Source organism: Amblyomma mixtum, chromosome 1 (genome assembly GCF_055824585.1).
Source record: "Amblyomma mixtum isolate Tamu chromosome 1, ASM5582458v1, whole genome shotgun sequence".
NCBI lineage: Eukaryota > Metazoa > Arthropoda > Arachnida > Ixodida > Ixodidae > Amblyomma > Amblyomma mixtum.
In genome coordinates, this window is record NC_143012.1 from 176,046,232 (window position 1) to 176,107,179 (window position 60,948).

The 60,948-nt window shown below is 47.4% G+C and overlaps 8 non-coding genes across 8 annotated transcripts; all 8 read left to right on the forward strand.

Annotated features, from left to right (window-relative positions):
- Positions 1-34,370: 34,370 nt before the first annotated feature.
- TRNAK-CUU (transfer RNA lysine (anticodon CUU)) lies at positions 34,371-34,443 on the forward strand. The gene has a single exon. It is a non-coding gene; the product is annotated as a tRNA-Lys (tRNA).
- A 10,084-nt stretch (positions 34,444-44,527) lies between these two features.
- On the forward strand, positions 44,528-44,598 carry TRNAG-GCC (transfer RNA glycine (anticodon GCC)). Its single transcript has one exon. It is a non-coding gene; the product is annotated as a tRNA-Gly (tRNA).
- A 6,775-nt stretch (positions 44,599-51,373) lies between these two features.
- TRNAG-GCC (transfer RNA glycine (anticodon GCC)) lies at positions 51,374-51,444 on the forward strand. Its single transcript has one exon. It is a non-coding gene; the product is annotated as a tRNA-Gly (tRNA).
- Positions 51,445-56,522: 5,078 nt separating this feature from the next.
- TRNAG-GCC (transfer RNA glycine (anticodon GCC)) lies at positions 56,523-56,593 on the forward strand. Its single transcript has one exon. It is a non-coding gene; the product is annotated as a tRNA-Gly (tRNA).
- A 72-nt stretch (positions 56,594-56,665) lies between these two features.
- Positions 56,666-56,736, forward strand: TRNAG-GCC (transfer RNA glycine (anticodon GCC)). Its single transcript has one exon. It is a non-coding gene; the product is annotated as a tRNA-Gly (tRNA).
- A 72-nt stretch (positions 56,737-56,808) lies between these two features.
- TRNAG-GCC (transfer RNA glycine (anticodon GCC)) lies at positions 56,809-56,879 on the forward strand. Its single transcript has one exon. It is a non-coding gene; the product is annotated as a tRNA-Gly (tRNA).
- A 72-nt stretch (positions 56,880-56,951) lies between these two features.
- Positions 56,952-57,022, forward strand: TRNAG-GCC (transfer RNA glycine (anticodon GCC)). Its single transcript has one exon. It is a non-coding gene; the product is annotated as a tRNA-Gly (tRNA).
- A 215-nt stretch (positions 57,023-57,237) lies between these two features.
- On the forward strand, positions 57,238-57,308 carry TRNAG-GCC (transfer RNA glycine (anticodon GCC)). The gene has a single exon. It is a non-coding gene; the product is annotated as a tRNA-Gly (tRNA).
- Positions 57,309-60,948: the final 3,640 nt, after the last annotated feature.

Genomic DNA, 60,948 nt, shown 5'->3' on the forward strand with positions numbered 1-60,948 from the left:
GCCACATATATATGCCCGCAGAGATGTCTCGAACAATGTGCTCGTGAGGGCTTTTAATAAAGGACATGTCTCAGTCAAGCGTTTTTCAAAGCATATCCACTTTTGCACTGCGCCAAACGCAATGAAGACCATACGCTCCCGTACCGCGCTCAACCAACACTTCGTAAAACGCGGTCAGCGTCTGAACACGTACTCGGAACTGGAATCCGGCTGCTCTCGTGAAAGGCCTCGAACACCATCGCAATATCCGCCGGGCGCACGAAATTAACAGCCGAAATATTTTGTGAATCAGAAGTATGCGATCGTAATTTGAAGTGAGCAATTGTGCTTTCGAGGTGGTGAGACGATCGAAATATGATCGCGCATACGCACGCAAAACGTATCAATAAACAGCGAGAACTACCGCAAAAGGTATCATTGTAGGCGACACAGTCGATATGCACCGTGGCCTAGTCGAAACAAGCGCCTGCATCGCGCAAAACATCGCATGAAGAACCGCGGTCCTTCTAGTCCTTATAAAAATGGCCGCGCGAGCTTCCCGCGACCATACACCTCTCTGTCGTCTGCTAGTTGCCCGAGAGCTGCCAGCACAAAATCGTCCTGGCGAGTCTGGCCGCCGGCTGGCAGCCCGAAACCGCCCAGCCAGAGAAAAACGAACGCGTTCCGGGCAGCCACCGGAAGTGGGCGGAGCAACCCGAGAAAATCGAGCGCGCTCGGGCAGCCCGCAAGCAACCCGCGGGCTGCCAGAGGCGGATAATCGAAGAAGCCCACTGCATAGAAATGCTTTCAAAGCGCCCGCTCTCCTCACGCTGTTCCTCGAACGACTAAGTCGCAGTGCCATTTCTCGCAAACCATGACGAGTTTAGAAATTGGCGGCCCGGAGTTGTGTGTTATTATGGAGCGCAGGATCCGCGTTTCCTCTCACTCGTGCCTCTTTTCTCGAGCCTATAGCTCATTATGTAATCAACTACCTGGCTTGACGAGGACAAGGTCAGGCTTAGTCAAGTAGTCCAGCCGCCGTCATTTGATTCAGTTGACTTTACAAGCGTGCATATCTTTGAATGGCCTGAAAGTGCTAAAGAACTAAGCGACACGACGACGAAGAGATATGTTGGCCAATAAAAAAAAAAGGAGGTCGCGACAAGCAGCTGTTGGTTGCCACCGCCTTTGCTTACGAGCGGAAAAAAATTTAAAAAAAAAGTGTACTCGAGATGCGGGGTTTCGATCCCCGCACCTCTCGCACGATAGGCGAGAGCTGTACGTGCTGCGCTACGCCTCCGAACCGTCCTACTGCGGTTTAGAGCAGGTGGTACACACTGGGATATGAAAAGGCTTATTTGGCTTGTTTAAAGGGACAGTGAGGAGAGCTCCATTAATATTTTTTTCGGCCTAGCAGCAGCCGAAAAGAAAGCTACCGCCGGCCGCACGTTGAAGGCATCTGTCGGCTATTGCGGCCGTCGCTACCGTCGCTTCGTTAACGTTTGCACCGGCGTTTTGCCAGCGTTACGATGGATCCCGCTCTCGAAGACGTCAACGAACATGGAGGAACGAAAGAACTACATGTAAACGAAGTTCTCGCAAATAGACACCTTTAGCATACCGTGTATCTTGTTACCGTTAGTGGAATACCGGGAGCCCACCTACCTCCGGTGAGCAGGCGCGCGTAGCTGCCGGGTACGTGGCGCCATCTGGCGACATGAAGGAGATTTGCGTATGCATTGGCTGCCGCTCAGTGATTCGTGCCGCCTCGTGTCTTAGCGTTGCTAGAACCATTCGTTCTAGCAACGCTATTTTGTCCTATGACGTCATCAGGCTTGTACTTGCGAGTTTCGCCTGTGGCGGCGATACCTGTATTTTGGTTCTTGCTCTTTTCTACGTTACAAGAGCTTTGTTGTCAGTATGAGTGGCGTTTTTGTAATCAGGAGCTGGTATTCTGTCGATACAATCCAACTTCAATTTCTCCTCAGTGTCCCTTTAAAGCAGTGGCTAGTTTTACAAGAAGGGGACCGTGCTCATTAGAGAGTTTTAGTATAAGGTCACCCTATCGCTTCGGGTCAAAAGGGAATAGCGAGACGCTACTGCGCATGCGCAGAACGCTAACGGCCCTGGGGTTTTTGGATGAGCGGGCGACGATAACGCTAAATCGGCGAAATAGCGTGCGGCCCAAAGCTGCTTTACGTTGGGTCATGTCAGCCTTGGAGCACATGATGGACACGACCAATTCAGCAAACAACATTTAATGAAGGATTAGCTGGATTACATGACTGTCTCGACGAGCGCGTCGTCACGGCTTGAACGCTCTGCTCGCTCTCCCTCTCTGCCCTCGGGTCTCGCGCCTCCCCGCGGAGACGATGCCAGGTTGAGGGCGCTTGCTCTTGCTTCCTCCGCATGGCGATAGATGGTGCGCATTTCTGTACCAACACAAGCTAACACGGCCGGGTCTTTGACGTGACCGATGACCCGCGATTTGAAAAGGTGCCAAGTTCTCTCCTCTCGGTAGCATTTCGGCGTGTCTGTAGCTTTGCGCTTGGGCAGGTTGGTTTGGCTCACCGGAGTCTGTGCCTGTAACTTCAGCTGCGGCTTGCGACTGCGTCTCGTTGAAGTCGGGTTGCTCGTGGAGATTTTTAAGTTGTCCGGCAATAGCAAGCTTTTTTTCTTCTGTTCCGTTCTTCGTGATGGTGTACATTTCTTTCTCCACCTGTGTGATCGTGTATACTCCGTTTCATACATCATGTGCAACGCTGTGAAGAGTACGGAAATAGTCCGCAGAAAAAAATAAAGATAGGAGTATCAGTCCGGTCTGTTTTGTGGTCGAGTTTGAAAACCACTATAGCTCTCTGTTTGCTGCCACGTCTAGCACTGCTGATGATGATCATATAGCGCGATTGGTGCCCATGATTAACCCACTCAATGAGGATGAGTGCAAGGCAATAAGTTGCTCTTTAAGCTTGGGTGAATTGCAAAATGCAATTGATCAATTGCCGCTTTCGAAAACCCAGAGTCCTGATGGCATCTCAGGAGAATTTTACAAGGCATTTAAATCCGTTCTAGCCCCTGTCCTGCTCCAAATTTTTGAGACAAGTATTGATGTTGAATTTCTGCCTCAGTCATTTACTAAAAGTCATATTGTCTTTATACCAAAAACCGAGGATAAGGAAAAACTTCGATTTGTAGATGGCTACAGACCAATCACGCTTTCTAATGTAGATTATAAGATTTTTGCAAAAGTACTGTCAAATCGGCTCCAGCTTGCAATGTCTGCTTTGATTGGGCCTCATCAAACATGTGGCTTGCGGGGACGATCAATACAATCTAACCTACATGTAGCGCGTACGGTGTTGCATAATTGCAGTGACGCTCAAGAACAATTAGCAATGCTGCAAATTGACCTGGCAAAGGCATTTGATCGAGTGTGCCATTCATTTCTTTTTGCACTTTTAAGTCACGTCAATCTCTGTTCAATACTTTCTACTGGCATACGCCTTTGTTACAAATCCTGTACCACGGGCTTGATTGTTAATAGCTGTCTCTCGCAACCAGTCCCAATTCAGTCTTCGGTGAAACAAGGGTGCCCACTGTCTCTGCTCCTGTTCGCATTATACTTGGAGTCACTTTGCATAAGTGTTATAAACAGTAGAGCTGTCAATGGTTTCCGAATAATGGGCCACGAACTGAAGGTATTGGCTTATGCAGACGACCTTGCGTTTTTTTGTTCTGATAAGCCAAGCACCGATGAGGTTATTCGTTTAACGGAGGACTTTGCTTCGGTGTCAGGAAGTCGGATTAATCGCTCTAAGAGTGGCGGTCTTTGGTTTGGTAGCTGGGGTTCGGCACCTGCTGAATATGCTGGTATAACATGGACATGCAGGCTACCAAAGTACCTTGGCGTCCCTTTGAGTGCCTATAAGCATAGCGCACATTATTGGAAAGACCGCGTGTCAACTCTTCAGCGCTATGCTCAAACGTTTGTCCCCCATGGCCTCTCAATTTTTGGCAGGGCGACCGCGTGTAATCTGTTTCTCGCCACTAAAATATATTATGTACTGCAAATTATTCATTGCGCAAGACTTCCTATCCAGCGTTTTCACAGGGTTTTCGCTACTTTTGTGTGGGATTCGTCTTTTGAATCCATGAGGCGTGATAACCTTTTTCGGCCTGTAAGCGCTGGCGGCCTTGGTCTAGTTCACCTGTATGTCCGACAGATAGTGTCACGTTTCATGTTTTTCCGTGGCACTACACACCCAATAGTACGTTCATTCCTGCAAACAAATTTAGTTCTTATGTTTTACCCAACCTCATTGTGTCTTTCAGTGTTTGTGACCGTCCGTTTTTGTGGGGCATAATGCAAGAGGTGTATTTGGCTGTCCGTTTCCTACTTGTTCGTTTTTCTATTGAGTTCCATTTTTTTTAGTGTCGAGGAAAAAGTTGTATAAAGATTTGATTAGTATGCTCTTCCCTCCGCCCATGTACCGCTCTCTGTATTTTCGTTTACCGGGGCATGACGTACTCAAAAGAGTACGTAAGATGCCAGTCTCGCCGTGTACAAAGACCTTTTTCTTTAAGTTACACACCGGTACGTTGCCCGTCAGTACATGGTTAGAGAAAAAGGGCACTTTTATGTCTACCGTTAACTGCCGCCTTTGTGATGAACCAGAAACAATTGAGCATTGTTTCATCAGTTGCAAAGATGCAGCACTCTTCTGGGATATCCTGCAACGCACATTTAAAAAAGAATTCATCTGACTCCACATTCTGTTCGCTATCTCACTGCGCTGCCTTTTGTTGATGAACCCCTGGACAGGTTCTTTCTGATTGGACTGCACAGCCTCTGGAAAACCCGCATGATGGACAGACACTGTGAACCTGTTGTGTCTACAAAATATCACTTCAGTCGAATGGTTGTTCCTCTGAGAGACATGTATGTCCAGACTGAGTACGACCCGGAGTGGCACTCACTATTAGTGATGTGCTCTGCATTGCCCCTTTTCTAGTGCATGGTCTTTTCAATATGTATTGTTTAACACTGTTTTCATAATGGCTTGTATATAGTTCATGTACATAGAACATTACATCACTGTAATAAATACCATGTTGAAGAAAAAAAAAGTTTTGTGCTCGGCTTGACAGAATTTACGTTTCTGTAGACGCGTTACCAAGTGTGTTTGGCTACTGGGTGCGGCCCATCTTCTTCAGTGACCACTGTATGGTGTCTCTTCAGATAGGGAGGTACACTCAGCATGTACTTCACCCTCGATGGGAGTTGTGGAAGATGAATAACTGTCTACTCGCAGAAGAAATCTTTCAGCGTGCTGTACCTACTTGTTTGAAGGACGCATGGTACGCCGTTATCTGTCCGTTTTCAAAAGTGGGACTTGTTTAAACAGGAGATCAGAAACTTGGCAATTGAGGCCTCAGCAAGAATCGCTTTCCTGAAGAGACACCACCTTCGTGAGCTTGGGCGCACCCTAACGGAGCTACATGAGCTAGAGAGGGTAAGCCCGGGTGCCTATCTCGAAGAGATTAATAACGTAAAAGCAGAGCTTCAACAATTTGCGACAGAAAGATATAAGGGGGCTTTGATACGGTCTAGGTCGCGAAGGTTTCTTGATGAAAAGCCTTCTCGTCGGGCCCTGAGTGATGAAAGAGAGAATGCTCTTGCGAAGGAAATATTGGAAATTCAGTATGGTGATTGCACATACAGCGATGCGCCTGGTATTCTTGCTGCTTTCTTCGACTATTATCGGAAGCTGTTTGGCAGTTGCGAAGATCCAAATCAGGGTTTCGATTACAGTTCCTTACTCGGAAACTTCCCTCGACTTGACGATGAGAAGTGTGCTATAGTGAAGGGACCTATCACTTTGGATGAAATTCAATCAGCCATTTCTGCCCTGCAGAGCCAGAAATCTCCTGGGCCAGATGGTATTACTAGCGAATTCTATAAAACATTTTCGCCTTGCCTAGTGCCTGTTTTGATGGACGTCTTCCAAGTATCTTATGATGCGGGTGTCCTGCCTCCCACTTTCTATTCTGGGCACACAATATTAATTCCCAAAATCAAAGATACTAATTGGTTGAAAACTGTTGAGGGATATCGTCCAATTTCCCTCTGCAATGTTGATTACAAAATTTTTGCTAACGTTCTTAGCAGTCGTCTGCAGCTCGTCATTATGGACTTGATAGGTTCGCATCAGGTCTGTGGTATTAGAGGCCGCAGTATTCAAACACATATCCATATTGCACGTTCAGTATTAGAGACAGTATCAGATGAGACAGGCCAAGTAGCTCTGATTCAAATTGACTTGGCGAAGGCGTTTGATAAAGTTCGGCACGATTTCTTGTTCGCGGTCTTGGAGTATGCAAATATTGGTGACGTCACGCTCAATGAATTAAGGCTGTGCTATAAGAACTCCTATACAAGGGTTATTGTTAATCAGGAGCTAACGAAACCAATACCACAAAAAGCATCTGTTCGTCAAGGATGTCCACTGTCTACACTGTTATTTGCCCAATATCTGGAACCCCTCTGTCTCAGTATAAATACCAGCGCAGCTATCCGCGGTTTCTCTCTGGCTCAATGTGAAGTTAAAGTTTTAGCCTACGCTGATGATGTCGCCCTCTTTTGTTCTGACAAAAAGAGCGTACTTGAGGCTCTAAACTTGACTAAACAGTTCTGCGATGTATCAGGCGCGGCTCTTAATTTAGAGAAATCCATAGACTTTTGGTTGGGTTATTGGGGAACTAGGCCAAGCTAGTTCGGTGGCATATGCTGGGACTGTAGCCCTCTTGGGTACCTAGGCGTTTCGCTGCACCAATTTCGCAACAGTACAGCCTACTGGGATTCACAAATTGTAACTCTACGGCGGCAAACACAGGCTTGGATGGGTAGGGAACTCTCAGTGTTTGCGAGGGCACAGGTCTGTAACATATTTTTGTTTGCAAAGCTCGCGTATGTCTTTCAGGTCCTGCATTGTGCGAGGAGGAAGGTGCAAGCAACACACAGAATATTTGCAACATTCGTTTGACGCTCTCAATGGGAGCCCACAAGGCGTGACAACTTGTTCCTTCCCTTAGAGGGTGGTGGAGTGGGCCTTGTTCACCTGTTCGTGCATCAACTTGTTTCCCGCTTTTTCTTTTTCAAATCGCCGAACCACCCGTTTCTGGTAGCTGTACTCATTAGGCGGCTTAGTTTTCATTTGCCTTACTTATTCGCACCGACTGTGCAGGCTCGTGAGGGGACTTTATGGGGATTCCTTAAGGAGGTTGCTGACACTTTCAATTTCCTCACTGTGCGCTTCTCTTTAGATTACCTCTATGGCCTCTCGAGAAAACAGATGACCCAGGCTCTCACTGAGTCATTGTTCCCTACACCATTGTATCGGCAGCCTTATCTGGGGTCTTTGGACATCAGTGTTCTAAGCGTGTTAGGCGGATGTGCATTCAGGCAGCCGCTAAACGTTCTTTTTCAAACTACACACAGCGACGCTGCCTGTCAAGACATTTTTTAATGATAAGGAGATGTTTGTACCCTGGAATGTGAATTGCCGTCTGTGTAACGTGCCTGAGACAATTGATCATTGCTTCATCCTGTGCCGTGATGTCATGTTCTTTTGGGACTTACTACAACGAACTCTTAAGAAGGACATTGAAATTACACCATACTGTATTAGATTTCTGACTGTTGGCAAAAACTGTTGTGCCTTATGATCTGTTTGTGTTGATTTGAGTATTCAGTCTTTGGGAAAGCCGTATGATGGACAGACATGCCTAGCCACCAAGATCGTCCAAATCTGTGTTTCGTGAATAGTGTGCTTTGGTGAGGAGTGTATATGCTGCACGCGAAGAACCTCCAAGCTGGCTGCCGTGCCTAGATGCATGTGTGTGCCTCCCTGAATTTTTATGTTTTGGTGGGGATGCAGTGTTGAGTTAGGGCTATGGCGGGCTCGTATGAAGCAGCCCGGTAACTTGAGACGCGAACCAGTTTGATTGAAGTTTTCCCCCTTTTTACGGAAGTTCTTCCATGCAATAAAGGAAATAAAATGCCCGGCTAGCTCAGTCGGTAGTGCATTGGACTCTTAATCTCAGGGTCGTGGGTTCGAGCCGTAGCTTTTTTATTCACGTTTTTGACGAGTTTTGATTTTTTTAATGTCGCATCATTCTGTACCACCGAAGAACGAACTGAATGCGCTCAGGGTTTTGCAATTTAATCCCATGCGCTTTAAAGAACCCCAGGTGGTCGAAATTTGTGGAGCCCTCCACTACGGCGTCCCTCATAGTCTGAGTCGCATTGGGACGTTAAAGCCCATGAACCTTTTGCGCGGAATTAGCTGTGGTTGCAGACTGAGTGGCCACCAACGCAATGCGTCTATACCATGCCTATACCCCTGCGTTTGTCTCCAGTGGGCACATTTTACCAATCATGGCATCGTGTGTGTATGTATGTATGTATGTATGTATGTATGTATGTATGTATGTATGTATGTATGTATGTATGTATGTATGTATGTATGTATGTATGTATGTATGTATGTATGTATGTATGTATGTATGTATGTATGTATGTATGTATGTATGTATGTGTGCATGTATGTTTATTTATTTTTATTGATTTTAACATACTGCTAGCTTCACATTTGAGGCCGTTGCAGGAAAGGGACACATTACACATTGAAAGCAACAGACTTCAAGTATGCACGGTCATAAGCAATTTGAACTGATGGGGCAGTAGATATGCATTCTATCTTCGCTTACAGAAACGCTAAAAATGGCCATAAAGAGGAGTAAATGATAGGTTAGAATATTTAGCACACGAAAACAGAGCCAAAAAGCTCAAAAGTGAGTACATATTCAACAAGCAAATGATAAGACGCATCATCTTTTGACAAATATCAAACAAACATACAGACAACCAAATCAAGAAGCAACATAGCGCATGCGTCCCGGTCTAAACTATACAGCATTGCTTCATATGTAAGCGATGAAAGCTTCGAGAGATGCGCAATTGGCAGCATCGCTAGCCAAGCTGTTCCACTCACGGATCGCTTGTGGGAAAAATGAGTATCGGAATATGTTGTGAAATCTGTATTCAGTTAAATGTTTGGCATGTTTTGTTCTGGTACTACGTGTACTTGATTCCAGTAAGTACTTACTTGCATAGATTTTCATGCAGCCATTAAAAAGAAGGAAAAGGAACTTCAGGCGCAGTAGCCTGGCTCGACTTTGTATGGTAGGAAGGTTGGCTTGCCTTAATAGTTCTGTAGGTGAGTCATGACGGCGATACTTGTTAAAAATGAATCTAACCTATTTCATTTGAACACGCTCCAGTTTTATTATGTTCTCTTCGCGGAAGGGGAACCAACATATTATTCCATACTCCAGTTAGAGCGGATAAGTGAGGTGTATGCTAGGCGCTTAGTATCGACCGATGCAGATCTAAGCGAGCGCTTGAGCGAGTAGAGAGCTGCCATTGCTTTATTAGCAATATATATTGCCTGTTTGTTCCATTTTATGTCTGATGAAATTATGATGCCTAGGTATTTATACTCTTGAACGTTCCTTAGCGTCTGTCCTTGTAGATAACATGGGAAGTTGATATGTACTTTCTTATTCGTAACTGTCATACAAACCGTTTTTTCTACGTTAATTTCCATCTGCCATGTTTGACACCACTGTGTGATATTGTCAAGCGCACTGTTTAAAGTTGTCTGGTCGTCACGGCAGGTTATTTCTTTGTAGATGATGCAGTCGTCTGCAAACATTCTTATTGTTACCTCAGTGCTATCGTGCAGATCATTGATAAAAAGAAGAAATAAGATTGGTGCTAGAACGGCACCCTGTGGGAGGCCAGACAACACATCGCCGCAGTTCGAAGAATGTTCTTTGTAATGTACATATTGGCGTCTACCTGTAAGATAACTTTTCAACCATTTGGTGATCATGTTAGTAAAGTTTCGCTTTCTTCTGATAGCAAAAGCGAATAGGTTCTTTTCCCCTTCTTTCTTCCTTTGCACCAGGGGTGCCCCGTCGGAGACGGCTTGTTATAATGACTTGAAGGCTGAAGGTCTATAGGAGACGATACTCGGCAACAACTGAGAAACTTTCAGAGGATATATACTGGAGCTTTATATACAATAGTTTACATATATATATATACAGGTTGAGTAGTGAGCACCACAACAACATGGAACTGGCTAACATTTAGGGGAGGCCCCTACTCGGCGTAGCCGAAGATGCGTTGCATCTATCTCCGTAGCCCAGAACCTCTCTTCCGGGCTCCGGGACCCAGTTTTAAACACACATGGGCCCGGCCCACATTCATCAGCATCCAATCGTGTCAAACCCTTAACACGATTGGTTTTTAGCCGCGTGGTCCGCCCTCCAACTTCCTTAAGACACATAACTCTCTCTCAAATGTACATATTGTAAAAAGGGCATCATTTTCCCTTAAAACACCGTACATTCCGAGAATTCACACGCATACGGATTGGCCCCCCGGGTTACGTGCCCCGCCCCACACTTCCACCGTAGTAAACAAACTCTCTCCCCTATGGAAAGAAAAGCAAAATACTTACAAACCACATAGCAAAACACACCCGCTATATCAGACCAACTCTCTCCCCTAAGGAGGAAGAAGCAAAACACACAAACCGACACAGCAAGGCACTCCCACGTCTGTCTCCCCAGTACCCGTGACCTTGACGCTTCCCGGCACTAGGGCAATTGTCGGCCCCAACCCAGCTGCGACTGTCGCAAACCATCGCCCGGGAGCGCAGATCTACTTTCCGATAAGAGTCGGATCACAATGGACTGCCGAAGCCACCAGTTGTCCTCCGGGGTCGGGGCGGCGACATCAGTCAAGCGGCCGCCACTGTCCCCAATTAAGCTCGTCCCGTGCGGCGGCGTCTTCTGCGCGCGGCCCGTTTCTTGAGCGCGCGTTGCCGTCGAGCCTCGGGGCTATCCCGGACGCCAGCCCGCTGCACCGCCGCCCACAGCTCCCATTCATCCGGACGCACCGGACCCCGCTTCGTTCGGCAGTGTTCTCTTCTCAAAAGAAAAGCGGTCGAACCTCCGACCGAAGCGTCCGAAACTTAATTGGGCCGAAAGTGGCGTTTGTGAAGTCGCGGTGAGCTGTCGGCGTAAGATGAAACGGCGGCTTGCCCTTTTTACGCTCTTGGTTCTTTGTGCACTGGAACAAAGCGGCCCCGGCGAAAAACACGCGTCCTTCCCCAAAAAGGGGACAATGGGAGGCTTGGGTGAGCCCGCTTTGCTGCCGGCTGCTGCCCGCTATGCGCTCTCCTCGCCGCCCCCCTCCGCCGGGGGCTCTCCGGGTTCTGCAGCGGCGACACCAAAGGCGACAGAAAGATGGGCGCTCCTAATGAGACCGCGCGCATCCACATATCTCCCTGGGGCCCGCTCAACGACGAAGCCCCCTTCCTTAGCCGCGAAGGAAGGAGGGGGGAAAGGGGGAACAAACACACATGGCGCATGCTAGCCCTCTACACGCCCCCCTCAAAATTCATCTAAGGGTTGCAGCACGCTTAGATGAATAAAAACAAACACAAAAGAGGGCTAGTGGCTTACCTACAACGAACCCAAAAACGAAACCAAGCACGCACTTCAAAAGTAAAAACGTTTCATGCATGCTGTGGTCGTAGTACGGGTGTCCCGGTCCGTTGGCTGTGCTTACAGTCAGTGCCACACACGTGCGTACGCGTTTCACACATTCACATACAGCGCCTTGACAGAAGTCCGCGCGGTCGCGCCGCGACCAGTTAAACCTGCATGCACAGCCCCGTCCTGCTCGCGAATGAGCACACATACACACAGACACTTGCAACTGAAGCACTCGTATGAGGACCGCAAGTGGCCGCGTGAGCCTCCTTGGTCGCACCGAGTGTCCCTGTGTGCATTCGAGCCGTCATGTGTTATCAACCAACACGATTAACGGCTAAGGGTCACTCAGCTCATGCGCCGGGTGCTGCCACGGGGGGAGGATTCAAAAGCTGCTGCCCTCCAGGATCGAAAACGTCCCGGCCTTCGATAGGTCCAAATCCCTGACCATCTGATGCCCCCGAGGGCACGCTTTCCCCGGCGCGCCAGTGCGAACCGCGCGCTGAGTAAGGAGCATAGCCCCTGCTCCGTCCAGTAGCCATACTACTGCGGCCGGTCTTGCTGCACTTGCTTTGGCGTACTGCCGCACGGAACGTATTGCTCCACGCGCCGACTTTCGGCGTGAAAGCCACGCACCTGCCTCCAGCTACTCTGCCTCGCTTGGAGCTATTTGCACCTTTGCTGAACGGGCCACCCTTCAAATTGCCGCTCCCTGCTTGATCTGCGCTTGCCGGTTTCGTGACATCGGCTGAGGATGCCTGAGCTTCCTCACAGTCAAATGACCCGAATCTGCCTTTTGGAAAATTGCCACGCATTTCTCCGTCCTCGGATGACCTGATCGGACATTCATTGGGCGCGTTCGACAACTGCGCGGCACTGTTCGGCCCAGCAGGCCCACCTCCGCTCTCTGCCTCAGATGAAAGGCTCTTGCCATTAGTAACGCTACGCGGCACTTTCTGCCCTATGCCTGGCACCGTGTGCCGTTGCGGCAACGTTAGGTCTCCTCCTGACGCTAGCTCCGTGTCGGAGGTCGCAATCTCATTCCCAGTGCCTGCAGGAATTAGACCGCTGTCCAGCTTGTTATCGGACAATTTGGCCTCGCTTACCCCCAGATCATCAGAATTTGGCTCCTCCCCTTCGTTACGAGCCGCCCGCAGCGGCGGGAAATCTGTGATACTCTCGCGCCCCTCAGGAACCTCGTCCTCACTTCCTGCGCTTTTTGCGGTCTTTTCGGAAAAAGAGGTGTTTCTGCCTACCGGCCGACTGCTTACAGCGTCCTGCCTGCTTCTTTCTTGGCCTGCGCTGGACAAGCATATCAATTTGCCCTCCAGCGCAGACGGCCTCACCTCTCGGGACCCGGAGCAGTTCTGTATGGCTAGTTGACTAGCTCTTCTAGACTCCCTTAGCCTAGCCACCTCGAGCCCTAGCTGCTCAAGCTTTGCTGTTACCGCTTCCCAATCCTGAGGCAGCGCCTTTCCAGCATTTGGCTCTGCAATTTGCGCCTGCAGGTCCGCTAAGCGCGCCTTCCATGATTCCAATTGGTCTTCCACATTGAGTGTGGGTCGGCATAGATGGCCCTCCATACCGCTTCCGTACCCCTCGACTGTCCTAACGGCTCGACCCACATGAACAGGGACGTGGACAATGGGACCAAGGAAACTCACAGTTGCGATGCGTCGTTCCGCATGGCCAGCTCCTTGGAGTCGCGTCCACAGCCACTTTCCGCACGCTGCGATGAGCTGTCGCCCGCCGCTTTACCGGTGCCCGTCGCCGTCACCTTGCTTTGAACCGCAGGTGATCGTCGAGTCTCCACCTCGACGCGCTGCTTTCCTGACCGGAAGCCCTTACGCGCCGCTGGACTATCGCTGAGGTCCTTGCCGCTCACTTGCTCGCTCTTGCTCCTGAAGCTGTCCGCCTGCGATCAGCTGCCACTTGCCGTCGGTGTCCTCGACTGTCGCCGCTCCACTGGAGACGATGGCAGTTGACTTCCGACGACGGGACCTGGCTTCCTCGACCGCTGCCGCTACTCTCCGCCTGCGCCTCGTCCTCCCAAACCGCCGATGCTCGGCTTGTTGATGCCTGGACGTCTCCCCTTCTTTGCCTTCCCTTTTTCCTGCGCTTCCTTCAGACAGCAACAGGATCCTGTCGACTGCGCCAGTAAAGTTTCGCTTTCTTCTGATAGCAAAAGCGAATAGGTTCTTTTCCCCTTCTTTCTTCCTTTGCACCAGGGGTGCCCCGTCGGAGACGGCTTGTTATAATGACTTGAAGGCTGAAGGTCTATAGGAGACGATACTCGGCAACAACTGAGAAACTTTCAGAGGATATATACTGGAGCTTTATATACAATAGTTTACATATATATATACAGGTTGAGTAGTGAGCACCACAACAACATGGAACTGGCTAACATTTAGGGGAGGCCCCTACTCGGCGTAGCCGAAGATGCGTTGCATCTATCTCCGTAGCCCAGAACCTCTCTTCCGGGCTCCGGGACCCAGTTTTAAACACACATGGGCCCGGCCCACATTCATCAGCATCCAATCGTGTCAAACCCTTAACACGATTGGTTTTTAGCCGCGTGGTCCGCCCTCCAACTTCCTTAAGACACATAACTCTCTCTCAAATGTACATATTGTAAAAAGGGCATCATTTTCCCTTAAAACACCGTACATTCCGAGAATTCACACGCATACGGATTGGCCCCCCGGGTTACGTGCCCCGCCCCACACTTCCACCGTAGTAAACAAACTCTCTCCCCTATGGAAAGAAAAGCAAAATACTTACAAACCACATAGCAAAACACACCCGCTATATCAGACCAACTCTCTCCCCTAAGGAGGAAGAAGCAAAACACACAAACCGACACAGCAAGGCACTCCCACGTCTGTCTCCCCAGTACCCGTGACCTTGACGCTTCCCGGCACTAGGGCAATTGTCGGCCCCAACCCAGCTGCGACTGTCGCAAACCATCGCCCGGGAGCGCAGATCTACTTTCCGATAAGAGTCGGATCACAATGGACTGCCGAAGCCACCAGTTGTCCTCCGGGGTCGGGGCGGCGACATCAGTCAAGCGGCCGCCACTGTCCCCAATTAAGCTCGTCCCGTGCGGCGGCGTCTTCTGCGCACGGCCCGTTTCTTGAGCGCGCGTTGCCGTCGAGCCTCGGGGCTATCCCGGACGCCAGCCCGCTGCACCGCCGCCCACAGCTCCCATTCATCCGGACGCACCGGACCCCGCTTCGTTCGGCAGTGTTCTCTTCTCAAAAGAAAAGCGGTCGAACCTCCGACCGAAGCGTCCGAAACTTAATTGGGCCGAAAGTGGCGTTTGTGAAGTCGCGGTGAGCTGTCGGCGTAAGATGAAACGGCGGCTTGCCCTTTTTACGCTCTTGGTTCTTTGTGCACTGGAACAAAGCGGCCCCGGCGAAAAACACGCGTCCTTCCCCAAAAAGGGGACAATGGGAGGCTTGGGTGAGCCCGCTTTGCTGCCGGCTGCTGCCCGCTATGCGCTCTCCTCGCCGCCCCCCTCCGCCGGGGGCTCTCCGGGTTCTGCAGCGGCGACACCAAAGGCGACAGAAAGATGGGCGCTCCTAATGAGACCGCGCGCATCCACATATCTCCCTGGGGCCCGCTCAACGACGAAGCCCCCCTTCCTTAGCCGCGAAGGAAGGAGGGGGGAAAGGGGGAACAAACACACATGGCGCATGCTAGCCCTCTACAATGTTGTCCCCGAGGTAATGGATAAGTTTCTGGAGGAGCTTAGGATGGGAATCTCGATCGAACGCTTTGGACAGGTCTAAAAATATGATGTCGGTCTGGCCATTTTTATCCATATTTAGCGCTATGTCGCGAACTGTCTCAATCAGTTGAGTGGTCGTAGACAAACCTTTTCTAAATCCTTGCTGGTTAGGAACAATTAAGTTATTTTCCTCAACAAATGATACAATGTGCTTCAGAATTAGATGTTCGAGGATTTTGCAGGCCGTACAAAAAAGGAAGATTGGTCGGTAATTTGATGCATTGTTGAGGTCACCTGATTTATGTATAAGAATAATTTTAGCAATTTTTCATTTCTCCGGAACTTCGTCTGTTAGCAATGATTTTGCAAAAATTAGTAGCAAGAACTTTGACATCCATTCTGCGTAACGCCTGAAAAACGCATTTGGCATTTTATCAGGGCCACTACATTTTTTAGGATCTATTTCAAGTATTAGGGAAAAAATGCCCGATTCCGTTAAGATTAAATCGTCCACCTTTCGTGAGTTGCTCAGAAAATATTTAAGGTTCGGTTTTTTTCCGTTGTCGTGTGTAAATACCGAGATAAAGTAATTACTGAATGTTGTAGCCTTAGCGATAGCTTCAGTCGGTGGTGGATTACTGGTTTGACGGGGCTTAGAATTAAGGTATCGGCAGAACTTAGAAGGAGATTCTTTGATAAATTTGCTTAAGGTAACATTCATGTATTCATCTGTGGCCTTTTTTACAGCTGACTTTAGCGCATGGGAGAGTTCGTGCATTTTAACAATGTAGCCAGGTAGCGACATTTTATTTCTCAGTTTCCTAAGTCTTGCAGTCTTCCGTTTTAAATGCATTATTTTTCTTGTTATCCACGGATTTTTCTTCTGTACTGGCTTGATCTTTGTGGGGATATATTTTGATAAGAAGTGCTTGATGATTCTTTCAAAGGTTGACCATATTCTATCTACTGAAACTGCAGGATCATTGGCGTTAGAACTAAATGTGGGATAAGATTTCTCCAGATAATCGAGAACGCTGACATCGTCGGCGTTTTCCCAGTCTAAAATTCGTGCACTGTTTTCGGTGGGCGGTGGCGCGCCCAACAGTAATGAACATTTAGTCGCTCTGTGGTCCGATATCCCGTCGACAACTTCTCATGAAACACTGCTCTCTGGGATATTACCACTCACAAACACCAAGTCCAGTACATTCCTGCTTTTTGCAGTAACACGTGTTGGCTCCCGAATGAGCTGTCTAAGGCCGAAATTAAAACTTAAGTCAAGCAGCGCATCTGCATGAGCGGTACCAGCAATTTCATTATCATTATAATTATCATTTCATTATCAATTTCAATTTCATCATCATTGTCCCAAGCTATGCTAGCAAGGTTAAAGTCTCCCGTAAGGATTATTTTTGTTTTATGCGTAAAGTTGCTTTCCATACATTTTGTTATCGCCTGTAAGGTGTCGTCGGTAGCATTAGGGGGTCGATATATTGTTCCTAAAAAGAGGAAGGATTTTCCGGTCATGATTTTGCACCAAAGTGCTTCGGCGCCAACTATTTTCGGCATAGGTGTGACGAAAATGCTTTCCCTGATCAAAATTGCTACGCCACCACCACAAGAGCATCTATCTTTGCGCAGGTCAGTATAACCAGGAGGGAAGATATCGCTACTTGAAATGTCAGAGGACAGCCATGTTTCGGCGATTGTTATAATATCAGGAGAATGTTCGAGAAAGAGTGCTTCAAGTTCCGTGCTTTTGTTGACAACACTTCTAGCGTTTAAGTTCAGTATGAATAATGCGGGAGGCGTTTCATGGTTACTCAGTTTTTTCCCCTTTGGATGGCAGGTTTTTTTCCCACGGCTACTCTGGCTCCTTTATCCTCATCCCAGATGTAAACCTGATCGTTGATCTTGATCTTATCAAACAGATGTGCAACTTTTCCGCCATTATCTCGATTTACCTTGCTGCTGTCCCAAAGTTTTTTTCTTATGTTCCGTACACGCAAAGGACAATCTTCGCCCACAGATACTTTGGTACTCTTAAGCTTGGAACAGTTCTTCATTATATTCGCCTTATCTCTGAAACTTTGAAGCTTAAGAATAACAGCTCATGTTTTGTTCTCGGTTTTAGTGCCTAGGCGGTGCATTCTCTCGATTCCCGAGATCGTGACACCAAGGGTACCTTTAATAATTTCTTCTGTGATTTTTGATTCGAGGTCGTCAGCATTTCCTTTCTCAGCTTCTGGAACGACGAAAAAAAGTAAGCTGACCGTCTGCTTCTATTTTCGAGGTCATCAACCTCGAGTGAAAGTAGACTAATGGTGTTTTCAAATGCCGCTATTTTGTCCTCAACGCCTGCAATTCTGTCTTCAAGGTGCGCCAAGGTATCCACCTTAGAATGAATGGATTCCAGGGATTCACTTATAGCATTGTCATCATTTTAATTATTCATATGGCAGCCAACTTGCGAATTTCGTTCAGGACTTCCTGATTGCTAGGGCCAGGGTTGCTCTCCACGTCCCCAGCAAGCATCAGCAAGTACCTCAGGGACGCTACAGTATCACACAGAATTGAATACACTTGGCCTGGGCAAGTGTACGTATGTATATATGTATGTATGTATGTATGCATGTATGTATGTATGTATGTATGTATGTATGTATGTATGTATGTATGTATGTATGTATGTATGTATGTATGTATGTATGTATGTATGTATGTATGTATGTATGTATGTATGTATGTATGTATGTATGTATGCATGCATGCATGCATATATGTATGCATGTATGTATGTATGTATGTATGTATGTATGCATATATGTATGTATGTATGTATGTATGTATGTATGTATGTATGTATGTATGTATGTGTATGTATGTATGTATGTATGTATGTATGTATGTATGCATGTATGCATGTATGCATGTATGCATGTATGCATGTATGTATGTATGTATGCATGTATGCATGCATGTATGCATGCATGTATGCATGCATGTATGCATGCATGTATGCATGCATGCATGTATGCATGTATGTATGCATGTATGCATGTATGTATGCATGTATGCATGTATGTATGCATGTATGCATGTATGCATGTATGTATGCATGTATGCATGTATGCATGTATGCATGTATGCATGCATGTATGCATGTATGCATGCATGTATGCATGTATGCATGCATGTATGCATGTATGCATGTATGCATGCATGCATGTTTGTATGTATGGTATGTATGTATGTATGTATGTATGTATGTATGTATAATGTATGTATGTATGTATGTATGTATGTATGTATGTATGTATGTATGTATGTATGTATGTATGTATGTATGTATGCATGTATGTATGTATGTATGTATGTATGTATGTATGTATGTATGTATTAGTTATTGGGGGTTTAAAGTCCAAAACGATTAAGGATATGAGAGACGCCGTAGTGGAGGGCTCCGAAATTTCGACCACCTGGGGTTCTTTAACATGCACTGACATCGCACAGTACACGGGCCTCTAGAATTTCTCCTCCAAAGTTTGGCCGCTAGGGGGCCCGAGTGAGCGGACGCGTTTATTATCGGCTCCGCCAATTTCTGGTTCCTGTGCCCAGCGAAGTCCTTTCTAGGGACCCACCAAGGCCCTCAACGGATCCTGGAAGGTTCACGGACCCCAATCGCTACCATCTTTTTGGATGTGCCCAATGACCTCGGTGAGCTACCTGTTGAAAATGTCTCTGGGCAGCCACGCCGCTGCGCTAAGCCTCGCCCTCATCGAGGCGAGCCTCGCCAGCGCGCCGCGTTCCTCACTCCCCCAACAGCCATGGAGGAGCCGTGGATGGAGAGACCTTGAACCCATTGGACTGCCACCCTGGTGAGTGGAAAACTGTGCTCCATGCGTACCGTAATCTCGGACCACGGATTCGAATTCGCCCCCAAAACACCCGGTATCGGCCACCGTTCAACCTAAACCAAACGCCAGCAACGCCGGCGCGCCACCGGACGCTGCATCTGGGAACACCCGAAGCGCGTTCCAAGGAGACGCCACAGGTCCTACGCATGACGCGCGCCGGTCGTCCATAGAAGCAAGCAACTCGCCGCACTGCCGGCGGGTACCATCAGAGTAGTCTTTCGCCCGCGAGGTGGCCTCTCCCTGGAGAAAGATCCCGGCTCCCAGTATCCTGCAGGCACTTCACTCGACGCTCAGCTGCTCAGTGATTGGCGAGTTGCACATAAGAATCCACCCAACCTAACAACACCTTCACAGTGGCGACGGTGGCGGAGGGCAACAGCTCTGGCATTGGTGAAAATTCAGCAAATTACCTTAGATGGACTACAATACCCGGTAGCCGCGTACATCGCGGCCCCTCCAGCGGGCAGTCAAGGGCGTCATTTCCCGGGCCTACTGGAACGAGACACCAGAACAAATCCTAACTGACTTACAGTACAGAAACCCGGACGCTAAACATTATAGCGGCCCGACGCCAATGGGTAAAAACAACGTCCATCTTAATAACTTTTGCCTCAGGTCCCCGTGCCTCACACAATTAAATATATGTTGTGTGGTACACCGCTGCACCAAATACAAGGGAAGCCCGATGCCTGCACAAACTGCAGGAAGCCTGGACACAGGTACGACGTGTGCCCTCTCCCGAAGGCTGGACTTTGCCCCGCGGTGTGGCGAGAAGCACACCCCTCAAGAGACCCCATGCACGCCAAGCTGCATTCTTTGTGGTGGTTCCCACCTTACCGGTACCGGCTCGTGCAAAGGCCAGGACCCCCTCCACCCCGTAGACAGACCGCGCCGAAACCCAAGCAACCAGTGCCCACGCCAAAGGACTTTCCACCGCTAGTGCCTCATCAAGATCACCAGCGAGCCTGGACCAAAACCCACCCAGTACACCCCAAAACCTCACAGCGGGGAGGAAGAGGATAGCTCTCCTGCGGGAAGAGGTAAGGCATCTTAGGGCAGCCATTAATTCCATCCCTCCTACCGTTTCTCCCACCCACTCCTTCACCAACACCCAAACCTCTTCACCTACTCCCCAACCCTCCACACCCCCTCCACAAAAGAAACGCAGACCAGAAGACATTCCAGACATGGATTCTAAATTACAAAACTTTGCCCAACAGCTCGAAGCCAGTATTCTGGCTCAGACTCAAAATTACATTGAAGCCGCCATCACTAAAGCTTACAGAAACTATTATCAGTCAGGTAACCTCTGCTATTCTACAACAAATTCCACAAATAATTGCTGGAATGTCTTCACATATCCCAGCTAGCAACCCCATAGCTGCTCCCATCCTCCGCCCCCCCACCCTCCAGCATGGCCCAGTTGACGGGCAATAATCTCCAATTAAGCATCCTACAATGGGAACTGCAGGGGGTTTCGTCGCAAACGAGACCCCCTGCAGCAGGCTCCTCTCTGCTTCCTCCACAACCCCCTGATATAGTAGCACTTCAGGATGCTGGCACAAATTTATCGCTGCCAGGATACGCTCTGGTACCGTCCGACACCACTCCAAACCCCCAGGGTTACCACGTATCTCCAACATTTCGTACCATACACTTGTCATGTACTAACCTCGCCGGTAGCTCACACATTCCTAGAATTAATCCCCTCCACTCGCAGATCTCAACCCCTCTTCCATCCTCAACTGTTACCTCCTTCCGAGGCAACCGGTCTCAGAATTTAATCTCTCTAATTAAAGCCGCCTCCAACGCTGCAAAAAAGGACCCCCTCATTATATTAGGGGATTTCAACTGCGCACATGTAGACTGGGGGTACACACGCACTAAACAAGAGAGGAGCGGAATTGCGCAACACCCTTCAGATGCACGGCCTGTCCATATATAATGATCTGAGCACACCTACAAGAATCGGTAATAGTGTCACTGCCGACACAAGCCCAGATCTTACTTTTGGTCGCAACCTTCCCACACTGGTGTGGACAAACTCAAATGAGGCCCTGGGGCAGTGATCATTATATCATAACTATACAGCCTTGATTTCGCCAAAAAAAGCTAAAAAACTACCGTGTCAGGATTACCAGCTGGGATTAAACTTCGGAGCCACAGAGAGGCCAAAACATTAGGAATCCCCCTTTAACCTCCACACATGGATGACAGAGCTGAAACAGGATGTCCAGGCATTCACGCAAACATTAGGACGCCACCCCCGAGACTCCCGTTGCAGACAGTCGCTTAGCGCACCTACTTCAAGCTCAAAACAGTATCCTCACACGCTGGGAAAACCCAGAAGCAAAATCGGAAACTTAAGCTAAAATTAGCGCAACTACAGAAACAAATAGAAGAACACAGTGCCGCACTCAGTAAATCTAACTGGCAACCAATTATGTGACGGATTACGAGGTAATCTCTCCTCCACCAGGGCCTGGCATCTTTTGGCGACATATGATAGACCCCACTCAAGCTAAAAAAGCAAACTCGGCTCACACTGAAAAGACTTACCCATAAAAATCGTCCAAAAATCATCAAGCACTGTTACGACAACTCCAATCAACTTATACCACTGGTGGGCCAAGCTGTATCATATCCCGACTATGTAGGCCCCGATCAACCCTCCCTCGACGCCCCCCATTATGGAGGTTGAAGTCAGAGCAGCCCCTTATCAAGCTCCGAAACTCAACCCCTGGGGAGGACCAAATCACAAATGTCCATGCTCAGAAATCTAGATGACCGTTCAATTTCCCTTCTCACCGACTACTTCAATGAGTGCTGGGAAATGGGGGCGCTACCTGCTGAATGGAAGCACGGGAAAATAATTTTCATTCCTAAACCAAACAAGCCCATTAACGCCCAAAACCTCCGTCCCATTTCGCTGACTTCGTGCTTGGGCAAACTGTTTGAGCATGTCATCCTCACCCGTCTCACGCAACACATGGAATCCCATGGACTATATCCACATACTATGGTAGGATTTTCGATCCCACCTCTCGGCACAGGACGCCCTACTGCAGATTTCACACGCTATCCTCAATGACATGTTACATCACACCAGAGCAATCCTGGCAGTCGACCTCACCAAAGCATTCGACAAAGTTACGCACAGCGCCATCCTGCAGGGCATCCAAGAGCTGCAGTTGGGGCCTAAGACCTACAACTATATCCGGGCCTTCTTAAACGGTCGCACAGCCTCACTGCATATAGATGATATACAGACCCCCCCCCCTTCACGCTTGGTAACATTGGTACCCCGCAAGGGGGCGGTGTTATCTCCCTTCCTCTTCAACCTCACCCTCATCCCCCTGGCCAAGGCTCTCAGCCGCATCCCGCACTTAGGACACACACTTTACGCGGATGATATAACGGTTTGGACCACATACGGCTCGGATGGCGACATAGAATCGACCCTTCAGGAAGCCGCTACAACTATCGCTACTCACGCGGCAAACATTGGGCTTGAATGCTCCCCCACAAAGTCAGCACTCCTCATAATCCGCCCGCGGCGCGTCCCTACCTCCCCCATCACTATCTACCTGCATGACACTCCCATACCGCAAACACCTACCCTCCGCATTCTTGGCCTGCATTTACAGGACACGGGGAAAAACAACCTTACACTGAAAGCACTAAAACAGTCCACCTACTCCGTCATCCATCTTCTTAGAAGGGTTTCACATTCACGAGCCGGTCTAGATGAAGCAGATAATCTCAAGGTGCTGCATGCGTTTGTGCTTAGCCGCATTCTTTACGCCACTCCTTACCTAAACCTCTCCTGTTCGGATAAAGACAAGATCAATGCTCTTATCCGCATGGCTACCAAAGCAGCGCTAAACCTACCAAAGAGCACTAGCACGGACAGACTCTTAAAATTAGGAATGCACAACACTATACAAGAACTTATAGATGCACATCGCTACACACAGTACCTTCGTCTGGCTGGCACGGAAACTGGACGATATATACTGGATTCTCTGGGAATTCGCATACCAGCACACACGACAGACTTCATCTCTCTCCCTCGCGCCATACACTCCGCGCTTATCCTGAAACCCCTTCCTAAGAATGTCCACCCTGAATACCATCAATCCCGCCGAGTCGCGCGAGCCAAAGCTCTCCATAAAGAATATGGCACTTTAGAGGATGTGCGCTGGGTGGACGCCGCGTGTGGTACAGACCGTTCAGTAGCTGTGGCTTATCATCCAGCAGCCCCCCCATTTACCCATTTCATAGACCCACCTTGTACCCCGGAAGAAGCAGAGGAAGCAGCTATAGCAATAGCCATTGCCCAAACCAATGCGGCTTATATACTAAGCGATTCCAAAACAGCCATTCTTAACTTCGCCCGCGGACGCGTCCATCCCCCAGCGTGGCAGATATTGAGAATGTGCACCCTAAATCCCGATAGGCGTATTGAGCTCGTGTGGGTGCCGGCTCACTCTGGCAATCCCGGAAATGAGGCCGCCGATAACATAGCCCGAGGACTTATTTGCCGGGCAAATGGCGACCCCAGCCGGGATTTCTCGAGGGAGCGGGCACACACGTTCTCAGAACTAACTCAACAAGCACGCCTTGCCCGTCGACTCTATCCCCCTCCCCACCCCCGCCTATCCCACTCCCAACAAATCCTCTGGAGGCGACTCCAGACCCGAACTCTTCCTACCCCTCAGCTTCTATCCCACTTCCGCCATGTTTCCCCCGAGTGCACTCTCTGCGGAGAACCGCACGCCACCCCAGACCACATCCTCTTCGGCTGCCCTGCCGATCCTCCCCCGCAGGGACAGCCCGCCATCGGTACATGGGAGGAATGGGAGGCCCTCCTTGCGTCGCAGGACCCGGTAGCGCAACTTCGCTGTGTGAACCGGGGGTGCCAGTGCCGTGGCCCTACGTGGCCTGGACACATGCGCGTAATGTGAGGGCTGTGCGGTGGCCCTGAGACCTTGTACGGTCCAAACTCACTTGCTCAATAAAGTTTTCCATCCATCCATCTCCTCCAAAGAAATTCTAGCCGCCGCGGCCGGGATCGAACCCGCGTCTTTCGGGTCAGCAGCCGATCCCCATAACAACTGAGCCACCTCGGCGGCGTATGTATGTACGAGGTCTGTTAGAAAAGTATCCGACTTTATTTTTTTTTTACGAACACCCGATGGATTTGAAACGAGCACTCTTGCACCAGCCTACCTTAAACCTTCGTGCGCATGCACAAATTTTTTCTCGCCTGTCGATAGCGTCAGTCAATGGCACGCAGCGTTTGAGTGAGGCAGTGCGCAGTGCTCTCGTCGGTTTTTTATTGCAAGGAAAATGGCGGAGCGACAGGAGCAGCGCTACTGCATCAAATTTTGCCAGAAACTAGGCGACAGCCAAGTGGAAACCATTTGGAATATTCAGACGGCTTTCGGTGACAATGTTATGAGCAGCACACAAATTAAGCAGTGGTACAATTGGTTTAAAGACGGCCGCACATCGGTGCAGAGAGAGCCACGCTCCGGTCGGCCTCAAATTGCCGAAATGACCAGGTCATTCCCGAAGTGAACGCTGTGGCGACGAGGGACCATCGCATGACTATCGTAGCAATTGTGGAAGAGGTGGACATCACCAATTTTTCTGTACATTCCATTATCACCGAAAATTAGGCCATGGAGAAAGATGCGGCGAAATTCGCGCCGAAGCTGCTCACGGTGGAGCAAAAGCAGAATCGTGTTGAAGACTCACAGGATATGCTGGATTCCATTAACAGTGACCCCGACTTCATCAAAACCATAATCGCTTGTGACCAGTCTTGGGTGTACAGGTACGACCCGGAAACCAAATCCCAGTCGTCACAGTGCCAGCATTCTATGTCACCAAGACCAAAGAAGGCCCGCCAAGTGCGCAGCAATGTCAGAGTGATGCTGACTGCTTTCTTTGACTCCCTCTGTGTGGCACACCACGCGTACGCACTCCACAAAGTGAACGTTGACCAAAAAATTACTACAGGGATGTCCTCCGTCGCCTGCGTGGTGCTGTGCGGCGCAAGACGCCGAAGTTGAGGTCGACAGGAAATTGGCGCATCCATCATGACAATGCTCCTGCACATTCCTCGCACTAAATTCACACTTTTTTCGCGAAAAATCAGACTGCTGTAGTTCAACAGACTCCTTACTCTCCTGATATGGCCTCCTGTGACTTCTGGCTGTTTTCCAAAATCAAGAGGCCATTGAAAGGAGCGCGTTTTCAGACAAGAGAGGACATTATGGCTGCAACGACAGCTGAGCTAAACTCCATTCCGAAAGGGGCCTTTTCGGAATACTTCCAACAATGGCAGCACCACTGGGAGAAGTATGTGGAGTCCCAAGGAGACTACTTTGAAGGTGATTAGGTTTCCAACGCTCCAGTTATGCCAGTTTTTATTCTTCGGCAAAAGGTAGCATACTTTTCTAACAGACCTCGTATGGTTTGGTTTGGTTTGGTTTCGTTTATGGGGTTTAACGTCCCAAAGCGACTAAGGCTATGAGAGACGCCGTAGTGGAGGGCTCCGGAAATTTCGACCACCTGGGGTTCTTTAACGTGCACTGACATCGCACAGTACACGGGCCTCTAGAATTTCTCCTCCAAAGAAATTCCAGCCGCCGCGGCCGGGATCGAACCCGCGTCTTTTGGGTCAGCAGCCGAGCACCATAGCCGCTGAGCCACCGCAGCGGCAGACCTCGTATGTATGTATGTATGTATGTATGTATGTATGTATGTATGTATGTATGTATGTATGTATGTATGTATGTATGTATGTATGTATGTATGTATGTATGTATGTATGTATGTATGTATGTATGTATGTATGTATGTATGTATGTATGTATGTATGTATGTATGTATGTATGTATGTATGTATGTATGTATGTATGTATGTATGTATGTATGTATGTATGTATGTATGTATGTACTTGTGGGTGTGTGTGTCTATGTGTGTAGGAGCGTCCCGTTTGAAACGGCGTGGTAGAAGGTGCGACCATGTTCTACTTTTTTCCTTTATATTTATTTAAGCAATCCATCAAATTTCCCGGTATTATCTCTATGTTGGCCATTTTCGGTTAAATACAGTTTTTGACCCTGATTCTGAAACCTTACGTCACCGCCCTGCTGTTCAGCCGCCAAGCTTCCACTCACTTTTCCAAATTTCTACCGGTGATTCATTCACTGTACATCTGATAACTATAAATCCTATGGTGTCAGGAAGAGTTACTCAGCCTGCATCGAAATCTGAGTGGATACTGCCACATCCTAGTATTAGATGGTGAATTATTTCTACAGATTTACCACAAACTCTGCATGTGTCATGAATCTTTAAGGAACGAAACAACGCAACTAAAACGAAGGACCAAGAAAAAGAGAGACTTGACAGAGACATGTGTCATGTACTTGGTTAAATTTCGTTTTGTAACGTCGCTTTCTAAGATGCCCTGATATGGCTTCAGGGACCCAGCAGGGGCACCTGCGACATGCAGGTGATGGTCAGTTGTGACATCACGATTTCCGAAGCATCCGCAGGGACATCCCCGCCGGGGGTTGTTGGTTTACAGTGCGGTACAACATCACCCAAGCACTCACACTTAGCCGTGCGTGGAAGCGCCCTACCTGGGTAAAAACAATCCCGGTGGTTGAACCGTTCCGAGTGTTTCGGCCTTTAAGGCCCCTCGGTGGAAACAACCCACTACTTTGGCTCCAGCTTCACCTAGACGGCACCTGACCCGACCGGGGGAAATCTGCAACCGCCTTTTCCTGTCCTCCCTTCCGTCTTTCACTTTCCTATATTCTTTCTTACAACTTTCCTGTCTCCTCCTCCCTTATTGTTTTTTCCTTTTCTCCTGGCGGCAAGGGTCAACCTTGTGTGGCTGAGAACCCTGTGTTATGCCATACTTAGTTCTAATTACAATGTACAGGTGTTGTGGGTAGGGTTTTCTTCCAAGTTCCTGTGCATTCCCCTTGATGAGCTCCATATGGTGCACGGCTGGTACAGTCGCCGAAAACCGAATCCATGTTATAGCCTTCCCTCCTCAGAAATTATAACCATCAGAAAAGATGTCGGACCGACGTGACTGCAGAATTGATCCGAAAGAAAGGGAGAAACGTTCCCCAGATTCCATGTCGCTCACAGTGAAGTCGAGGAAAAGCCATCAAGGATGTTATTACCTTTACAGTAGCAAAGTGCCTTACTGAAGCCTTGGGTTCAGGATATAAGATAACCAAATCGCAAGTGGGGACCTTTTGTTTGAAGATAATGCCCAGAACTGAAAGCTTCCATGCATAGTATTCATCCTGGACATCCCTGTCACAGTAACTGCTCATAGGTCGTTGAGCATGGCCCGCAGTGTGTTATCGGAGAACGATTTGATACATTGAACAGAGAAGGAAACGTCGGAAGGGCTCAGTCACCAGCGTGCCACCGATGTTCACACAGTAAAAACTACAAAGCACTAAGTGCTCACGTTCAACCAAGGCACACTTCTAGATTCAATAGAAGTAGGATACCTAAAAATAAATGTGCGCCCATGTATTCCGGACCTTCGTCGATATTTCAACTGTCAGAAGTTTGGCCATAGCTCATAAAGTTGTTGCGGCCACCAAACATTGCCAAAAGCACTATCCAACCGAGAACTGTCAAGCTTCACCGCAAAGCGCAAACTGCGAAAACGAACACCCCGCCTACTCAAGGTCTTGTCTAAAGTGGAAAACTGAAAAAGAAAAAGAACCCTCTGAAAATAAATCAAACGCTTCATATAAAGAAACGCGTAAAAGGTTATCACATAACATAGGCACGTTGTCTTTCACCGCGGAACCAAATTCTGCCGATGTGGTGCGGCGGGGCTTCGGCTTCGGCACCTGCCCTGGCAACGCACGGTGAGCCTGACGCGGGGTCATCCGCACCGCCGGCAGACGAAGCGATGGCTGCTCTGCCATTCCTGGAAAGGAGGCCCGCCGGCCCTTGAGTCAATACTCCATAAGACTTCTTCCGAACGAGGGAGGTCAGCATCTCGCAAGCCTTCAGCTTGCCGCGGATCTCCAGTGCCGCCATTGAGGCAATGGACGAAAACCCTAGCAAATCCACGATACAAGGGCGGCACAGCGCACTTGGGCGTGCCAAGAAACGAACAGCTCTAATAACGGGCCCCAAGAAACCGGGAGCCTAGGTTTCTAACTATGCACCTAAGAAACTAGTAAAAATGGCATTTCTAATTCACTGCAATTGTCGTGGTCTGCTAAAAAAAACTATTGCCAAGTAAAAGGTCTTTTAAATCCATTCGGACTGGTAGCGTTATGTCTACAAAAAAAACAAATTTAGGAGCGCATGAACATGTTAAAGAAATACAAAGATTTTCGTTGGGACCGAGAGCAAGCATCTAGGCTCTACGGGGTGCTGCTATTGTCATTCAGGGTAGTGTTTAAGCACGTGAAATCAAGCTTAAAACCAAATACAAAGCAGTTGCAGTGACTGTCTTTCATTCTGATATAATCACAATATTTTCTATATATCTTGAGCCACACCTAAAAGCCACACCTTCATGACTTGGACTTAGAATAACTTTTAGAACAGCTCCCAGAGCCATATCTGGTAGGGGTAGATCTTAATGCTCACTCCGGTCTTCGAGAAAGTGCACAAAATGAGACAAGGGGTCGTATTTTAGAATATTGTAATGCAAACAACTGCTTAATACAGGCAAAAACATGCTGTTTTCCAAGCTTAGGAAAAATGAGCTGTATAAGTTGTCTTTCAGTTTACCCTATCATCCGAGTGTTGAACTGAATGAAATGTTTACATACTGCATCATTACTGCGGCACGCCTAGCCATCCCTCAGCTCTTGGGAGTGGTTGGATAGAACAACAAGGTGTGGTAGAGCAAAGAATGTAGAGAAGCGACAAAAGAGCGAAATAAAGCCTGGGAAATTTCTTGCAGGTACACGACGCACGAGGGCCTTATAAACTTTAAAAAGGCGAGAACTTATGCACGGCGTATCCGTCGCAACGCCGAGAAAGTTTCGAGTAAAAATTACATATCGTCCATAAACAGGTAAACCACATCCTCAAAAAATGTGGGAGCAAGTTCGTACGTAAATTAAATGGCAACTTCTCCCCTTTCATAATTGCTTTCCTTAAAGCTCCTCATACACAGACAAGTATAGAGGAACAAACTGAGATCCTAGATGAACATTTCTCAACTGTTCCCAGTTCCGCACACTACACAGAATCATTTTTAAAATACAAAAGCACACCTGAGAAAAATAGACTTCCAACTGGTGGCTGCACAAATGAACCACTTAATAAATTAATCGCAATCCAAGAAATGAACAGTTTTATCTGCTGCCAAACAGATTGTTCCCGGCCGTGATGAAATACATTACCAAATGCTCCAACATCTTTCCCAACCTCCAGTAGAAGCACTTTTGAAAATTTTTCATAAAATTATTACACTAGGAGAAATTCTGGAAGCTTTGAAAAAAAGCCATTATAGTGCCATTTATGGAACCTGGAAAGCAGCCAACATTCCCCTGGTAGTTATTAACCGCTAGCTCTTACCAGCTGGCTCGGCAAGTCTTTTGAAAGCGTTTTGGATATCAGGCTAACTTTCGTGCTTGAGTCTTGTTAACTTGTTGACATTCATCACTGTGGTATTAAAGAGGCACGCTCGGCAACAGACCATTTAGTTCGCCTCGAAAATACTACCGGGAAGGCTTTCATACTTAGACAGCGCACTCTTGCTGTCGTCTTCGATCTCGAAAAGGCATACGACACAACCTGGAGGTTCGGGATACTCCGCGACTTACTTAGCAGAGGTTGGCGTCCGAAAGAGGATGTTGAACTGCATAAGAAACATCCTATACAACCGCTCATGTACGCCTAGGTTCAACCATCTCAAAGAACTTTGTTCAGGAGAATGGAGTACCACAGGGGTGTTTTAAGCACTACACTCTTTGTCGTGAAAATGGATTTCTTAAGCCAAATAATCCCAAAATAAATTATGTACTTAGTTTATGTTGACGATCTCCAGATAGTGTGCACGTCAACCAACATACCAAAAGGTGAGAGACGAGTACAATGACTTTAAATAAACTAGACACATGGGCAGACAGAAATGGATTCCAGTTTTCTTCTCAAAACACAGTGGCTGCTACGTTCTTTCTCGAATGAGGCTTACAAAAAGATACCACCCTACACCTAAGGAAACCGAATTGGCAGTAAAAGATGAACACAAATGTGTAGGTATGAGTTTCAACAAACAAAAAAACAAAAAAATTCACTCATAAACAACTTAAAGAAGAAAGCTTCTCGATCCTTAAATGTCCTAAAGGTGCTTTCACGAAACGGTGGGGGTCCGATAGGACATGCCTTCTGTATGCACATTTATCGCGCTCTAGCACGGTCCTGAACAGATTACGGGTGCATAGTGCGCGGTTTCGCTAGGACGTCCTACCTAAAGAGACTGGACCTAGTACATAGCTCAGGCCTGCGCTTTCAAGTGGAGTAAACATGAGATACCCGTAAAGAGTCTCAATGTAGAATGCAATGAGCCCCACCCCGCAGATAGAACCATGCTGACATGCACATACGTCTTAAAGACCCGTACACTACCAAAACATCTTTTCTATCCTATCGTTACGAACTGTCCATTCAAACAACTGTTTAGACACACCCCAAGCAGTCAGAGCGCTCCTCCTATGCTTTGAAGAAAAATGCCAGAATTAAGTAATCCTGAACACATTGCCCGATATTACACGGAGACCTCACCCACTGCCACCTTGGTACACCTTCCCTTCCGTATGCGACTTAACGTTGACGCACAATGACAAAAAGTGAGCCCCACAACAATATATACTGCTTATGTTTTTGGCAGTGAAAAAAATACAAGAATGACACAGCCTTTTACAGGGTTATCGATAAAACGCCACTTTACATTGGGAGTGCGATAATACAAGGGGAAAAAGAAAAAAATGGTCATGTTACCTCAGGGCGCATCCGCTTTTACTGCAGAATATCACGCCATTGCTGTGTCTCCAGAAAATAATAATTAAGAAACACATTGAAAACAGTGTTACCTAGACTGACTTCCTCAGAGAAATTGCAGCACTAAACTCCAAATATACAGTTTAACCCATAATAGGAGACCTAATACATAATGTAATAAAGGCTGATACAAAAGGACGCGCAATAGTTTTTTCTGGGCCACTGGTCATGCGGGAATCAGCGGAAACGAGAGCGCTGATGCATGTGCCGCACGTGCCCGTAATGTACAAATAAAACAAGTAGCTCTACCTCATAAGGACTGCATGTAATTTGTCCAAAGTTGGTTTTGTTTGATATATGGGTTCAACTTCCCAAAGCGACTCAGGCTATGAAGGACGGCGTAGTGAAGGGCTCCGGAAATTTTGACCACCTGGAGTTCTTCGTACACTGACGTCGCACAGTACACAGGCTTCTTGAGTTTCGCCTACATCGCAATTCGACCGCCGCGGCCAGGATCAGACCCGCGTCTTTCGGGTCAGCAGCCGAGAGCCATACCCAACAAGCCACCGCGGCGGCTTTGGTCCAAAATTCCATGCAGAGAGGAAAATGGCAAGCTTCAGGGGATAGTGAAGTCAACAAATTGCATTTTGTGAAGCCCGTTGTGGTTCTGGCAGAATGGAAGACCTGTAGGCACCAGGGACGTTTTATAGACATACGTTCAATGACATCGCAGAGCACATGGGTACCCTTTGCGTAACGCCTCCACCGGCCGCGGCGGCCGCGTTTCGATGGAGGCGAAACGCAAAATGCTCCCGTGGGTTGTGCAATTTCAGTGCACGTTGAAGATCCCCAGGTGGGCAAAATTAATTCGGAGCCCTCCACTACGGCACCTCTTTCGTCCTGTCTTCTCTCTCCCCCCCCTTTATTTCTTCCCTTACGGCGCGGTTTTGGTGTTCACCGAGATATGTGAGACAGATACTGCGCCGTTTCCTTTCCTCAAGAACCAATTACAAGTAACTTTATGTCGTCTCCGCATTCAGTACGCACACCTAACACAAACTTCCTAGTGACAAAACAAGAGAAACCAGTTTGTGAAAAACGTGTAGATGAACCCCCCCCCCCCCCCCCCCCCGTTCACCTTCAGGCAGAGTAATAAATAATGTTTTCCCGGGCTGCCGTTCTGTTGGCACAGTTCTCATTGCTTCGTCAGAGCCCCCTAGATCGCAATGAGGCGGCGTTGTGACTAACCCCCGGCAGGCTGTAATGTCACAGCGCCATAAAACAAACCATTGGAACCAACTGGACATTCTAATTGGAACTAATTAGACATTCCCATTGCTTCCAATTCGATTTCGCAATTGGAACCAATTGGTTCCAGTTGTGTTTTTAGCCATCCGACCAATTGGATCAAACTGGACTAGCCAATTGGGCCCATTAGGTCAGGCAGTTATTTCATCCAGAAAATATTCATAAAATATGTTACATTCATTGAGAAAGGTAGCTAAATGTTTTTGAATAGTATGCTCTGGATGTGGGATAAATATTTATACAACTTAACATATTGTAATGTGCAAAAGGAAAACTGATTTATGAGGATGGCACGGAGACACCCTGCCTAATGCCAATCAACATTTTTCTCCGTAATTCAAATTAGCATGCTTTTATCGAAATCAAAGCCAACAGACCCGCATACATCACACAAGCAACACTGCACATTCAGGCGCTCGTAGCATACATTACCTCAATATGTACATCCAGAGAACACACTTCTGCTCCAACTTATGTACCCAATTTATGAGGCTCTCATGCTGGGGCCAGTGCCGATTACCCACTGAGCGCAGTTATTTAATTTCACCTCCAGTGGTGGTGTAGATGATGAGTACAATTTAGCACGTTAAGGTGCTGATAGCTTTTATGATAAGAAGCATATTAGTTCTAAGTTTTTGTCAAATATGCATACATTCATTGGATAAATTGGGTGCAGATAGGCGGACCAATTGGATGTAATGGCTAATACCAATTGGGCATATAGCGAGCAATCATCGCAGAAGACGACGACAGCCCCTGCAAGCCTGCCAAGCACGCGCAGACTGGATTTCGTGGCTGCTTATTCAGCCCGAGGACATCATCATCATGATCATCAACTGCAAGGCCGGCGGCACGCTGTCCCGTTCCCGTCTGGCTGAGCGCGTCCCGCCAAATATATTTGTGGAGACCCGACGACGAATCGCAGACACATTCGTCGCCGACGAAGAATCGCAGACACAAGAAATCGTCGGGTCTCCACAAATATATTTGGCTAGACGCGCTCAGCCAGGCGGGAACGGGACAGCGTGCCGCCGGCATGCAGTTAAGCAGCCACGAAATCCAGTCTGCGCGGGCTTGACAGGCGTGCCGGGGCTGTCGTCGTCTTCTGCGGCCGGACCCCGATGGCACGCTATAGGCTCACCAATTGGAAGCCCAACTGGTCCAATTGGATAGTCCATTTGCACCATTCAATTGGAACACCGTACCATTTGGAACCTGGTGGAAACTGAAGTCGTCCAATTCGAGCCTATTGGAACCCATGGGAAATCCAATTGGTTCCAATGGCTTTTTTTTTACCGGGAGCCCTCTACACCAACGTTGTTTTTCAGAATTTTATGAAATTCTGGGTGAAACAATTTTCCCTTACCTCCAGCTTGTGGCATGATAACCTTAAATACTTATGCGCCAGTAAGCGCAACGCGACACAACGCAAAAGAAAACGACACGGCACAGCACAACACAACATCCATTTGCTTCTACTTTCTTGGGCTGTTTCCGCATTCACGCGACTCTCTGAGCGGGTCCTCGCATTTCCTGCTGCGTTAGATGGCACAGCGCCACATACTCTGCGACCTGCCGAGCGCAGTAGACGGCTTGAAGAACGTGAGGAGAAAAAAAGGGGCGAGAGGCAACACTTCGCACAGCTTCCCAGCTTCTCAGGACGGCTGTGGTGCCAGGTCGGCTGCCCCGACGCCGCCGACCGTCTCCTCGTCAACGACACGTGCTATCTCTTTGTTGCTCCCATTCTTTCTGTGGTTATTTTTGAAACACCTTTCGTGTCGGCCGGCTAGCTCAGTCGGTAGAGCATGAGACTCTTAATCTCAGGGTCGTGGGTTCGAGCCCCACGTTGGGCGCTCATTTTTTTTTTCACTTTTTGATGCTCCTTGATTTTTTTGCGATGCGTGTTGTGTTGCGTTGGGTTCAATGGCACATAAGCAACTAAGGCCATTATGCGCCACACACAAGGTTTGTATGCATTGTGGGAAGAAACTAAAGTGATTTCGCATCTCACACTTTCTTCAGAAGCTTTGGTACGTTAGAAATTTAAAAACGTTGGAAATTTCAAGAAATGCTTTTTCTTCCAGGAGTAACCTAGGGTGCAATGGGATGTGTTAAGCATAAAGTTGTTTGAAATGCTTTCGTGTTAGTTGTACGAGCTGAGTGCAGGAACATAAAATGTGGTTATGGTTACCACTTCTTTGCAGAGTTCAGATGTTGGCTTGTCTTCTTTTGTAAGGATGAAGTTATGTGCAAGGTGTGGGGGGTCTATACGAAGTCGACAGAAAATCACTTTGAAACGTTCCTGGAGCGTGCTCGACTTCCATTTATCTAAAAGGGACTTTACCAAGTGTAGTTGGTTATTTGCTTCGGTGTTCCAAGCGGACTGCCTGCCATTTTTTCTTAATTTCTGATGTTCTTAATTTCTGAGGTTAATGCAGTCCTTAAAAGGCCTATTTACTTTTTAAATTTGCTTGCCTTTGCTTGAACTGCGCACAAGTCTGTTCTCTCGCCTTTTATTCGGACATGACTCGGTACCCAGAAGAGTTTTGTTTTTTCCTTGTGGTGTGGTTGTTATGTTATTATTATAACATTCTTATTATTATCATAATCTTCGCTGAGGTTGCGCGAGGAGTTTTCCACTTCATACTACATCGAATAAAACACGTTTAGAACTTTTTCTCGGTTGTTTCCCTCTATTGAAGATGCGTGTTATGTGGTTTTGTAAGTGTTTTTGTCATATATAACCAGCATGTATTGAGCAAAATACTGCACCCGCTACCAATACCAATGCTTTGCACGAGCTGCATTGAGCAGACGCTCCGGACCTGTCCAGACTCCCGCCTCCCGACTTAAGCAAGCGTCACTTCGGGCGGGTGGTAATGACGGCCGTTTTTCCAGTTTCGGTATTGAAGAGGTTGATTTTTGCGTGCCGTTGGCGCCTTATATACTGTTTTAATCCCTAATGTAATGTTTTGAGGGTAACATACTCCGGCAGTGTACTGTAAAAAAAAAAAAAAAAACCTTTTGACAGTTAGCAGAATTTTGGTCAAGTAGGCCTTTAACGTGCATCGCACAGCCTATGGGATTCTTTGCGCTTCGCCTCCATCGAAACACGGCCGCCGCGGCCTGGTTCGAACCCGGTGACTCCGGTTCAGCAGCCGAGCGCCCTACCACTCTCGTGGTTTTTCAGTTCAGTTAATCTGCGCGGAATTAGCTGTGGTTGCAGTCGGAATCGCCATCATCGTAACACGCCAGACCAAAACGCCCCGCATTTGTTTCCAGCGGGTGCATTTGACGCATCCTGGCTAATCCTGGTCCCGTGCCTTGGAATTTCACCAGGTGTTGGACCTTCACCGCCGGCGCTGTGGCCCAACAATTTCTGGCTGCACAGCGCCAAAATACTACAAGTACTTTCGAGAAGCTTGCAGGCAAAGCAACCTCTCCGGTGCCCGTAACTCGTCGAAATAGCCAAAATTTGTAGGGCCACAGCGTCGACGGTAAACGCGTTTTCCAAAGTAAAAAAACTGATATGGATATTACTTGCGGTAGGCTACACGCCTTTCAATAATTAAGGAGCCTAACAATAATAGTTAAAAGTTAACTATTCAGTATTAGTTACCAAGCCTGCTAGTCAGCACGTCTTGCCTGTATTATGATGTACTACACTGCTGACAATGCTATGCCAAAAAATCACTCCTTTAATTCAAAAAGCCCATTTTTAAAAGTTGTGTAATGTCTTAGGTGAAACACCCTTTGTATGTGCAATTAGCTTAAAGGTGACAGCAGGACTGTGAAAGTGCGTAATGGTTCTGCGGCTGACTTTTGCGAACAGGGTACTGTGCTTAAACAGATGTAGTACACAAACTACAGATGACATGCCCAAAAATTCTGGACGAAACATTTTTAGTGGGAATTTGTTCTGAAGGCAATTTTTTCGCATACCGTCAGATTTCGCAACAGCAATAAACATATTCGCAAACGCTACCTGGGAGCTAGGTTTTGTAGCTTTGCACTTTTTATTGTCAAAAACGGACCCCATTCGTTTTCCGTGGCGGTCTGGAACACTACGTGCGAGCGAAGGACAATGTTTGAAACCACGATTTTGCTACTTATCGGTAGAGAAGGCCATTTTCCTCAGTACGCTAATAACAGTTCTACAGTTATTCTACAGTTGCCTCATAAATAAAATTGATGTACAAGAGTACTGCGCGAAACCGAGACAGCAGAGTGGCGAAAAAAATGGGGCAAATGATTCCCTGCATGAACATAGAGCTGGAAAGGGTGAAACCCGGAAGGAAACAGTCAAGACAGATAAGTCAAGACAGTACCCTTTTATTTGGGGCTAAATCAGCTTTGCTTGGAAGCTGGCAATATAGACGTAAGCGTTAACAAGGAGCTGACATTTGTGTACCAGGCAGGAGCAGTGTAGAAAACATTGAACATTTTCTTTCGATCTGTAAAGCTATGCATCTAGATATCAGAAGACACATTTATTTATTTTTTTATTTATTTACAATACTGCTGGTCTTATTGCAAGACCATAGCAGGGACAATTAGTACAGTGCAAAAAGAAAACAAATATAAACATATTATTCAAAGGCAGCAAACATGGCATAAAAGCAAAGGTAGGGAAAAGTGAATTGGCCATAGCAAAAAGATATACAGAACAGATCTTCGACAATGGTAGGCACAACTTCAGAATGCACTCAAAATCGCATACACGACAAGTTAGAAGGGGTTGTCTTCTTGCCTAGATTTGCGGTCACGGTTGTTGCATCGCCACTGTGCATTACGACAAATGCTCTACCTGTGACACGAATGATGTAAGGATTGAGTGCAGGTGATGTTACGATCCAAGCGATTCCATTCACTAATGGAGAGAGGGAAAAAGGAATGCTTAAACTTGCCATTATGGCACACATACTCGCTTAGTGTGTTCTTATGTTTGTGCCGTGAAGGTGGCGATTGTGAGTATGTTACGTATTTTTGCACATCTATCCCGTACTGCTCGTGTAATAATTGAAACAAAAATTTTAAGCGCGCTTGTTTTGCTCTTGCGGATAGTGTTTCGAGACCGGATGAAGCTGCAAGCAATTTTGAGGAATCTGTGCGCTTGCATTTATTGTGAATTATTCGTAGGGCTTTGCGTTGTATAGCCTCAAGTTTTGTGATGTTAGATATTGATTGGGGGAACCAGACTGTGTTCGCGTATTCTAAGACTGGCCTTACAAGGGTTTTGTAGGCCAGGAGTTTAGAAGATATTGGTGCGGATCGTAAGCGTCTCCTGATAAAGAGAAGTTTCCGTAAAGCAGTAGACGTGATATTAGCAATGTGAAAGTCCCACCTCAGGTCAGAGGACAGCCTAATACCTAGGTATTTACGGTGTTTAGTTTTCGGTAATGGAACGCCGTTTACAGAGTAAGAAAAGCAAAACGGGAATTTTTTTCTTGTTACTGTCATACAAACGGAGTTTTTCGTGTTTATTGTCATTTGCCACGTGTTACACCATTATATTATTTTTTAGAGAACTGTTCAACGACATATGGTCTTCGCGGTTGTTAATTGTTTTGTAAATAATGCAGTCATTTGCGAAGAGCTTAATGCTGCAATCAATGTCATTAGTTATGTCATTGATGAAGAGCAGAAAACAACGGACCAAGGACTGATCCCTGAGGAACGCCCGACGTTAAAGGAACTGTTTTGGATGGAACATACTCCAACAAACTGAGACCGATTTGACAAAAAATCTTCTAACCAAGATAGTAATTCGCCTTCCCCGATAATAGTTTTTAGTTTTCCTAGCAACTTATAGTGTGATACAGAGTCGAATGCCTTTGAAAAATTGAGCAATATTATGTCTGTCTGGCTACAAATATTAATATTAAGTGCTAGATCGTGTACAACTCTGTTAGTTGAGTAACGGTTTATAACCCGCGTAGGAATCCATGCTGATCGGGTGTCAGTATACTATTGCGCTCCAGGAATGAGGTTATGTGCTTCGAAATTATGTGTTCCAAAATTTTACACGATGTACTTGTAAGAGAGATAGGCCTGTATTTTGAGGGTGAGGTAGTGTCCCCTGATTTATGAATAGGTATGATCTTTGCCATTTTCCAGTCTCCGGGTAGCCTTGATGATGAAATAGACTTGCGAAAAATAACACCAAGGTATTTGCTACACCATTCGGCATATCTTTTTAAAAACTCATTTGGAATATCATCCGGACCTGTTGATTTTTTTGGATCTAGGTTCAGCAGAAGATTGAAAATCCCGTCGTCGGTAATTCTGAGAGGTTCAATATTTAACAGGGGCAAATTGCAGGAGTCGGGGATGATGCCGTTATCTTTAGTGAAGACTGAAAAGAAGAACTCCTTGTACTTATTAGCAGTATTGGCCTTATCTTCTACAGAGAGACCGGACTGCACCGTTTTACGGCAACGAAAATGGCTCCAAAACCTGTGTGGATTATTTTTAAAAACACTTGGGAAAGTTACATTGAAGTAGTAGTCTTTCGCTTGTTTCGTGACCTGCTTGAGCTTTTCAACGGCAATACCTAGTTTAGATTTCCTCAAATGACTACCACCTTTGGTCTTGACAGCTTTGCGTAACCTCTTTACATGACGCTGCGCGTGAATGACGTCTCTAGTGATCCAAGGGTTATTTTTAGCGATGCGTTTGATCTTGAGCGGGACAAAGTTAGTCACACAGTACTGTACAGCGCGTTTAAAGGTAAGCCATGTAGCGTCTATATATGTTTGCAGATCTGTCTGATGCGTTTTCGGCAAAGCTGTCGAATTCATGGGCGAGGTAAGTTAGGATTGCTGCGTCGTCTGCCTTTGCAAAGTTTTTTTTATGGTGGTGGTTGGACAGTGGCATGTCGTGGTGCACTGTAGCGGTCATTCACAAACTGGGATTTTATGGTCTGAGATGCCTTCGATGACGTGGGTTGCAACACGATGGACGGGGAAATGTTCACTGATTAAAATCAAGTCAAGAACGTTTTTTGTTGCGCCTTGTACGCGTGTAGGATCGAGAACGATTTGATGGAGGTTAAAGCTTATTATCAAATTAATTACAGCGTCGGAGATAATTGAAATGTGATGCATGGTAGTCCAGTCGACATCTGGCAGGTTAAAATCGCCCATTAGAATGATTCGTGAGTTACAACAATATTGCTGGAGGAAATCTTGAATTACCGATATGCATTCGTGTCCAGAAGAAGGGCTTCTGTGGAAGCTGCCAATTATAATGTTGCTGTTGTTGCAAATAACTTAGCAGAAAACAGCTTCAGCATCGGTTACTTCAGGAAGCATGACAAATGGGATGCGCTTTTGTATCATAAGTGCTACGCCACTACCGCGGGAGGCGCGATCCTTTCGGACAAGTGCATAGTTCGGTGGAACAATTTCATCATTTCTGACATCTTGGGAGAGCCAGGTTTCAGTAATCGAAACTATGTCTGGTTCGTGCTCAAGCAGAAGAGTCTCTAGGGATTCGACTTTATTTATAACGCTTCTCGCATTCATATTGATAGTCGTCAATTCTTTGACCATGCTCCTCGTCGAGTCATTGGTGGGCTTAGATCGGTAGAGCTTTTGAAGCGAAAAGCTTCACTAGGCTCGTCAACACCGTGCTTCGCGTGAGCCACCCCTTGGCGCCGCCGCGGCGCGCGCTACGTCGCCACTTCTCCTTCTCGCCACCGTTTTACCGCTCGCCGCTGCCGCGCTGTCGCCGCCGCCATCCCAAGAGGAGAAGATTCTTTCGCAAGGGGTTGCGAGAACGCGTGAGCGGCGGCGGCGGCCATAGAAGAGGCCGCGCGCTACGTCGCGCGCCAGTTGCTTGCTACTACTCTGACCACCGGGCCATCTTTATGGCTATACAGAAAGTGAAGACATTGTGTCCATTGAAGAATAAGAAATAAAGAGATTTTAATAGCCTTGTATAATGATTGTACAAGCTTTGTATACCTAAGACAACACGTTTTGGAAAGGCCAGAAAGCTTTACCCAAATTGTAACCTTACGTATGAAACCTTAAGCCAAACCACGAGCATCGCCACGAAGCTTTTCGCTTCGAGATATCCAGGCTTAACACTTTAGCTAAGCCTCAGCCCAACTTTTTTTTCCAGAGGTGGCTGGTTCGTCTTCCCATCATGTTCCTTCAGAGGCACTCGATTATTCCTCTCATTGTCCCAGACATATGCACGGCCGTTGATGAATAACTTGTCGAAGGCTAAGGACACCTTTTCTTTTCTTTCGCGTTCTTTTTTCGCGCTCGCCCAAAGATTTTTCCTGATTTCATGAATTCTGGGGGAAAAATCTTCGCCAATACAGAATATTGTGTCCTTTAGCTTGCGACCGTTCTTCAATATAGCTGTCTTCTGTCTCGAATACAATGGTGCGCCTCGGATGTGTCCATGGTGATGGGCCTTAAAAGAGAAAGCGATGTGCGAGCCCTGATTGAATCTCGCAGCTGCTGGGCCCACATGCAGATACCACGGAGGCAAAGGTACAAGCGGGTTCGAGTGCCATACTGGTCGAGGTACTACATACGAACGGGAGATGTAAATAGGACACGACAACGGAATAAAGATTTGAAATTCTAATGTCTGTAAATGCATTAGTGGTCTACTCCGTCGGTAGATGTTTAGCATGGTAAACCTTGCCTGCTGTGTTCGTCGTTTTTTGACTGTGGATCGACAAGCTTCCCGCCAATAAATCTACAATGTCACTTTTGTGATGCATTTACTTCTCCTGACGAATGTGTTTGTCGCTGATTTCGGTCGTGCCCTTCCCATTGGAACTCCGATTCTTCAGCGCAATGCATTCGGGATTGTTTTGTGATGTATGCATATATAGTCAAATGCCGACAATTGGAAGGGGACAGAAAATTTCCCTGCAATTCTAACAGATGCAGTAGGGACTGGACTGTTGCACTGCGGTGCGCGGGTAACTGCCCTGCACTCAGCTAGCATTCAACAGAAAGATTTAGAACCGTGAACCTATATTTACGCGCCCCTGTTTGCAATCTGCACTGCAGACCTGCGCTATTTACACTCGAAAGTATTACAGTGTTTACTCACCCCCTGAACGCACTATTTTCCAAAGAATCTCTGAAAATTATGGAGGTGCGTTCATTACGCGAGGTAAAATATTGACAGGAATTTGAAGTAGTTTAAATGGACGGAAGGTTGGCAGGTGAAATAAATGCTTCATACGGTGCGAACCACCTTCTAAATATAAGAAAAATCAGCACAGGTTGTTATGCATCACAATATAAAGTTAATGATACCAAGACACAAGACAGTGAAAACGGGGTTGAAAAACTGCCGCCCCCTTTCAGTTATGCCTCCTTTAGCAAAGGTTGCTGAGGAGAGAAGGTTTTTTCGGTTAAGCTGTTTTTCACCCCGTATAATTTATTCACAAACCAGGGATATGGATACATGAATGGAAAATGAAAATAAACTGATCTAGATTTTTTCAATGTTGTTTCACTTTCAATTTCTTGTTGTGAGGTATAATACATAATTCAGACAAATATACAGTACTCTCTCTCTCTCTCGTATATAACCCACCCGTAACGCTGTAAGGTGAACGGTTGCTCACAATTTCGGTACGAATGTAGTCGGGAAAACTGGCGTCGCACTCAGGTCGGCTAATGGGCGTATGTATAAACGCACATCTCTACTACTGTCTGAAATGGCGGTGCTCGGCGTACTGACTGCGTCTTACGACCGCTCAATGACGTAGCTCTATTTTTCTTGTCATCACAGGGATTCTCTGCATCGCATGCGAGCACAAAGACTAATACACGCCGCCGGTTTTTCTCGTAATGGGGTTAGTAACGTTTTCGCATTAAAATTCGCCACCGACACTTAGGACTGCTTATGTGCGGGAATGTGAAAGCATTAATGTCCCTGGGTGCACTGACACCAACCCATACACACATTATCAATACACACACAAGCGCGTATGACACCACCCGGAACGCTGTGCGACGAACGGTTGCCTCACAATTTTTATTGACACTGCAGAGGAAAGAATTTTTCCTATATAAAAAATTCTTTTACTAATAAAGTAATTATTTCTGTTTATATCATGGTATTGAAAGTGATATTCCCGACCCAACGTGTTTTCTACGGGAATTCTCCTATGATGTAAAATTTTGGCTGTGGTAGAAATAAAGAAACTGAAGCTGAAACTCAATATAAAATAAACATTGAACGACAGACGACTGCTTACGGTTATGAGACACTAAAAGCAAGATAGCACGACTGGTAATGATCGGTACGATAATATCTTTTTTATGAAGCCCGTCACGTACCATGAACTAAATGAGCATTTGTATTAATTCGAAGCTTGCTCTTTTTTCTTCAGAACTGCGTAGCAATTTGCATTCCTTCACTGCCAATGTGTAATTATTGTGTCGTACAGTTGTCTGGTCCTTCCGTCTTTACACCTGAGCAAAACTATGCATTATACACAATGTAAATCGCTGTGAACTGCCACAGAACGTCAAGAATGATTTTCTACAGCTAAGAAAGGCCATGGCAGAGCTCTGCCGTCATGTAGTGCATGTTGGTGAAAACCAACATGCGGTATTCGTCGCGGCAAGGTAATTCATATATCTAGGACTTTGCACCATGCGTGTCCAGCACTTTTCGACAAGAATTTCGAATATTAAAATACTATTTGGTGCTGTATGGAAATACTGAAAGTGATGGTCCATTCTTTTTATCAGTAGCAATATCGTTCTTTCAACGTTCTTCCATCGCTCGCATCGAGCAGTCAAGGCTGCCATAGAAAATAAAAGGGGAACGGTTCTGACACTAGCAATAACACGAATAGCAAAAAAATAAATGAAAGGCGGCAGGACACCAGTTGTGCTGTTTTATTTGCTGTTATAGTGAAATCTTATAGAATATATAAAGATTGCGTTCATTCTTTAACGTTGAAAAATGTTTTTGTCTAGAATTGGTGGATATGGCACTCACATATGCAGGATGTAAGAATGGAGCGGAGTGAATTTTGCAGGTACTTTCTGGTCCCTCGAGGTAAAAACAAAATTTATAAAAATTGTACCTTGCACATACTAAGCAATAAGGCAGAAACTGTCTCAGCAAGCTGTGGATAGGAAAATGATAGGTTTAACTTTCTGAGACGCGAAGAGAGCGCGGTGGGTCACGGAACTAAAACGAAAAAAAGAATTGGTTTTTGAGGAAATGAAAGCTACAGTAACTGTCAATTCTTTGCGGACACCTCAACGACGCCGTGAAGGAAGCGAGTAAGGTGGAAGAGAAAGAAAAAGAGAAAGAGGCGCCGTAGTGGAGGGCTGCTGTATAATTTCAGCGAACTAGTGTTCTTTAATGAAAAAATGAAAAATTGTTTTTTTGGCAAAGGAAATGGCGAAGTAATTCTCTCACATCTCGGTGGACACCCGAACCGCGCCATAAGAAAGTGAGGAAGGTGGGAGTGAAAGAAGGAAGAGACAGTGGAGGTCTCTGGAATAATTTCGACCACCTGGGGATCTTTAACGTGCACTGACATCGCACAGCACGCGGGCGATGCCACTAACCCCACTGAAACATGGCCGTGTGAAAAGTCACTGCAAACCTATAGTAAGTACGTTACTGAACGGCTGCGGCCTGCTATGCTTACACCAAGTATATATGCAGTACTCAGGAGTGAACGAACAATGCAGTCTTCAGAAATTCCCTCTCTGCTTAGTTCCGCACATACAAAAAACATTGTCGTTTAGAAGAATTTCATGCCCATATACCGAAAATTCAATGCTGTGAACATTCGCTTTAACACAAGAGCTCTCATGACATAGAGTGCTCCTCTGTGTAGCAGAGGCCGGCCGGCGCAATGACCTACTTAACGGAGGCTTGCGTAACAGGTGGCTATGAATAGACGATCAGCGAAGCTTCCGGACATCGGCGTCGGTGGTTCAGTGGTAGAATACTCGCCTGCCACGCGGGTGGCCCGGGTTCGATTCCCGGCCGACGCATTGCTTTTTATTTTCTCGGAGCATTTTTACTCACTGAAGTGGCTGTTTCGGCTCGTTGGTCTCTGATCATGGCTCGCTGCAAGTGAGTGAAAAACATTTATTGCTCCAAAAATCAGGTTTTAGCGTTGGGCCGATGTCGTCATGTCTTCGGCCTCTTCACAAGGTCGGCGCCCCTATTCCAGGGCACCGCTGAGTCTTGCTGCTTCGCAGGCGTGCTGCACCAGTGCCCTTTGGGCCGTGAGCTCGCTGCTGGTCAGCAGGCCCTCCCATTGTTCCGCATTCGGGTCATTTAGCTTGTGAAATGCTCTGTTACGTTCGCATTCCCATGTGATGTGATATAGCGTGGGGGTTGCTCCGCACCACGGACATGTGTCCCTGTATTGTGTACGGAACATTTTATGTAGTATGTATAAATTGTGGAAAGTCCCTGCTTGCAGTCTCCGCCAGCAGACCGCCTCGTGCTTTTTTAATGATGTGTGGGGTGGTGGGTATTTGAATCTCCGCCCTCTGTAGTAGTTTAATATTTCTGCATACGTTGGTTCCACCGTCATGGGGTCCTCCAGGGTTTCTGACTGCCCTGCTCGGCTCGTGATCTCGCGAACTAGGCTGTCTACCCTCGAGTTACCCTCTATCCCGGTGTGTGCCGGTATCCAGAAAATCCTGTGTCTTAAGGTCTTATTTGGAAGCTTTGCTTCGAGGAGGATGCTCAGCGCTTCCTTGCTTATTTTGCCCTGTATGTAGTTCCTGCATGCTGCTTTGGAGTCTGTTAGGATTATCAAAGACTTGTTCCTACGGTAACCTTCGGCCGCCGCTAGAGCTACGGCAGCTTCCTCCCCCTCCGTTACCGTACAGTTTCTTAATGTCGCGCTGCTAATTGGTTCCCCCATGTAATCTACCACTGCTGCCGCGACTCGGAACTTTCTGGTCCTGTGGTCCCATGGATAGAGGGCCGCGTCTGTGTATACTGTGTTTTCCATTGTGGCTAGGTCCCGCTTCACATAGTCTGCCCTGGCCTGCCTTCTAGCGGCATGGAGGTTGGGATCCATGTTTCTCGGCAGAAGGCTGATGTCCAGTGTCTGGCGGACCTCGTCTGGAATGCTAGCTGTTCTATCTGCGATCCCTTCTACATTGTGCCCTAATCTCTTTAGGAGCTTGCGGCCGGTGGCTGTCTGCTGGAGCCTGGCTATTTGCGCACTTAGCTGGGCTTCCGTTAGTTCTTCGAATGTGTTGTTTAGGCCAATTTGTAGCAGCTTTTCATTTGATGTGTATCTTGGCAGGTGGAGTGCCGTCTTGTACGCCATTCTTAGCAGCGCCTCCGTCTGTTCTTTGTCTTTCTTGGTCATGCGGTGGTATGGCAACGAGTACGTGACTCTGCTGACTATCAGGCTTCTGACGAGCTTGATTGTGTCGCTTTCTTTCATCCCGCTTCTGTTCTGTGATACCCTCTTTATCATGCGGCTTATTTGTTCTGTTGACTTCTTTAGTAGGCTAATTGTGTAGGTACATCTCCTGCTTCCTTGGATCCACATGCCCAGGATGCGAATCATATCCCTTTCTAGTATATTTTGGCCTTCTAACTTTACTGTCAGTTCCTCCTTGGTAGGGTTGGACCCTACCCTAAGAAGTTCCGACTTTTCCGTGGAGCAGGCTAGGCCCCTTTCCCTCACGTACTCTTCTACACACGTTGCTGCTTCTAAAACGAGGACGAACCATGGAGTCGACCGGACAGGAGCTCGTGCCTCGGGCTGTATTTGAAATTGTTAGTGTACGTAGAAGCTCAGCTATTTGGTAATAACTCCCAAATGGTATATTTACGGGGAGGTCAATTAACAATTTTATTTATTTATTTATTTATTTGAAAATACTGCAGCCCCATTCTGTGGGCTATAGCAGGAGTGGGTACATAAAATGTGGAACAATTCCACGCATACAAGGGTACATTACAAGCATTAGAAATATACACGCTGAGAACAACAACATACAATGCTAGGACTCAATTGCCGACGCAAAATCAGAGACTGCTAATGCACGAATGTTACCGTCCAAAGAATTCCAACTTACCACAGTGCGCGGAAAAAACTGTATTTGAAAACGTTAGTGCGGGCAAACAAAGGTTGGATATTAAGATCGTCATGGCTCCTGGTTGCAGATGGTTTTGAAAACGAGATATACTTACCCTCTGAAAGGCAATTAGCAGAATGGACTATGGAGTGAAGAAGTTTTAAGGACTCAGTTTTTCGGCGGTATGCGAGCGGGCTTAAGCTTAGGGAAGACATCGCAGATGAGGGTGAAAAATGAAAGTCGTAGCGGCGGAAAATAAATCTTACACCTTAATCTTACAGCTTAATCTGTTTGCCTCTCTCTTCTGTTAGTGCAATAATTATTTTGTGTTGTAATCTCTCTCTTGTGTTAGTGCACTTTAGGTGCAATATTGCTTTTGTATCGTATACTCTCTCTCGAGTTTAACTTTGCACGAGTTGCATTGGTTTCTAATTAATGTAATTAATTAGAATTGATGATGTAGATGAGGGAGGAGCTCATAAACATCAGTATGCAGGCGAAGGACCCACAGTCAGGAGGCTGTAACGACATCCTCCATAAATTAACATTAATCTGCATTAAAAATAAACCAGCACCAATACATACGGGTACTTGTGCAATACTGAGAAAGGTAATATTCATATCAAAACGTTAAATGGGATGAAAACGAAAGAAACACATAAACAGGGCGAAAAACAGAAATGTAAAATAATGTCACCATCGATAGATATTATATAGCACGAAATACATAAAGATGGTTTTATGGGGGTTTAACGTCTCAAAGCGATTTCGTCTATGAGGGACGAAGTAGTGAAGGGTTCCGGTAATTTCGACCACCTGGAGTTCTTTAACGTTAGTTCACTGACACCGCACAGTACACGGGCCTCTAGAATTTCGCCTCCATGTAAATTCGGCCTCCGGGGCCAAGATCGACCCCGCGTCTTTCGGGCCAGCAGCCAAGCACCATAACCACTGAGCTACCGCGGCGGCTACAAAAAGAAGAAAGACAGCGGAGTGGAGCAACTCAAATAATCAATATTAAAATGTACACACACAAACCTGTCAAGTCTTATTGTTGTGAAAGAAAAAATTTCAAAGTTGATTTGCGCATGGACAAGGACATGGATAATTTTAAACTCAGGGCAGTTCCATTCGAAACTCATTCCATAAAGAAATAGAGGTCAAACAAGAACTCTATGAGTAGCACAGACTTGGGGTGGCAAGAAAATTTTTGTGAGCTGCAAACCTGGTGAGGTTACTATTCTACAAAATAAATTCTCAGTAAACTGAAAACAGTTTTCTGGTCAATTCACCTGAATAGCATGACATCCAGATTGCAGTGAAGCAAATTATTGATGAATAAGATTATACTCACGTATCATTGGAAATATATGAACTGCCGGTAGTGATGGGTACGGCCTGGTTTGGAATGTGTTGTTTCGAGCGCAAATGACAGTGATGTGCGTATCACCGTGTTACAGTGTCGTAGTTGATATGGGCATGAATAAACGCATAATAAAGCGATAAGAGCTCGGAAGAAGAGAAAAAGAAAGAGATTTTATTATAGAGCAGGGATTCCAAACACGGCTTCCTCCTTCAGCTGGTTCATATGATGATGAAATTTTAGGTGATAATCAAGTTGAATACCAAGGATTGTCACGCTGTCACTAGTGCAATGGGAAGCACGGCCAAGCGATAAAGAAAGCAAGTGATTTGTGAGTTTTTGAGTAGATCAAAAAACATAAACTTGATTTCTACGGTGTTGAAAATTAGGTGGTTATAGCGACCGGGAAACAAAGCAGGAAACTAACAAACTAACAAGTAAGTATGCACTAAAGAAGGATAGAGAAATGACGAGCTTTATACGACAGGTTAAAAATGCAAAATGTAAGAACTGGACTACTTCAATGGAAAAGGAGCAGACTGTAGAAATAAATAAAAATGGGAAAATGGAAATCGGGAAGGAATTGTAATTTGATAACACGAAAGAAAACGCCCTACTCTTTGAAGCTAGGTCAGGGTGTCTAAGAACGCGAAGCTACAAACGAAACTTAACCAAGACGACACAAGGGCAGTGGGTGGTAACTCTGTAAAATAACTGAACATTTTTTTTAGAATTTGGCAGTATCCACCCGGATGTCGATGCAGACTTTGGCACTCGCCTTTAGCCCCCAGGATTTAGTGACAAGAAAGGCAATGTGAATGAATCTGCTGCAGAAGTTAGCAAAAAAGTGCTGGGATGATGGCAGCTGAAAAGCAGGGCATTGACGTGAGGTTCCAAGTTTGAGATTAAATATTGTATATAAAGAAAAGTGGCAAACTTTATACATAATACCGTTAAGTTCGACGTATTTCTTAAAAATATAGAGACCTATGGTCATCTAGCTGCGAATAGTCACTCGATTACTCTCCGTCAATATCCTCCCGATATACACCTAGAACTTCGGGGAAGAGCAGGACAACAAAAAATACAATCTGCATGTGCGACATTCTAAGAGAAAAATTTTGAAAATAGGAAAATTGCAAGACACCCTTATGGAAATATTGAAGGTAATGAGTAATACTTGTTGGAGGGATAGCTGGTGCATGTTTCCAGAAAAGGATTGTAGCGCCGAAGGAGACAACACACAGAAAGCTACGCCTGTACGGTTTAGCTTTCGGTGGGTTGTCTGTTTCGGTGCTACAACCCTTTTCTGGAAATTGAAGGTGATGGTTAATTCTTCTCAAGTGTAGCAAAACCTTTCTTCTGGAGTGTTTTTATCGATCGCATGGAACACTCAAGACTGCCACAACAAACCAATAGAAAATGCTTTTGAAGAGAGCAAAATCATTAATAAAAAAAAATACAAGACTGTCGTCCGGTATCTGCAGATATAGTGACTTTTATAAGGCAATCTTGCATTTTATAAAAAAAATGCTTTCATAAATGGTTTCCCGCTCAAAAAAAATCTGTGGCTTAGCTTGGTTAAGCCCGGTAATTGCGAAAGCAATATCCGTACGTACGCCATGGTACAACTCGTAGTGTAGCTGGTGGTGGTGCTTGTGGTTAGACTTGTGGTGATGCATCTGTTATACAATGCAATCCAATTCAATCCAATGCAATCCAAAGCAATCCAATCCAATCCAATGTAATCCATTCCAATACCATCCCATCCAATCGAATCCAATTCATTCCACTCCACTCCAATCACATCCAATCCAATGCAATCCAAACCAATCAAATCCCATCCAATCCAATTCAATTCATTCCACTCCACTCCAATTCAATCCAATCCCATCCAATGCAATGCAATTCAATGCAATCCAATCCAAACCAATCCAATCCCATCCAATCTATTCCAATCCAATTCATTCCACTGCACTCCAATGCAATCCAATCAAATCCCATCCAATCCAATTAATTCCACTCCACTCCAATCCCATTCCATCCAATCCAATGCAATCCAATGCAATCCATTTCAATCCAATTCAATCCACTCGAATCCAATCCAATGCAATCCAATCCCATCGAATCCAATGCAATCCATTCCAATTCAATCCACTGCAATCCAAACCAATCCACTACACTCCAATCCAATCCAATCCCATCCAATCCAATCCATTCCAATCCAATCCAATTCATTCCACTCCAATCCAATCCACTCTCATCCAATCCAATCCAATCCGATGTAATCTATTCAAATCTAATCTAATCTAATCCAATCCAATCCAGTCCAGTCCAATCTAATCTAATCCAATCTAATCAAATGTAATGCAATCAAGGTCAAATGAAGGTGAATGGTAGCTCCACCGCCGCGCTCGACGGGCTCGACGGGAACCTGCGCTGAGGTTTGCCGTGTCGATTGCAGCGCCGTAACACAGCATAGCGAGAGGAGCAAGCAGTTTTTGGTGCACTTGTAGTGCTATTTCATGCCACCTTCCTGAGCTTATTGGCGTGAGCTTCTGCGCTCTGTCGAAGCCACACGTGGTGCGTGTCAGTTATCTGGGTTATATCTACAGAAGCGAGGCAAATGTTGCTATGAACCAAACGCGGGCTTCTAATCGTTCAGAATGTGCCCTCGCGTTTGTAGCGGCCCAAGAGACTGACGGCAGCAGTTTTTAGTCGAACAGTGGAATAACTACAGTGCCACCTGGGCAGCGCAGGCTCCCCTATACAACTTAAGTCTGCAGATAAGCTCCGCCCCCATTCAGCCTCAGCGCACAAAATTCCTCCACGACAAAACAGTAGTCCGCTGGTTTAACGTTTCTTGTTACGTAAACAAGAAGCTTATCACAAGAGAAAGAATTATGAGCTCTAGAATTTTGATACATGGATTGTTTGATATAGTCAAATGTAAAAAATCTGATTTCATTTAAAGTTGCGATTGGCCAGCGGAGTAATACAAGACGTCGCGGACTGCGGCCCAGTGTTAGCAACTGCTGTTTGTTTATGTTGTATCCTACTATAGTAATATGCTTCGCATAAAATGCTTTTGTCTACAGTTCTTGGGTATGTTAGTACTAACGCAACAAGTGGCTCTAAACGGTGAATGTGAAACGCATTCGATCGACGAATAAATGCTCAGGAATGCAGTCCATGCCCTCGTTGAACACACGGTTTATCACAGCAGTTTTTTTCGACAAAGAGCAGTCGTTTCTCTGTGGCAGGCGCAGCCGGGGCGATGACCTACATGAAGGTAGACTTGCGTAACAGGTTGCGCTCTCAACAAACGATCAGTCTAGCGGCCCAACATAGGCGTCGGTAGTTCAGTGGTAGAATACTCGCCTGCCACGCGGGTGGCCCGGGTTCGATTCCCGGCCGACGCATTGCTTTACTTTTGCCGGCTTACTCACCGAGCTACGCTATAAAGCGATGGGCAGTAGGCGAACGTAACATCCGCGTCGGTGGTTCAGTGGTAGAATGCTCGCCTGCCGCGCGGGTGGCCCGGGTTTGATTCCCGGCCAACGCATTGCTTTACTTTTGCCGGCTTACTCACCGAGCTACGCTATAAAGCGATGGGCAGTATGCGAACGGAACATCGGCGTCGGTGGTTCTCATTCTACTTCCGGCCACTGGCGTGTACGGACGCAGGATCATGAGATCCCACGAAGCGACGACGGCGGCCATCGATGGCTGCGGAAACAGGTTCAGCGCCGAAGACAACGAGTATGAGATCTTTTTGCCTACCCTGCCCACCAGACGTGTTGTTCTAAACACAGTTTTTTTTGCACGGAGATGTGCGTGTGAGACCTTACAGGGTCGAATACTTCAGGGACGCCCTCGCCAACACTGGTGCGCTCCCCGACGTCGTGGCGTTTGGGGCGTACCAGGTAAACCACGTGTGGGCGGTAACCTTCAGCAGCCCAGAAGCCGCGAAGAAATTAGCCTCCTTGAAGGAGCTTGAGGTAAAGGGACGCCGGTGCATCGTTTTCGACCCGGAGGATCAGCAGGTAAAGCTGCGCCTGCATCGGATGCTGCACGGCGTCGCTGACGACGACATCCGGACTGCTTTCGCGGCGTTCGGAAACGTGACCGAGGTGACGCGGGAGTGTTGGCGCGTTCAAGGAATGAAAGAGAAGGGATCCACCACGAGAACAGTGCTGCTCAAGTTGAAGCCAGGTATGAAGGTGGACGACCTGCCCCACCAGGTTCGAGTCGCCGGCGAGTTGGCTCTCGTGGTGGTGCCCGGGCGGCCGATGCAGTGCCTGCGTTGCCACGGCGCGGGTCACGTACGTCGCGACTGCAAGGTTCCCAGGTGCTCCAAGTGCAGGCGCTACAGACATGCGGACGAGGATTGCGTCCGTACCTACGCGTCTGCGACCGGGCTCGGAGGGAAAGGAGAGAGCGGGGAGCTGATGGATGTCGCGGAGGCTGAGGACGCAGCGAGGGGTACCGACGAGTTGGGCAACCTCCCTGTGTCGCTGGACACGTCGGCGACTTCAAGCGGCGACGCCCCCCTTGCCAGTGGACCAGGACTCCAGCCACCAACGGGAGACTCGCCTCAGTCAAAGGAGGCGCCTTCGGGGGATGCAAAAAGCCTACCAGTGCCCATGGACTTTGTAGCGAACGAGCCTACCGAGGGTCATCGGCAGAACACCGGTGGCCGTGCGACCACTGTGGCTACGCCTGGGAAGAGTCCCCATGGAGACACCAGCCCCGACGGCGACAAGGAGGCGGCGCCCAGCGTAGAGGAACCACCAGTAAAGACGCCTCAAGCAAGGCGGGCCAGTTTTCGGCCGCACCCTAACCTTGCGAGCGAGACGCGCGCCGACGACAAGGCGCCTTCCGAGCTTGGCCAGGTGCACGCTCAGGATGACGCCGGCGGCGACGGCGGCGGTGACGTCTAGCCATGTGCTGGACGCGAGAGGTAAGTACCACGCTTTCGGTCCCTTCTTCTTATGTAGAAATGGCTCCTGCATCTCCGCTGAAAGTCGCCTCCCTGAATGTTAGAGGTCTGGCAGGAAGGAGAAAACAAGGCCAGCTCTTTCGGCTTTTAACGGAGCACGGCATAGATGCACTGGCTGTGCAGGAGACGAAAGTAGACGGCGAAGAAGAGACCGGGAGCATGGTGCAACGTGTCACGTCCTCGTTTTTTGCTGTAGTTAGCCACGCTGTAGGCACATCGGCTGGCTGTGTTCTTTTTCTAAAGAAGTTGCCGGGGCTAGAAGTGCAAGATCATTTTTCTTGTGTGTCGGGCCGGTGTGTCTTCCTTGACTTTCGATTGAATAACGTCGAGTGGCGGATTATTTGTCTGTACGCGCCTAATGAAGCAGAAGAAAGGGCGCAGTATTTATAGCATCGAAGAGCGCCCTCGTAGTGACAGACAGCTGGTCGTCCTGGGCGATGTTAATTGTGTTCTTAGTGCGCGAGATAAGACAAGCCCTCGACCGTTTAGAGATGCCAGCACACAAGTTTTATCGCGAATGGTTGAGAAATGGAACATGGAAGATGTGGCAGAGTGTCTTGAGGGAACGCGTGCAGTAAAGCTCACACACTTTCAGGGTTCTAGCCATGCACGGCTGGACCGCATTTATGCATCCGTCGATGTCTTACCTGAATGTCATAGTTACGATGTTGTGCCAGTATCTTTTTCTGACCATTGTGTAGTTAAATGTTGTTTTGGGATGGTAAAGAGAGGGAATTATTTTTCGTGGGAAATGTGGAAATTCAATAATAAACTCCTGCAGGACGAACTGTATACCAGCATAGTAAAAGGAGAAATTGCAAAAATAGGCCCCGGTAAAAATATGCACATATGGCAACAGTGGGAGCTGTGTAAAGAAACTATAAAAATTAAAGCAATAGAGAGGGCTGCCTGTATACGGTTTCAAGAAAAAAAAAAGAGACAGAGTTAAAGAAGCTGCTCCATAGGCTGCTTCAACAGGAATCTCTAGCGCCGGGGAAATGGACTGAAGGTGTAAGGAAAACAAAGCAAAAACTAGAATTGATGGAAGAAGAACGGTATCGGGGAGCGTTACTGAGGGCAAGGGCAGAAGACATAGCTGCAGGGGAGACGCCATCAAAACGAGCGCTAGGGTTGGAAAAAGCAAACGCTGAAAGAAACCACATCGACAAAATAGAATGGGGCGGTGTCTTGTCGGCGGACAACGACCACATAAAAGCAGCTTTCAACGAGCATTACCAAGCGCTGTTCGCTTCCCACGTGGTAGACACTATCACGTTTAAAGATAAGTTTCTGGCGGCGATGCCGCGTCTCGGTGATGACGGAAAAGAGAGATTAGAAATGGCTATCACTGAAGCTGAAGTGGAGCATGCAATCGCCAGTTTAAACCCCGGTAAATCGACGGGACCAGATGGGCTCAGCGCGTGTTTTTACAAAGAATTCAAGCACGAAATTGTCCCTATTTTGAACGTGATCTTTAACGCAGCCTACACAGCAAAATGCACTGCCTCCGTCATATGGGTGATCCCACACGGTGCTCATTCCTAAAACGGATCAAATAGATAAAATGCGACTGGTTACAGCCTACAGACAAATAGCACTTACGAACGTTGAATATAAAATCTTTATGAAGGTTTTGGCTCGGAGGTTGCCACACCAGACGTGTGGGATAAAAGGGAGGTCAATAATGTCCAATATTCATAAGATGCGAAGTGTGCTTGAGTGTTGTGATAACTCGAATGGTCGGGTGGCCATTCTACAGGTCGACCCTGAGAAAGCTTGTGACTGCGTAGATCACGAAATTTTGTTTTCTATTTCGGACCATGCGAATGTTGGGTCAGTTATCCGCAAGGGCGTGGCCCTGGCGTACCGAAACTGCACGACGATATTGATCGTAAATAAGAGTCTGGGGGCCCCCATTAGCGTGCCGCGTTCGGTGCGACAGGGCTGCCCTCTCAGCCCTCTTTTGTTTTGTATATATATTGATACATTGTGTATTAAAATATTGAACAATGATAACGTAAATGGGTTTAACTTACAAGCAGCCGAGGTGAAGCTGCTGGCGTAGGCCGACGATGTTGCAGTTTGTACGGTTGACCATGAGAGTATAACCGAGGCTGTCAAATGTGTCCGTGAGTTCTCTCAGGCTACCGGAAGCCGGGTGAACTGGGACAAGTGCCTTGGGTTCTGGCATGGACGGTGGTCATCGAAGCCTGACCACTTTGCAAATGTGACGTGGGCGAAAACCCCAACCAAGTACTTAGGCGTCGAGCTTGATGGTTACCGCCAAAGCGAGCAATATTGGCAAGAGCAGACGAAAGCGCTACGGGAGAAAGCGGAGAAGTGGAAAGGTGCCAACTTATCGATTTTCGCCAGGGCTACTGTATGTAACCTTTTTTATATCAGTAAACTTTGGTTTGTTATGCAAGTTTTGCATTGTTCGCGTGTAAACATACAGAAGCTCCACAGGATTTTCGCTGTCTTTGTTTGGGATGCAGAATGGGAACGCTGCAGCAGAACAAATTTATTCCGTCGGGTAAAAGACGGCGGCTTGGGACTTGGACACCTCTTTTTGCGGCAAGTGGTCAATCGGTTTTTGTTTTTCCGCGACGTTTCTGACCCTTTCTTGTGCACTGTCTGCCAAGTTAGGCTGCGGCGCCTACTGCCGGAGTTTGTTGTCTCCACTGAAGAAGTTACGTGTGGTATTTTCGGCTATTACAGAGAGGTCGTCGCAAGTGTTAGATTTGTTTCAGTGCGTTTTTCTAATGAATATTTGTCCTGTGTAAAACGGAATAAGCTGTACCACGATTTATGTGACACTGTTTTACCACAACCTTTGTATAGAGTCTTATGCAGGGAGGCCCAGGCTCGGACGTCTTAAAGAGGGTAAAGAAAATGCAGGTGCCGCCAGTAGCTAGGACCTTCTTCTTTAAATTACACACCGGAACGTTGCCAGTAAAGAAATTTTTTGAGGAAAAGGACTTATTTTTACCTTGGGGTTCGCATTGTTTAATCGGTTACAGCCGGAAACAGTAGACTGTTTTTTTACATCGATGGGAAGGGGTATATTTTTGGGATGTTTTGCAACGGACTATGAAGAAAGATTTCCCCCTAGATTCGCATGGCATTCGATATTTAAGCATTGGTAATGACGACGGGGTTCCATTTGATTTAATTATGCTCCTAGGTCTCCACTGTATATGGCGATCAAGAATGGCAGGCTATCACTGTGACAGGGAAGCACGCCCTGCCCGAATTTATTTCAGAGAGTGTATGGACTGGTTTGTCGCTATACAAAAAGCGGCTGCGGAACCTCCCGACTGGCTCTCAAGGGTAGAGCCTCTGTTGTCTTTGCGGGAGTTTTAATGTGACGAAGCCAGCCTGACGCTGGCTGAGTATGACTTTCAGTGTGTTTATTTTCTTGTATTATTGCTTTTGTGATTTGTCTGTTCTTTTTCGTGCAGTGTTGTTTTCCAAAGCCAGAATATAAAGAAAAAAAAAGCGTCGGTGGTTCAGTGGTAGAATACTCGCTTGCCACGCGGGTGGCCCGGGTTCGATTCCCGGCCGACGCATTGCTTTACTTTAGCCGGCTTACTCACCGAGCTACGCTATAAAGCGATGGGCAGTATGCGAACGGAACATCGGCGTCGGTGGTTCAGTGGTAGAATACTCGCCTGCCACGCGGGTGGCCCGGGTTCGATTCCCGGCCGACGCATTGCTTTACTTTAGCCGGCTTACTCACCGAGCTACGCTATAAAGCGATGGGCAGTATGCGAACGGAACATCGGCGTCGGTGGTTCAGTGGTAGAATACTCGCCTGCCACGCGGGTGGCCCGGGTTCGATTCCCGGCCGACGCATTGCTTTACTTTTGCCGGCTTACTCACCGAGCTACGCTATAAAGCGATGGGCAGTATGCGAACGGAACATCGGCGTCGGTGGTTCAGTGGTAGAATACTCGCCTGCCACGCGGGTGGCCCGGGTTCGATTCCCGGCCGACGCATTGCTTTACTTTTGCCGGCTTACTCACCGAGCTACGCTATAAAGCGATGGGCAGTATGCGAACGGAACATCGGCGTCGGTGGTTCGGTGGTAGAATACTCGCCTGCCACGCGGGTGGCCCGGGTTCGATTCCCGGCCGACGCATTGCTTTACTTTAGCCGGCTTACTCACCGAGCTACGCTATAAAGCGATGGGCAGTATGCGAACGGAACATCGGCGTCGGTGGTTCAGTGGTAGAATACTCGCCTGCCACGCGGGTGGCCCGGGTTCGATTCCCGGCCGACGCATTGCTTTACTTTTGCCGGCTTACTCACCGAGCTACGCTATAAAGCGATGGGCAGTAGGCGAACGGAACATCCGCGTCGGTGGTTCATTCTGCTTCCGGCAGCCGAGCTGAACGGATCGCAGGGTCATGGGCTCCAGCGGAGCGGCGATAGAGGCCTTTGACGGCCGCGGAAACAGGACCGATGACTGCGATGATAAGGATTACCAGATTATTTTGCCGACACTGCCAACAGGACGTGTTGTTTTCAACACCGTTTTTCTTCACGGCGATGTGCGAGCGAGGCCGTTCCGAGTCGAGGACTTCCGTGACGCTTTGGCCAATACCGATACGCTCCCCGACGTCGTCGCGTTGGGGGCGTACCAAATCAACCATGTGTGGGCGGTTACCCTGCGGAGCACGGAGGCAGCTAAGAAGTTGCTCGCCTTCAATGAACTGCAAGTCAAGAAACGCCGTTGCCTCATTATCGACCCCGAAGACCAGCAGGTAAAGCTTGCGGCTACACTGGATGCTTCACGGTGTGGCCGACGACGACATCCGGACGGCATTCGCGGCGTTTGGCAAAGTGACCGACGTTACGCGTGAGCGGTGGCGGATACAAGGCGTCAATGACAAGAGCTCAACGACAAGAACTGTCCTTTTGAAGTTAAAGCCCGGCTTGAAAGTGGGAGACCTGCCACACCAGGTACGTGTCGCCGGAGAGTTGGCTCTTGTCGTGGCGCGTGGGCGTCCAATGCAGTGCTTGCGCTGCCATGGTACAGGCCACGTGCGGCGTGAATGCAAGGTTCCCCGCTGTACGAAATGTAGGCGGTACGGCCACGCGGACAATGAGTGTGTCCGCACTTACGCGGTGGCTACGGGTGGTGCATCGAAAGACGACTCCGTGGAACTTCTCATGGATGTTGTCGAGGCCGAAGAATCTTCGAAAGGCATAGAGGAACCCGAAAAGCAAGCAGGCTCGACGGGCTCTTCGGGACCCTCCAGCAGCGATGCCGGACGGAAACCTGAAGGGGCGGAACCTTCTAAAAAGGAGACGGAGGCGTCGAGTGATGAAGCAAGCGTGCCAGCGCTCCCAGAAACCGAGCCAGCGACTCTGACCGAGGAGAACCTTGACCAGAGCGGCGCCCGCACGACCAGCGTCCCTGCTCCAGCGAAGCGGCCACACGCCCAGACCGGAACCGAAGGAGACAAGGCGGAAGCCCCCAGCTTCGAGGAGCCGCCGGCAAAAACGACCCAAGGACGGCGGTCCTCCATCCGGCCACGACCAAATGTGTCAACGGAGAGGAGAGCCCTCGACAAACCGCCCCCGCAGCCAGGCCTGGCACCAGCACCGGATGGCTCCGGTGTCAATGATGTCGTCTAGCCAAGCGCTAGACGCGAAGGGTAAGCACCATGTTTCCGGCCTCTTTCTTCTGCATGAAAATGGCTCATGCGTTCCCCATAAAAGTCGGTACACTTAATGTCAGGGGACTGTCAAGCAAGAAGAAGCAGAGCCAGGTGTACCGCCTTTTAACTGAACATGACATTGACGTCCTGGCAGTGCAGGAAACGAAAATTGCCGGGGAAGAAGAGACCGGGAGCATGGTGCGACGTTTCACGTCTAGGTTTTTTGCAGTAGCAGCCCACGCTGTAGGCACGTCTGCGAGTTGTCTCATTTTTGTAAGGAATGTACCGGGACTTGAGGTTCAGGCATATACGGCGTGTCCATCGGGTCGATTTGTTTTGATTTACTTCCTGTACAACAAAACATATTGGCGCATCATTTGTGTGTACGCCCCAAATGCGGTGGATGAGAGGACAGCCTTTTTTCAAAACATTCAAAGGTACTTAAGTTGTGAGAAATCCCTGATCGTCATGGCGACTTCAATTGCGTCCTCGGAGGTTGTGACAAAACCAGTGCACGGGCGTTTAGAGACAGAAGCACTGAGGTACTCTATGAAGTTATAGACACGTGCAACCTCGATGATGTAGCGGAATGTTTAGAAGGCACGCGTTGTGTGAGGTTCACACATTTTCAGCGGTCAAGCCATGCGCGGCTAGATCGCATTTATGTGTCGCAGAACGTTATTACAAAATGCAGTAGCTACAGTGTAGTACCGGTATCATTTTCTGATCATTGTTTAGTGTTGTGTGGGATAGGGACAAAGGAACGAGGAAATCAGTTTTCTTGGGAGATGTGGAAATTAAATAATAAGCTCATTACAGACGACATCTTTAGCAGGAAAGTAAACGAAGAAATCAGCAAATTAAAGCCGAGCGGGGAACTGAAAGTATGGCAGCAGTGGGAACTGTGCAAACAACAAATAAAGATAGCAGCAATCGAAAGGTCAAGGTGTATACGACAAGAGGAGAGGCGTGAGGAGGATAATTTAAGATCCTTACTGGCTAAACTTCTCGAAAAAGAAAGCGAACAGCCAGGCAAATGGATGGACGACATTAGAAAAATAAAACACAAAATTGAACTCTTCGAGGAAGAACGCTATCGCGGTGCACTTGTGCGGGCTAGGGTGCAAGATATAGCTGATGGGGAGACACCTTCAAAACGAGCGCTAGGAATGGAAAAAACGCATGCTCAGCGAAACCACATTGAAAAGATTGAACGGGGCGGGGCGTTATCTGGAGAAAGCGGGCATATCCAGCAGGCATTTCTTGAGTATTATCAGGCGCTGTTTGCAAGGCAAGAAGTGGATGTGAGCGCATTCAAGGAAAAGTTTCTTGGTGCTTTACCGCGATTAGATGACGAACAGAAAGAAAGGCTGGAGCTGTCGATAACTGCGTCAGAGGTCGAGCAAGCTATAGAAAATTTGAACCTGGGAAGATCTGCTGGACCTGATGGGTTAAGCGCAGCTTTTTACAAAGCACATAAACACGAAATAGTGCCAGTACTGACAGCAGTGTATAATGAAGCCTACAAAGTAAATGAATTGCCCCCGTCTTATGGTAAATCTCATACAGTGCTAATTCCCAAATCCAACGGAGCAGAAAAGTTACAACAGGTCACAGCATATCGTCCTATCGCCCTCACAAACGTAGATTATAAAGTTTTCATGAAGATTTTAGCCCGTAGACTACAGTCAGTAATTCAATATATAGTCGGTCCCCACCAGACGTGTGGGATCAAGGGACGCTCTATTGTTTCCAATATTCATAGAGCGAGGTGTGTGCTAGAATGCTGTGATAACACAAATAGCTGTGTAGCCATCCTTTAGTTAGATCTTGAGAAGGCATTTGATTGTGTTTCGCACGATATCCTGTTCTGCATACTCGCCCATGTAAATTTAGGGTCCATTATTGGCGAGGGAGGGGCCTTGGCGTACCGGAGCTGCACGACAAGATTAATTGTAAATAAGAGTTTGGGGGCACCCATTAGCCTGCAGCGTTCGGTGCGCCAGGGTTGTCCCCTCCGCCCTCTTCTATTCTGCATTTACATTGGAGCGTTGTGTTTGAATATCATGGAAAGTGAAAAAATTCGTGGCTTCCAGCTACAGGCGGCAGAAGTTAAGCTGCTGGCTTATGCGGATGATGTCGCGGTGTTCACAGTGAACCGGGAAGGTGTAACCGAGGCCGTGGCACGCGTAAAAGAATTCACCAAGGTCACCGGTAGTAAAGTGAATTGGTCAAAGTCCCTGGGGCTTTGGCACGGA